We start from the raw sequence: 72089 nt of genomic DNA on the forward strand, positions 1-72089 counted from the left end.
AGGATTTGTATAGTTCTTCTATACAAAAACTTTGAAAACTTAGAATTTTGTACTCAAAAAGGGGAGAGTTACATCATATTTTAAACAACTTTTTCTAAAAGAGGGGTCCACTTATTTTGAATCATGAATATTAAACTGTCAAAGTAAATGTGTTAATTTAACATGGTTAAAGTCCAGGAATATTACAAAATTTTTGGACATGTTTTGACCATTTAATACTAGCTATAGATAGATATATAGTTCTTTGAGAAAATATGAGCCCTTTTGTACAAACAAATATATTATAACTTATATGATCCATCATAAAACATGTAAAAGGGATATTTATAAAATTAAGGGGCAACCCCAAACTGATTATGACTTGGATGGAGAATTGTATCATTGTCAGTCACACATACATAGACCAGTTTTAATTATTTCTTGGTGAACAGGGAAAAAATACTTCAGAAATTAAAAAATGTCAAAGTACAAGTTATAAACATGATAAATCAAGTTTTAATATTGTCAAAACCTACTATTTTATGTTTACAAAAAAAAAATATAATCGCTCGCCTTTACTTTTCAAGCTTCGCCTCAAAAAATTTCAAATTAAATATTTTTTTATTAAAATTTTCAAATCGCTCGCTCGCCCCAAATTTTGGAGTCCAAAAATCCGTAGAACAAGAAATTAATTTGGTGTGGCCTTATAATCTGCTTTACTGATTTTTATCTTCCATTTCTCTGTAACTTGAACGTATGATGAGTGGTCCTGTGTGAAGATCTATAAGGACTATCAAAAGTTACATTTTTTTTCTATTTCAGCAAATATTGCATCCGTTTGTTTTATTAAAGTACTGTCAGTCTTCTGTGGAAATAGAGCTTAATCATCTGAGGGAAAAAATGGACTCCGTGCTATTGTATCTTTAGGCCTATTTGAAATTCGTCCTCAATTGATGACTCGATAAATAGAAAAGGCCGGTGGACAAAGTTGTGTTGTCCAGAAGACATATATACTAACAGAAAGTTTGCATTCAAACACGTACAAAAAACCAAGTCTCAAAATGAATTATGGTTGCAAGTGGTTAAAAAGTCAATCTAATGTTTCAAAGATTTAAACAATTTAGTTTGAAAAACAAATAAAAAAGACAAAAAAGGTGTATAGAGGCCGGTTGATTCTGTATTATTGAAGGTGCCAATTAACTGATCTTTGATGCATTACACTTTATATAGAAAGCTACAATGTAGAATTATGAACATGACGTATATACATGGTAGATTATATTTCAGATTTTACATTTCATAAAAAGAAACATATTTAGGCTAATATAGATTTTATATATTAATAAGATATTGATTCAAGTATGGTGGCTTATCTCAATTATAATAGTTTTCTTATCATATACTTCACTTTTCAGAATTTACTAATCATTATTAATCTTCTGAATTCTCATTCTTCATAAGAGTTTTATATCCTGTTTAACCATTGTTAAGTATAAACAATCATACTAAGTTTTCTGGCCCAATTATAGATATTTAGAGTGTTTTTATTTTCGTCTATTTATGTTTACTAAGAATAGAGACATACATGTATATATGAAAATAAGATGTGGTATGAGTGCCAATGAGACAACTCTACACCAGAGACAAATGTTATAGAAATTAGCAAATATAGGTCACCGTACGGCCATCAATAGTGAGAAATATCCATACCACACAGTCAGATAAAAAAGGCCCCGAAATGATACATGTAAAACATTCAATTGAAAAAACTGACTGTCTGATTTCATTTTTTCCTTTAAAAATGCCCTGTACCAAGTCAGGAATATGGCCATTGTTATATTATAGTTGTATTACATTTTAACGTTGTGTCGTTTGTTTTCTCTTATTTTTGAGTGTAAATTCACATTGCGATAAGACGTGTCACGGTACTTGTCTATCCCAAATTCATGTATTTGGTTTTGATGTTACATATATATGTTATATTTGTTATTCTCGTGGGATTTTGGGTATGTGTGTTACATTTTAGTGTTATGTCGTTGTTCTCCTCTTATATTTAATGCGTTTCCCTCGGTTTTAGTTTGTTACCCCGATTTTGTTTTTTGTCCATGGATTTATGAGTTTTGAACAGTAGTATACTACTGATACCTTTATTTATGTAGACGAAATACAAATATGATATTCAGTATGAATTTATATTCAATGCATTCAAACTTCTGTGAATTGAATTGGCAATTACATGTAAGTCATGTAATTTACTATCAGACTTCAATGTTTCACATTGTTTAAACTCAAAGTATTTCGTCATAGTAAAAATAACTACTTTGATTAAGGAAATATCCTTTACCTACACTTGCTTTTTTTTTTTTTATAAATTCAATCATTAGATTAACGATTTCTCAGAAAAAGATAACGTGACAACCATAGTGGTCTAAATCTGGTTGTAAACAATTACGTTTGTCTGTTCACATAGATTTATAAATATATTTATAATTTGATTTTGTTAAGTAGTCAAATCCGGTTGTCAAATGATCAAATATTTGTTCAAGTATCAAAAATATGCAAATCGAATGTATATTGACATGATTTATCGACTATTTTTGTTTAAGTTGAATTGAAAGGATACCCACATAATAAAATTGAAAAAAGCAACCTGTTTATCCAGCGTAAACGTAGGGATAATTAATTTGCTTTGTCTTTTGTCAAAAATAAAGGCAACAGTAGTATACCGCTGTTCGAAATTCATAAATTGATTGAAAAAAAAACCACAAATCCGGGTTTCAAAATAAAACTGAGGGAAACACATCAAAAATAAGAGAACAACGACGCAACAGAAACACAAAAAATGCAACACACCACACTAGCAAAAACAATAAAGAAAACACATTACCTTTAATATTTCCTAATTTTCTAAGGAACTAGAACACACCCGCGAAATCGCGGGCATATACAGCTTGTGATCTGTTGTAGGATGATTTTTTGTAAAAGATATTATGTATTGAGAATTACATAAAAGGTATCTCCCTTTTTCCAAAGTCCGATATTTGTTTCCTTTCTGTTGAATTCAATTATATTCGTGTTTCTGGCCAACGACCACAATTATTCTTCTCCTTTGCTACCGTGAATGCTTCTTTTGGTAAAAGTCAAATGAACTTAAAAATTTGCACCGTTTCAAACATGAAATAAATGTAACTGCTTATATATAGACCATTATTTGTCTAAAAAATATGCTTCTATGACAATCCATCGTTTTTTTTGTTGAGAGCCTTATTAACATGCCAATTGTAGAATTTGAATCATGTATGAATGACTAATACCGACTAAGGCTAATTTGAGGGATTGTCGATCGGATGGGTCCTGATCCCGAAATCAATCCCGGGCTTAAAACCATGAAATCCCAAGATGCAGAATTTAAAGAAATCCCGAAATCAAAAAATATCCCGAGCTTAAAAACACCCGATCCTGACATAGCCAGAAATTAGTAGTGGTTTTGCTAATTAATATTCATAATATGTAAATGAGAATTGTACCACGTGATAGTACTTTGAACTGGACTGGCTTGATAGGCTTGATATCATTAAAATCTTTAAAACACGGATATTATAAGTTGCCCGTCACAGAGTCCTTATTTACAATCACTTTGATATTTCCGTAAAGTTGTCAGGCGGTCAAAATCAAAACAATGAACGCGAATTTAGTGAATTTTTCGTGCTTTCGTGAGTTAATTCTTCTTGAAATAGTGACATTTTAATTTTACGTGGGAACCTAGAGTTCAACGACTACACATACAAGGTTTGGACTTGCTTATTCTTAGGAAATTCAAGTTTCATATTTCACCCCGGCAACCTGTTTTTGTAATGACCTTGTAAGCCAATTTTCAACACGGAGTTTGCAAATTTGACGTTTCAGCCATTTTAGCCTGTATTTTACACTGCAATGTTAAAAGCCTCTCGCTTCGATTTTTAAAATAGCTCAGGAACCTGTATTTTTGCAACAACAGTCATTATGTTTCGTTTAAATGGTGTATATTGTTGTGTATATTCATTTTCTGCCCCGGCAACCTGTCTATCACTTAAATTAAAATTAAAACAGACATTTTTTCAAAATTCCCTAACATTTTAATGTAATTTCCGTGACCCGTATCCGATTTCTTTAGTATAATATTTACTGAATAAGCAAAGTGGCGTTGATTTCTGGATATGACGCCCCGAAAAAGGTCCTGCCTTCCTCTAATCTCTACCTTACTTTCATTTTTGCCAAATCACTATTTTCCCTTTTAACAATAAATTATATATAGAAATTCCCTTACAGAATACAGAGAGTCTCTATATATTAAAGTAGTATAATCGTAGTTTACCTGTAGATAAACGCGAAAAATAATTGTCCTCTCTAAGGAGGTATAATAGTTGTGGTTCTTGGGATCTAAACACCATGATATGGAGAACGCTCTGATTGGCTTATCTATTTTTCTTTTTTTGTTATCTATCATACGATTGGTTGTATTTGTGCATGTTTCAAACAGGAAGTCTTATCTATGACTAAAAGTCAGTCTGATGACGGAATCATTTCCGGACTCTTTTTTTGTCATTTTTCTCCCAAAATAACTCAATCTGAATAATCATAAGAATGCATGACAAATGCGACTATGCATGTTACCTATAGGACACAGAGGCATGATAAATGATTTATTGTGGAAGGAAGGTCTTCTCGTTTAATAGTATAGATGTGCTATTGCCAAATGATTCATTAAGCCAGACTTTTTATTTCAAACTAAGAAATAAAAAAATCTTACCTCTTTTACCTTTTATCTCATTCATAAAATAAACAAGATTGTTAGATGGTGACGTTCCCTTCTGATGGTCTTTATATATCTCAACTTGTACGATTCGCTTGTGTATGTAACAACGTATTAGATTTTAGCGAGAGAAATTTATGTATTACTGAAAAATTATTACACCAGGGTTTTTGATCTCAAACTAGTCAAATCATTTACCAAATTTTATCATCGGTATAAGGAAATCATTCGTAAATATAACTCAACATGCAGACATCTTATACGTTCAGGAACTTTGCATCCAATTTTTTATGGTAATATTCTTTACAACACACACAAATGTCTGTACTCACCCCAAAAGCTAACAAAACCTTTAAACATACTTATTAGGAAGGGATATAGTTACGACACTGTAGTCAGGTCATTACAGATTGCATATTTTGGCTTTAATATTGATTCGCTTATAGGGTCATTGCATCGGAATTAAACACATTTATTCGAAAACCAGTTGTTGGCATGACACGGGTTATGCTCTTCTCATATTTTCATGATGGTATAATACTAAACCCCTAACAGGAGGGATTGTGCCTGATATTCATATGATGAAGACATAATCTTTCAATCAGTTTAATTGAGGTCTGGAGCTGGCATGTCAGTAACTGCTAGTAGTCTGTTGTTATTTATGTATTATTGTCATTTTGTTTATTTTCTTTTTTTTTCCTATTCTGACATCGGACTCGGACTTCTGAGTTTTACTGTGCGTATTGTTGTGCGTTTCTTTTCTACATTGACTAGAGGTATAGGGGAGGGTTGAGATTTAAAAAAAAATGTTTAACCCCGCCGCAATTTTGCGCCTGTATCAAGGTAGTGTAACTGAACGTATATATTTGATACTATGTCATTCATATTTGGTTAATTGAACAATTACACTATTGTTTTTGTCGACAGAACTATAGATATCAAAAGATCTAGATTATATCATGATAAAGTGCTGAATGTATTTTTTTATAATTTTATCGTATTTCTATGTATGTTTTGTGATTCTTCTTGGTCGAATTAAAACAATTGAGGTTAAGATAGTGCTAACTATAATAGTTACAGTCCTTCGCGATGTGAGGGTGCATCAAGAACCTCCCTTATGGTTTTCTTTAGCAATATTTCAAACAGTAAAAAAGGTTTAGATGATAGATAATCTTCCGTAAACTTTTTCAAATGTATTCTTATTTATTCTATACTCTAATTAGGATGTTTAAATTTCATTTTTCAGATATTGTGATGTTGTCCTCTCACTTAATAACCCACATATTAGTGAGTGTTTACATCTGGCCATGTGAACATTGGATGAGAGTGGTAAAGGGTTATTTTCGTGTTTTGCCACGTTCGTTATTCACCGTGTTTCGTGAAATCGGTAAAAAGATCAACGCGCAAAACATTTTTAATTGTTTTTGTATCGTAAAATGGCAATTTCGCGTTCTTTCGTGCAGATACCCCCCTTTTAGATAAAGGATACTATAGAAACAAGACAGCCTGTAATATGTTGATCTATCTCTCGATATTGACAATATCTTCAACCTAGAATTCATGCCATGAATGACGATTTCAACTTTTAATTGTCAACTTTTCATTTTTCATCTGTTCACAATACCTTTTTCTCAGTACAGTTTCTTATGATACGAACTTTATTTACTGAGATCTTCGACAAGGAATTGGTTGATCGAAACTATTCGTATGTTTCTCAACTCACACATTTTAAAGTCTAAGATCTTCCTTGATTATAATAGTTATCTGGTGTGTAATTTTACTATTTTTCCCTTTTCCCGATTGTGTCATTTTAATCATCGTGGCTCTTCAACTCAGTCCTTTATTTTGCCTTTGAATGGTTTTGATTGGAGCGTCACTGATAAACATTTTGTAGACGAAACACGCGTCTGATGTATAAAATCACATGCCTGGTAATATTGGTGCGTTTTTCTGCAATCAAATAATTTCAAATGATACTTTCTTCAGATTGATCATTGTTCAAGGGATATTTATTCTATATTGATCCTTAGAATGAAAATAACACCTATTGGATTTTGTGCCTTCCATGCGCTTTACTGAATCAGCTTTCATTAGGAACACTCGAAGCCAAAATGTAAAAGTCAATTATGTATAAGAACCAAAATAAGTGATCAGCTATATGATTAAACAGTGCCTGAAATAACCACTAAATCAATCTTATCGACTCTGCATCAGACAGTTGAGTCTTTAGTTACTTTATGACTAGCAATGTATTCATCCCTTTCATGTCATATTTTTTTTTAAATCCTTCTTTGAAAAGAAAACTAAAGTTAATTTTGTATATCTTTATTTTTCTCTCAAATATTTTAGCTTTAAATTGATAGATTTTCGAGACAAATACAATTAATAACATATCTGAATACAATATATCAAAATTAACCTCTTAGGATTTTAGAATATTTAAATGGTAACATAAAAAGCCTGCAAATTAAAACATAGTTAACCATGTTCACATATCATTGTTTAGTTGTGTATTGTGCCGATGCCTCAAGTTTAGTTCCCTTTGGAGTTCATGTAATTTCTTTAGTTGGTTTTTAAACTATGATTTTTGTCTTCTCAATGGATTGGTGATATTTGAAAATCGGTTAACTACTGGGGCCTCAAATTCAATATGATGACAGACATGTCTTCAACCTGCAAATTTCCACCAAACATCTTGCATACGTTTTTGAATCTGCGACCTGCCTCCTCGAAACAGTTGTATTATTTTCGTATAAATTGATTTCTGTACGACATGACAAGACGAATCGCAGAAAACTCTCTGAAGTCATATAGAGTTAATGAAAATTTAATCTAACTAGGCAAATGTCTATGTGTCAAGCAAAAACGGGTGCATGTCCAATTACGACGATTCACATGAAAAAATGATATGGCGAATTTTTTAAACGACTAACCTCCCCCGTTTGTCGCACGAAATGTGGTGATAGGTATTTAGTATGTTCGAGTAACGACAAATTCAAAACTAAACAACGTTCTTCTCTACAAATTTCTTAAACCGTTGCTTCAATTTTTCAAATTCGAATCTCACCATGGCTTTGTATTCTGTTTTTTCTTCTTCTTTGCATTAATGCTACGTATCAAGCCAAATTAAATTAGTTCCATGAATGCAGACACAAACACTATTGCTGGAACACTGTTTTTTGGTTTGGAAAAATTGCGTTCTACTCTTGAAAAATACTTTTGAAACGATATTTGTTTGCAAACGTCTCCTATACATGATCCACCAAATTCTTCCTGCATTTTACATTGTCTCCCTTTTACAATCTGTTTACACATGCTATCCGGACTTATTGTTTTTGTTACTGAATGATAGCAAGTTTTATTCATTCTCATTAAAATCTTTTTCGAATAAATCAAATGTCTCTACATGACGTAATTACTCTTGGCATATGTGTACGCTAGCTATGAAGTTTGTCCCCCCTCAATCAACATTTTAATATCTCTATCCATATTTTCTGTTTTGAAGTCATATGATTTCAATACGGTTTTAATATGTTATAAACAAGTTTGGTGTTGCAAAAATTCTTTTTTTGCTCATTGTCTTGCAACAGTCTTAATATATTTAGTAACATGCAGAACATCCTGCCTTCGGTATTACCACAACCCACATATTCCACGTAATTTTAAAACCAATAGCCGTTTACATAGTCTCTTCTCATGTGCTATTGCATGCCATTTCATGTTTTATATCTTGTTGTTTCAGTGCTGATAACTACCATATATGTACACCAGTCTTCTCTAGGATACTGCAAATCTCTTTTGTGTTGTAAAATTTCTTTTTCTGCTCATTGGATTGCAACGGTTTTAATTCTTTGTTTATATAGAAACACTAAGGACATCCTTCATTCGGTATTACCACAACCTACATATTCCACGTAATTTTAAAAACAATAGCCGTTTACATAGTCACACGTTATTTCCAATCAGTAGTCTTTAACGTCTCTGCTCTTGCTCTATTTCAAGCCCATTCAGGCTTTGTGGCGTTTTGTTTCAGTGTTGACACCTACTCTATATGTGCATAATTTTTCTCTAAAAGACCGCAAATGTATGGAAAGTTAACCAAATTTATCAAAACATTTTTTAAAATTTCTCCGATCATTTACTGCGAGTCAGTACATGTTCATGTAAAATAACGGTTCTATGAATCTAGAACACAATTCTTTTAGCAGAATTGTCTCATATTGAATGTTTGTATTGCAATGTAAATCGTTTATTTGTAATTTGCTTTTCACATTTCACATGATTTTCTTATAAACGTTTTTGGAACTCTGCAGCTCTCAATGTAAGGTTCTATCTTCAAAACTTTTCAATTCTTGAACTGATAAAACCGTTTAAAAAGAAGTCTTGACAGTTTTAATCAGAATCTTTTCTGATTATATATGTAGCTTATAACTTCGAAAACAAAACAGAATTCATGATCAAAATAACATCATAAATTGTCATGTAAAATACGCTCCATCGTTGCAAACAACTGCTCTGAAACTCTTTTCATATCATCTGTCATTGTAGTAGACTGAGAAGCTTCCATGGCTTGTATAAGAATCTCCGGACACAAATTGATGTTTCCATTCTGTGCCATGCATAAAAACTTTAAATAGTAAGTTATAACATCTAAAGGAATATGGATGAAATTAATGTCTTTTTGAAAAATACATTCAGATGGAATCGTAGAACTTGCTTCCGGTACCAAAACAGGCTGTTTACATAATCGCTTTAGCATTTTAATGAAAGAATATCTGGTCACTCTGAGTAATCGCTTGTATTCATGTATATCCATCGCGGTATAACTTGACACTCCAGTATTAATTAGCCAGTATTCTTTCTTTAGCACTTCAACATATGCCACGATATTTAAACACGATTTAAACCAACCTAATTGTAAAAAATGGAGCCCTAACAAAATCCACCCTGACATGGCATCTGTATGAGTGCCTACCATTAGAAGAAATTGTCTATACCGCAAATCTGCATACATCTTTTTATTATTAATGTTTTGTCTACAATGTACTGACTGAGCTCCTATCTGACACTGTTGTGCCAATAGATAACTTGACAAACCACGAGTAAAGCGATTATGGGGGTGTGATATAACTTGCATAACTGCGCATTGTAGAAATTTATTAAGCATTGTAGATGTACATTCTACCTGAAGTAAAGGTAGCAGGGAGATGATGTCCAAATTAGCACGACCGAAAGAATGATGAATTTTAGTGTTTCCTTCCATTAAGGATTGCAAATATAGCTTTAAAACTACTTCAAACATGTCAGGCTCAGATGGCTTCCATTTTTCTAATTTATGGCTTAAACCCGAAATTTCATCAATGTTAGTAATCAGATTTTGGTCGGGAATAAAAAAATTTGGAACATTTTTCGACGAGATGAAAAACATCAATTTATCATAACAGGAAACAAAATTTCTGAAAAAATTTGAAATTGTCCACGTTTTCCAGTCTAATTCATCTAACTGCCAAAACATGATGTTTTTTATTATTCGGGACACGGAATCTATACTTACCGTTTCAGTATCAACGGATAATTTGTACGTTACATACGTTTTTAGAAGGACATATGTGATGAATTGAATATAACTAAAGCACCTCACGAGCATTTTTTCTTGAAGATCAAATGATATTCTCCATTGCAAATCCCTTCCAGGTGACCTTGTGTGTCCTTCTGGAATTAACAAAACACCCAATCGCATAAGGTTCAGCTGAAGATATTTTGTAATAAATTTTCTATTTTTACTTGAAATAAAGGTCCACATATTTCCCATCTCACAAGGTCCCAACGCGTAGGTCCAACTTAGAGAACAATTAGAATTGCTCGAACTATTTTCACTGTCTCCCATAAGAAATAGTTTAAACAAACGACTCGACAGGTGAACACTTTGTCCTTTTCTTTTTACGCAATTTGATATAAGTTCGTATTCGAAACCAGAGTGTACTGTTAAGAAGCAATATCCCGGATAATCATGATCTTTTTCTATGGATATGTAAGAATGTACCTCACTAACCATTTTCACTGGAATAACGGTTACAATTTTTATCCATTTTAATATGAAAATTATGTCGAAGGAGCTTGTCGGTTCGTAAAGACCTTCAGCCACACTACCAACAGTAACAGCTCGCTTGTCATTGTAATTATCACCTATAACGTCTCTGAAATCGCAAAACGTTCTTATTTTTGTAATTGCTTTTTTATTCCAGATATATGAAAGGGCAAAATATAATTTCCCAAAATACCACATCGTTTCTAACAAAGATGTATGTTCCGGTTGAACGTCTGACATTACACCATGCTGACAAATTGCATTGCTCTTCTCTCTCTGTAAATATTCATTGACTGACACACATGTTTTCTTGCTGTATAATGTATTTCTGTCTTTTGGTTGTAAATTGCTACTCACTAATGATAAATGTGTTTTCGATCTTCCATTTTCTATTTTTTCAAAAGAACTGTCATACAAATTTTCTGATGTATCAATCGTATATACCGAATCAGGCCCAAAAGTATTACTAACGTCGTCTGTTAAAATAACCTCCTGATCCTCGGTTAAACCATCTTCTTCCAAATCACTGTTGAGAAATGTATTATCTGTCTCCATTCTTAAACTTTGGAATAAAATCTGTAAGAAAAATGATTTTTTAATATATGTTGGTTATTTTTCGGGTTGTTCCTTTTTCGTTTTCCTCGAATCTCCTTTATATTAATTCGCACAAAAAAGACTTGAAAATAATTAAAAATCTTTTTAACATGTCTTGAGTTTAGAAAATAAATCTGTGATATTCCGAAAACATTGAGATATTAGTTTCAAGACAAATGTTGTAATCTGGTATCATGTTAAACATCAATTGTGCAATACAGTTTGGTTTCATTTCAAGATTCTATACTTATAAGTCTGTCGTCAAGAACTTAGTAAAAAATGTGCTATTCGAACACTCCTACTCTGTTTGTGTGATTCATTAGAAAGGTATTTCACTTGAACCATATACTAGTATTTCATTTTCTTTAGTACTGTGAATTTCCGATGTTATAAACACAGGCACTTGTCTCAGAAAAAAATGTCCTATATACCTTACACACAGGCACTGACTTGTCTCAGGTATATAGGAAATTGTTTTCTGAGACAAGTGCCTGTGGTTATAAAGTCAACCTGTAGCCATGATATATAAAAACGATAGAATCTGAAGCGAGATGATGTATCAAATACTTTTGCTATATACGTTTTCAAGACAAACTATTTAACCCGAACACGCCCTATAAACATAAAAAGGTGCACTCGATTTTCTATCTTCGATGCAAATGTTACCCATTTTTGGGATTTTTTTCTTGAGTCACATAATGAGAGGGCAGAAACGAAAATTAAGGATTAAATAGATTGATATGTATTCCGTTCAAGATATTTTTCTATTTTAAATCGGAGGTTATGCAATTTTTTTTTGGTTCCAACTGAATAGACACCCATGTTGTTTTCTTGATATCTAACTGTTCTGTTTAATTATGTAATAGATAAATTGAAAACTTATGCAAATGGTGTTTGTTTAATAAAATACTTCGTAATTTAGCAGAAAATTGTCATTTAATTTGTTTCTTATCTATTTACTTTTAAAAATGTTGTTACTATAGTAAACATTACTGTAAGGATTTATCGCCTTCTCTAACAAAGAGCTTCGATTCTTTTGTTCTATCTCAACTATTAGACTGTTTTTAAATTTAATAACATACCTATGGTGGTATTATGCAGTCCTGTTTATAGTCAATCTAAATAACTGAAAATGAATGCACGTTCTGCATGAATTATACATTTGTTGCAATTATAAGTATTTGATGATATCACGCGCTGTCTGTGTCCATTTCACGTCCATTCTCAGTTATGTTCCAAAAACTAATGTGTACTAATTGGTATATTTGGCATGATAATACTTGCTTCGAAGAAATATCATGTTAAGCGGATGCATTTTTTTGTTATAACCCAGTCAGCAGACTAACAGTGGGCCAACGTTGGCAAATGGTCGGCCCGTTGGTCGACCGTTGGTGTTGGCTTCACAACATTGGCCCAACGTTGGCAAATTGTCGGTCCGTTGGTCGCAAGTTTATGTTGGCTGCACAACATTGGCCCAACGTTGGCAAATTGTCGGTCCGTTGGTCGCAAGTTTATGTTGGCTACACAACATTGGCCCAACGTTGGCAAATTGTCGGTACATTGGTCGCACGTTGGTGTCGGCTGCACAACATTGGCCAAACGTTGGTCTGTTGTTGTAAATTCATATTATTATCTCATGTTGGTTATAAATAATCGGGCAAATGTTGGCATTATGTTAGTAGCAACATAGGGCCGATATGAAATTTTGTTAATAGAATTGATTATATAATATTTTACGCTTTATTTCTCTTGGGAGGCGGATAATTTCGATTGCAGCAGGCTTTATGAAAAGTTAATGTTATACCGACAGTGTTTATCAACTGAAATTACATTTACAACTCTATGTTGGGCCAATACTGGCCCAACGTTGCGTGATCATGTATTATACTCTATATATAAGTCAGATAAAATTTATACTGGAATATCATTACTGTAATAAAAAAAAATGTATACCGTAAACATAGATTGCCTGGTTAAAAATTAAAATTTATTGCAATCATTATTTATAATAACTTTATTCATTAAACTTTGTGAAACATAATAATAGCAATTATATGCAGAGTGATATTTGATACAGCCAGTCTGTTAATCAAGCCCATTCTGATAAGGTTGACCATATGTTCGACAAATTTCAAAGATAGTTGCTATGGTAATTAAGTTTATAGGAAATCTGAATGTAATGGGATGGTCACTTTTGTGATTATTTCCTGTTGTGTATTTGTAAGAAAGCAGTGATACGAAGAAAACAAAAAGAGAAAATCATATCATCTGAGATTCAAAGAGAAAGATAGTAACATGTAAGTTGTAACTTTAAAAAATCTGATATATATATACGATTCAGAATGACAAATACAATATGATTTTTTAATCTGAGGGATGTTATTAAATATCAAAACATATATTAATTTCTATCATTTTATAATGCTGATCTTAAAGTTCCTACGTTTTGGGCGAAATATTTTCTAGATTTTAAATCATTTCAATCCTATTAATTATCATGAAATAGTTGCCACTGAACATTAGTATCTTCAAACAAATGGTAAATTATATAAATCTATAACCACAACATGTATGATCATTACTGAAGTTAATGGAATAAAATTGTCTTAAGATGTACCTTATTCCGTAATGTTTCAAAAATGTGGTATAATGATTTCTACTTCATTAAAATATAAATGAATTTGTTAGTTTTATTGTATTTCTAAATCGCATGCAAACAGATACGATATATTTGTGAAACCTGATCATATACACACTTGAATGTGTAACAGTGTTTTTATATATCAAATATATAACTGTTCATTAATACACATCTAAATTATTCTTTATATATCATGTATATTACGAATATATAAAGTATGATACCGAATTCTGAAATAAAAGTAATAAGGGTTTGTTATACCCACAAATCCGTCTAATACTAATGAATTTCTGACAATTAGACAAATAACCAATATATAAAAAAATGGTTATTTAAGATTTGATTTTGTATTAAATAGTGTTTAAACTATTTAGAATATACATAAATTTATATTACATATCTAGAAGGGAGATTACGCACGCATGCATTAGACAAATACGCAATTCAAGTTTACTTATAACTTTATTACAGAGTCGGTTAGAAAAAAACATAGCTGTAAATAGTCTTCGGATAAGGAGATAGATGATGCAGCTAAAGATTGGCGGCGCTTAAGCCTTGACTGAGAAGGTGGCAAGAAATACAGAAGGGAAAAAAAGAATAACATATATAAGTAATAATGACACTGTTGAAGTTCAAATTGAGGAGGACACTACTCGTGGTGACGACCAATGATATCAAATTTAAAATAAATAAAGTTTCATCTTCTGAATTATTTAATTTTCATTCTGGATCTGGAACCAATACAACTAAAATTACATCTCCGAAAAAAACTATTTGTATGATCGCCTAACCATAAGCCATACGTCATTTGTTCTGTTAAAGAAATAAATGAAATTTATATGAAAAAAGAAGACGTGGTATGATTGCTAATGAGACAAGTCTTTACAAGACACCAAATGACACAGAGTTTATCTGGTCGATCCATCAAACATTGTCAAAGAAATATCTTAGCGTCACACAATAAATAAAATTAAAGAGGCAAAGTTCATGAAAAAAACAAGGACAGTAACAACAATGGGTAATACAAAAATACAGAATTGCTACCTTAAACTTTGGCAGTTTGGAATACAAAAAAAGATCAAATGCGCTCCGGAGTATTTATCATATACAGCTCTTAATGCAGCATCCATTGTAATTTGGTTGAAACAATATACCAACGTATTGCCAACATAAAAATGAGAAATACCTACCTTGGACCAACATAGTGCCAACATAAGAAAATATATCGCTACGTTGGTCCAACGTTGTGCCAACATGGATTTCGTTTTTCATACAATGGGCCAACGTTGGCTCTATGTATTGCATACAACCGTACAACGTTGGGCCAACATGAAGCCATCATGTTGGGCCAACGTAGGCCCACTTTGCACTTATACGTTGGGCCAACGTTAAAATACAACGATGGGCCAATGCAATGATATACGTTGTGCCAATGTTGGGCCAACATACCCATGTTGTCTGGGAAAATGAAAAGACGATGACTTACCAACAACAGTGTGTATATTGGTATCTATCCAAGTTTATATGCACTCAAGTACATTGTACACATTATTAATACCGGGAAGTGGAAATTTTCACATAAATACAGTCATGGCGTAATAGCTATCTATAGATAGTTTATTTTTCTTTATTATTAATAACATAAATCATTCGATCATGAGTTTCATTTTATTGGTTTGAAAAAAATCAATTCAATAGAGTTCTTCAGTATTTGAAAAATGGCATGATTCTATATATTCAATAAAGAACAAATGAGTAACCTCAGATAAATTTGTTATACAAAACCTGTGGGTAATTAGAGGACATGTCTTAAAATAGATTTAATAATAGAATACATTTAAAAATTATTAACCTATATGTTATTTATTGTGACGATAAACCGGACTGCAGTTCTATTATTTGGCTCGACAAGTGAAATTTAAGCGGTAATTTTCATTTTGAAACCAACCCTGTCTCTGATAGGGATCAACATTCTGTTGGGTCCTTCTTATAGATTGTTTGTTGAATGACTGCTTGCATACTATGTTTACAGTGTCAATAATATTCAATCAAGGAAAATTTATATCAATTTTTCATAAATTTTAACTATTTTTTTGTGGAAATGTAATTTCATGAAGGAATTTTATTAAAAAAATTTACGAAATTCAACTTTTTAAAGTTCACACACATACCGCACTTCAAGGCAAACTCAAAATAGATCAAAAGAGGAAGTCCATAAAAACTAACTAAATCGAACGTTGGACTTTCTACCAACGGGACGAATGGAAAACAAGGTCATATTCCTGACTTGGTCACAGGCATTTCCAAAGAAAATGGCGGGTTAAACCTGGTTTTGTGGCTAGAAAAACTTCTCAATTGTCAGTATGACTGAAACAATGAAACGAGGTCGAGGTTAAGTGAAAATTGTCTAACGGGTATTGAGAACCTTGCAAGGTACACACATACCAAGTATGGTTATTCTATTACTCATAATAAGAGAGAAATCAACAATACAAAAAATCTTAACTTTTTTGCAAGTAGTCACTGAACCATGAAAATGAGGTCAAGGACAATGAAAATGTGACAGACGAAAACTTCGAAACATAAGGCATCTATATACAAAGTATGAAGCATCCAGGTCTTCAACCTTTTAAAATATTAAGCTTTCATGGAGTTAGCTAACGCCTTCACCGCCGGATGGATCACTATTCCAATATCCTATAGCTCGACAAAAAACAGACTTTGGTTAAGTGTTGAACAGAGACATTTTATAGTTTTAACTGTATATATGACTGAGCGTTTTACTTCAGCATATTTTTTTTGCATTCAAAGGACTTTGATCTTCCAGTTGATAAACTGCTGGACTCAAGCCTGGATAAAGAAGGAGGGAAGTTAATCATTTAGAAATGGCGCAAGTAGTATTGGCGCACATAAGTTGTTGAGTTCATTTTTGGCGCAAAAAAGATATCGCCAAAATTTTCAGTCTTATATGCACCGTCGGATTTGTTGCCTTTTAAGACTATCAAAATGCGGCTGTAAATCAAATTAAGAAGGCGGGACAAACAGTCATTTTGGTATCCAATGTACAAAATGTTGATGAACGGTGAACATTAAACACATTGAAAGACATTGGCACGAATACATGACAATTAATCTTGTATAAACAACAAAAGAGGCTACTGCAAAAGCAGATTGGTTTAATCCTAGTAATTCAAAATAAAGATGAAATTGACAAGCAGCGTTGTAACCTTGTCATGATGTTGGATGTATTAAACTAATTTTATAAATCTTACTTCCAGAAATATATCACACGATACTTAACGCTTGTGATCAGCAGCAAGCTAGCATAACTTTTAAAAAACTACTGGAAAGTAAAAAAAAAATATGCTTAACCGTCTGACGGTTATAGCCTAGTTCTTAAGGTAGGTAAAAGTTATTTTTCATTCCGATTTTTGTATTAAAAGTGACCGAAATCGTGAAGGCTTTTGTCAGAAATGACAACTGAATATTATATACCACGGACTTAAAAATAATACTTCCATGTATATACATGTACTAAAGTGAAAAGTATCAATCGTTTGCATAGAAAAATCTAAATTTGGACAAGAGTCTTCAGATAACCTAATGGTTCCATTTAAAGAGTAATACAATTCTTGTCCCAATGTTGAATTAGACATCTGACTATGTATATATCCGATAATGTACCGTGATTTTATAATAATTCCAAATTCCAAATGTTAATTAAAACTTTACAGTTAGGAATTAACTATGATAAATACTTATGTAATCTAAACTCTTTATTGATAAAGTAAAATGTGTCAACAGGTGGGATATAGACATAATCAATCATTAACATTATGTAACAGTTTGTAAGAGGTCAAAGGTAATAACATATCGACAAGTCAAAACATGAAAATGACCTGTGGATAAACGACTTTGTCGTAAGGTCAAAATTACATCGTAAACAAAATGGACAACCCGGTAAGTAATTATTTAGAATGTAAACATACTTTTAGCATTTTCGGTCATATCTTTTTTATTCATTTATCGGAATATACCTAAATCAAACTATGTTTCCCGAAAATACTAATCGACGAGTTTTTATCGAAACATGTCGTCAAAATCCAACAAAAACAGCGGTTGTGCGGTATTTTAAAACAATAAATCGTTGAACAAACATCAGATCTTTCTTTCTTTTTTTTTTTTTTTATGTCAGGGGATATTTATTTTGCTTTTTTTAAATCTTTGAATCAAGGACTTATAACTAATATACATATACGTCCTTGCTTGAATTAATGAGTATACGATACTTTTTCTGTGCATTATTATCTATTATACTAGTAATTTTTGGGCCCTTTTTAGCTCGCTTTTGGGTATGAGCCAAGGCTCCGTGTTGAAGACCGTACTTTGACCTATAATGTTTTACTTTTAAATTGTGACTTGGATGGAGATTTGTCTCATTGGCACTCATACCACATCTTCTTATATCTATATAGTATGGAATTTATCGTGAATATTTGTTTAGATTTGAATTTATTATGCACAATGTAGAATATTATTATATTAACGACAATTAGCAATCAGTTAATATATCGTTTATACAATATTAATTTAAGAAATGAATATGAAGATCCGCAAACAAGACTTTAAACAATTGTTCATTTTGATTCCTATTATGTCAAATACGTAATGAAAAGATCTTATCAATAAGCCGTTCATTTGATAAGTATGTTTTAACAAATAAATTACATAATGTTAATTTCTCACTGTTTTCGTAATTATGTAACTTTCTAGTATCGTTAAATCAAACTTTTAAGAAAAACATAAATATGTTTCACTCATCGAATCAAAATAATAAAATTGATACCCAGCGGAAATAAATATAAAATAATGGAGCAGCTCGTGTCATCAAAAGATCTTTTGTGAATAAGTGATAGTAAGTTGAAATGATCAAATAAATAATTCATGACTTAATTATTATATAAGTTTGCCGGATTTTTGTCGTAATTTGAGTTGTTGAAATGGTATATATAGAATATAGAATATCGATATACATATACAGGATTTGGGAAGAGGGGGGATCGATATGTCTTATGCAATCAAAACATCTCCTTAAAAAACAAAATTTATGAAATATTACATGTTAATAACATTTTGCAACTAAGGATATCCTTCAACTAAATGAAAGAATTTGTACATGTATCATAGCCTTAAATCTTGTATTTTTATCAAGATTCTCGTAATGTTGTAATACGACCGGGAAAATCTCTAGGAACGGTCAGAATTCTTTTTAATTGCAGTTTTTAACAATTTGATACATTTATAACTATCTGTACAAGGTTCATACTGTAGTATTTAATGGTGTTACAAACTCAGAGTAGATTTGACACTCTGAAAGAAGAAAGTTTTGAAATTTTCCCTTTTGTGAAATAAATCATGGGGAAATAGGTCTTATACCTCTTTGCCATTTTCCGGCTGTTTGAACGATTATGAAAGATTACTTATGCTTATAAATGATTAACTTGTAGTGTCAATGACCATTGTCCCAATTTAATATCCTTATGTAAAATAAAAACAGAAGTGATTATTGAAAATGTAGAAAACTTAAATTTGACTTTATGATTTCAATTTATATAGATCATGGATGTATCTCAAATGACGATAACAAAGATGCAGACATTAGTAAGAGCAGAAATGTATGGAAGAAGGCAACTGACTGTTCTTAATGTTAGACTGAATGAAATAAACAAAAGACTTAAAATTTGCAAAGACAGGGGAGTTAATTCACATCTGTATGTATTAAAACAACGACGGAAAGTTACAGAAAACGTGAGAAATATGTATGGTATCTATGTCAGGAGGAAAATGACCGCAGTTGCCAGAATGATTATATCTAACTTTTCAAATTCAGTGTTTGAATCCAGCAATACCAGTTCAGACTCACAAAACAATGATGAAACAGAAAATTTAAATGCTCCTCGAAATGATGACGCTGATGTAAACACTTCCGAGGACAGCAACCTTTCGATTGATAATTCATCAAATAACACTGAATCAGCACAACAAGAGATTACTGTGAATGCTAACAGCGATCAGACAGGGCACCACCAACATTCTGTGAATGCTAACAGCGATCAGACAGGGCAGCATCAATAATCTGTGAATGCTAATAGCGATCAGACAGGGCATGACCAACAATCTGATGATACTGAGGCTTCGAATCAGAACATATTGACTTCCAGTGAATAATTCCATCAGTGTCATTTTTTCATTTTCATAATTTGTGTTTTTACATCGACGACTAATGCAATTGAAAACAGGTCTCTTTTTACATTTTTTATTACCGTAAATTATTTTATTTAAACTATCTATGGTTGCTATATCCATTTCCGGTGACAATACAAGAAGTGTTTAACTTTCCTTTCAAATTTAACTTTTCGAGTCTCTGGTCCCTCCCAGTGATGAATTCGCGAGGTTAACAAATTTGGGGATAGGAGACGAGCCAAATATAACTACTGAATTATTTAGGTTATCTGCAGGGAAGTTATATTGATTATATTATTTATCTCTTGATAATTGAAAATCAAAAAGGAAGAAAGAAAGAAAATTGTAAATTGAAATCCCCACCTCACCTCCCCTGGTTATGGCCATCCCCTGATAAACATACTATTCAAGACTATTAACGTAGAAATTGTTTTGTCAAAAAACACCCCACCCCCTCTTACACATCCTGTGCATATAATTTACGAAAGCAAATTTACAGATCTAACATTGTTGGGTTGATGTTTAGACGAGTTGTATATATATATATATCAAATTAAGCAGTTCAACCAAGAATTTGTATACTAATCATTGGTTTAACTTGTAATTGAAAAATATCTATAATCTGGGACTATTACATAAAGTTAGTATAAAATTCCCTGTTATGATTCAAGTAATTTTGTTAATACCATGTTTATCGAAATAACCAATACCTCTTACCTTTAATTAGTCAAAGGAAACATTTCATTTTGAGTCACAGGAAATTCTATAAATTGACTTTAATTTGTTAATACCCTATAATATACATTTTATATTGTTGTTGTTATATCTTTGTTATCTGTTTACATGTCATGTTATTTATAGAACTGATTAAATATATCAAAGGTACCACTTTTAAACTTCTAATTTTTCAATGGTTATGTGTGGTTTTTTTTTTATTTATCCGCAATAATGATGCTTTTTCTCGTAATCGATCTTTCCTGCTAAACTGAGTAATACACACAAGAGTAGTGGAACAAAACGGCTGAATCGTCACTTAATTAAAATGATAAAATGAAGAAAAAACTGCAAAAGAGTACATATATTAAGTGATTTTTTTAGCCCTGATGATAAAGCAGATTGTAGAAATCACGATGAACCCTTGATGTTTATATTTGTTTTTGCAAATATTAATTGAACCATGACAAGGATGTATTGCTTGCATGGGTTCATAGATGGCATTGTTTGGAAAATCACTACCAGTACTGTGGCTTTCTCTCTGAAAAAAATAGAGTTATCTCTCTTTATCAATCAAACTGCTTCAACAATTCCACTCTTGTTAGATGTATTTCTTTTTGTGTCCATGAGTTAAGCCTTTTTCAACTGATTTTTATAGTTCGTTCTAATGTTGTACTGTTACACCACTGTCCCTGGTTAAGAGGATGGTTTGGATCCCGCTAACATGTTTAATCCCGCCACAATCTGTATACATATGAGCCTGTCCCAAGTCAGGAGCCTGCAATTCAGTGGTTGTCGTTTTTGATATGTTACATATTTGTTTTTTGTTCATTTTTTTTTATACCCCATTTAAGGGGCATTATTTTTTCTGGTCTGTGCGTCCGTTCGTCCGTCTGTACCGCTCCAGGTTAAAGTTTTTGGTCGAGGTAGTTTTTGATGAAGTTGAAGTCCAATCAACTTGAAACTTAGCACACATAACTCCTATGATATGAATTTTCTTATTTAATGCCAAATTAGAGATTTTACCCCATTTTCACGGTCAACTGAACATAGAAAGTGATAGTTCGGATGGGGCATCCATGTACTAGGCTCACAGTCTTGTTTGTACATAAATTAGACCGTTAGTTTTCTTGTTTGAATTGTTTTACATTTGTCATTTCAGAACCTTTTATAGCTGACTATTCGGAAGTGGATTTGCTTATTGTTGAAGGCCGTACGGTGACCTATAGTTGTTAATTTGTGTGTCATTTGGTCTCTTGTGGAGAGTTGTCTCATTGGCAATCATACCACAACTTCTTTTGTTATGCCCCACCTACGATAGTAGCCGGGCATTATGTTTTCTGGTCTGTGGCTCCGTTCGTTCGTTCGTTCGTTCGTCCATCCGTCCGTCCGTTCGTTCGTTCGTCCGGTTAAAGTTTTTGGTCAAGGTAGTTTTTGATGAAGTTGAAGTCCAATCAAATTGAAACTTAGTACAATTGTTGCTTATGATATGATCTTTCTAATTTTAAAGCCCAATTACACTTTTGACCACAATTTCATGGTCCACTGAACATAGAAAATGAAAGTGGGAGTTTCAGGTTAAAGTTTTTGGTCATGGTAGTTTTTGATGAAGTTGAAGTCCAATCAACTTCAAACTTAGTACACACGTTCCCTATGATATGATCTTTCTAATTTAGTAATTGCAAAATTGTATTTTTCATCCCTATTTCACGGTCCACTGAACATAGAAAATGATAATGAGAGTGGGGCATCCGTGTACTATGGACACATGCTTGTTTTTTACATATATCAACAGAATACCATAATCATTAGCATTTTTAGGCAACTAATCAGACTTAGAATAAGGTTTTATGATGAAACAAAACTATACCAAAGTTATATGCTCATACCATACACAACAAGTCGGAAGATACCAAAGGCACATTCAAATGCACAAGCCATGTTTAAAACAACGAAAGACGACGAAAAGAAAATCAAGTCTTCAAAACGCTACATTTTAAACTAAAGACTGTTTTAATTTTCCTATATAGATATAGGAGGATTTGGTATGAATGCTAATGAGACAACTCTCCGTCCAAGTCACAATTTATAAGATTAAACCATTATAGGTCAAGGTACGGTCTTCAACACGGAGTCTTGGCTCACACCGAACAACAAGCTATAAAGGGCCACAAAAAATTACTAGTGTAAATCCATTCAAACGGAAAAACCAATCTATATAAAATACGAGAAACGAGAAACTCTTATGAACAACACAAACAAACGACAAAAACTGAACATTCCTAACTTAGGACAGGTGCAAACAATTGCAGCAGCATTAAATGTTTTAATGGTACCAAACCTTCAAAATTTGTTTATAATACAATACACAAAATATAGATGTTTTATTTAAAGTTAAAAGCTAACAGCTCAGAAAGTATACTTCATTCTCTAAATCATGAAGATTGTCATTTGCCCTTGTATTAATGAACAATTGGACATTTCGAGGTACCAATGTAAGAAAGATAACTTAATCATTTAATTCTTAGTTAATTTTTTTCAGAATTATATAGCAGTATAAATGTGTTTTGACATTGATCATGCATATATACTTCTATATTCGTAGGAAGCGCAACATGAAAGGTACATAATGTTTTCAATTGATCTCACAGACACATTTTAGCTCTTTCGGGAGAATTATGAGTCTTATTTAGACGAAACGCATGTCCGGCGTATTAAATTATAATCCTGGTACCTTAGATAACTAATTGCAGACAAGGCTTTAATGAAAGTTTAAATAGCAGCAACACTATTCAAAAGTTAAAATCCATGACGATTTTAAGCATACATCGCATGAAGTACAAGGTTCTTTTCTTTGTATCTGTCCTTTTAGGCGACTGTTATACGGTATAATATAAAAACATGGAGATGTGGTTTGGTTGCAAATGCTTTGTTCAAACTAGTTTTGAACCCTCCAATCCCAGTATACAGTTAAGATATGATCTATTAAAAAAATTCAAATAGTTCTTAATTTCATTTATTAAACACGTTTTGTTTTGCTTCTGTCAGGACATGCACATCGATGATATGTTACAATTTAGCTGTTTTATTCTCATGATACTCCAGGAAGCTTGACGTTGTATAATGTCGATTTAAAGAAATACGAGCGAAAACAGCTGATATTCAGATTTTGACGTGCAACTTGCACATCATCTTAGTAAGGTGATTGTCAGTGAATAAATCTTTTAAGTGATCAAGCACAACTATTAATGAAGACTTGATAAATTTGTAATGTTGAACTATTTCAAACCGTCGAAGTAGGATCTTAATACTAAGTATCGAAGACTTGATCACCGTTTGATAGCTGCTTGTCAAAATACCACAAGTGAAGACAGTCGGTAAGTTAAATACGTTACACGGTGTGCTAGTGACCTAATACGATATAAATGGGGTCAGTAAATTCCATATGGGGATTCGAGCTTCGCTCTCAGCCCATATGGAATTTACTGACACCATATTTATCGTATTAGGTCACTAACACATCATGTAACTAATAATGTAACACGTGTTACACTAAGGTATATAAGGGGAAACATCTGAGACAAGTGCCTGTGCCCTTTGTGAATAAAAAATCATCTGTTTGAATTTTCTTCAGTTGACTTCTCGCGCTCGGCAGAAGAACTTTTGTTACGCAGCAATATTCGAATTCAAGTCCTACCATGGTCTTTACTGAGAAAGAACCAATATATTAATCAATCTATACACGCAAGCTGTCTTATTTTCAGGAGCATAAAACTTAGTTTGACGTCGTACAATGTTATTGAACTTCATAAAAACAGCCACACGGATAGGCTATTTACTCCAACGCGAACAATACAAAGCGTTTTAAATTTACAAAAGGTATCACTTAGACAAATTAAATCCTAGTTAAAAAAGAAGATAATAAAAAAGTAATCATAATAACATATCATATCATATAAAATTGAAAGAAAATGATATCGATACTAATAGTATTTTCATTTACTTAAATGACATTATTTCGAATGGATTGTTGATGACAAGCAATCTAGATTGTTTATTTCCATTGAAAGTGTTTAATATGTTGTATTAATGGACATATAAAGAAATTGAATGAAAACAACATAGATTTAAGTACGACGGCAAATGTCTCAGACTCTTGAACTAACTTTATTATGTACGCTGAAATCAAACGATTGGGAAACTTTTTTGATTTTATTTAACCGAACTCCAAGGTAAATTAAAAAAGGGGGAATTATTATAACCTGACAAAATTAAACGATTGACTACATGTATATCAACTAATGGAACGATTGACTACATGTATATCAACTAATGGAACGAGTTGAAATCATTATTGAAAACGGTTGCTATGGAAAGAACATTTCATAGAAGTACAGATGACTTTAGACATCAGAAAAAAAAACAACTAAATAACCGAACTTCGATTAAAATTCGAAACGAAAAGTCCTTATTGATGACATGTTTACTCATTTTTTTCAGACTCAGGATAGTTACCAGGGGTACGTATGATACTTTTCACAGCAATTTATTCTCTTCGGATTATAAACGGTATCCGTGATACTTTGATAAAATGCACCGGATAGAATAGATTGGCATCGTTGATCAATATATACTAGTCAACAAAAGAAACGATACAAGGCAACGTATTTTCCATATATAATGAAACTGGATACACTGTACCAAGGTAAATAATTGCCGAATTGGTCTAAAATAATTATTTTCTTATCATTACCATTGATTTTAAGGCAAAAACGCAAAAACAAAATTATTGGAATTTTTGTTATTTCAAAAATAGTATGTTCACCCAAAAATTTAAAAAATCGATATTAGAGCTTAAAACTTTAAAACTTAAACATGGTCTTCTTAAACTTTTGAATGTCTTTGCAGATATTTAATTACTGAATTCTCATCTCCAAAATTAAGTGCCGACTTAGAATCATATTCAAAACAGTGTAGCTGTGGCCATTGATTGACGACCTTATTTTATCCCATTGACTGGGTGAATGTTTGTCTGTAACGCTCGCTGCTCACTATATACTTGTTAAAGACACTTAAACTGTGGGGTCACAAAAGGTTCTCAACACCTAAATAAAGTAATTAGAAAAACTAATCAGGAATAACACGATGTTTTGATTTGTATCAATAATATAAATCAAAACATAAAGTTATGCCTGAATAATTTTTCGAATTATTCTAATATTAAAGGCGTTAAGGACCTTTGGTGACCCACAGCTTAAATTCTATAATAAGTAAGTAGTGAGCAGTGGTCGTTACAGATAACGTTCACATAATCTGCCCCAGTCAATGGGATAATTTAAGGTTGTCAATCAATGGCCACAGCTACACTGTTTTGAATATGATTCTATGTCATCATTTCCCGCAAAAAAATTTGATCCCTGTGTTCAATAACTCGGTATTTTCTTACTTTCTAATATGGTCAGATTCTTCTAAATACATGCATTTGCTATGTAAATGAGTGTTTTTCATTTGATTATTTAACAGTTTTCTCTTTCTATTGTATTTTAAGATAAATGGTAGTTCAAACTTGTATCTTTTCTTTTGTTGACTAGTATACATTTTAACTATTCATGATGTTCCTGGGTATAACGAAATGAAGAAATGTAAAACACGTGTACATTTTAAAAATCATAAGAGGCTTAAAGTAGGATACTTCATAGATAAATATTTGTCCATTTTCAGATTAACATCATAGAAAATGCGTAAATAAACAGATATACATAGCGACATTATTTCAAAATAAACGGTCAAGTTCACTTTTCATTTACGGTCTTCAAGCTTTTATTAATCCAATTTTTATTAATTATCAAACCGTTTTCAATACAAAGCATGTAATTGCTTGATCAAATAAAAATAGCATTTGCTCATCAAATCCAAACCTTTTTAAGCATCAATTAAATTTGGTGTATAGAATTGATTTCCACACTAATAACCTACCCAATATGATTTTATTCAAAGCTGTGTTAGTAAACATATCTTTAAAAGCTTTAATCTGTGGTTAAACGAAAGTGATGGATAATTTTACATTAATTTGCAATTTTCAAAGGTTATGTACATAAGATTTTCATAGCGTATAGATTTTTGATAGATTACTTCAAAAATAAATTACCGTCATGTAGGTTAAGCAGAACAAAGCTATTTCTAAACCATTGCAGGTATCTGTTTTTTCATGTTCAAACGATATTTACAAATCATGTACATGGGAATAGCACGATTTTTTATAAATTCAAATTTGTTACAGTTGATTTAACGTAGCGTGATATATCCAGAATGTCAGTATTACGACAGGGTTTGCATTTCAAACATACGTTTTGCATGATACATATGATTATTTAAAAAAAAAATCGCTTTAGGTTTTTCAACTCACGTCTTTATATGATTATTTATTTTCCCATTTTAAGGCCTACTTATTTCCACGTCTGTTTTTTTTTAACTTGAATGATTACAAAAAATAAACTCGTGACATGTCTGTAAAAATCAAACCAATTGAGACACCATTTTTTTTTACTGATCTGAGAATTAGTGGCCCTATAATATTTCATGACTCGATATTATTCGGGTTGAGTTTCCAACTATATATCTAAACTAGACTTTTATACCTATATCAACCATATCAAAGTCGAATATATAAATCTCATGCAATACCTATATATATATATAGTGCACATTGTTAGTATCGTTTTATTTTTTATTGGGGTGTAAAAGCGTTGACCGAAGTACATTTTGTATGAAGCGCGGAAGCGCTTCATACTAAATAATGTGCGCACGGTCAACGCTTTTACAACCCTATAAAGTTACAAAAAGAAGCATTCAATACTTATAATTACATTTTTTTTAGCTAGAATCATGAAAACACGATTTTTATCAAGTTTTCATTTAATTCACCTGTGCACTTTATTGTGGGACCTCGTGTCATCATGAATGATAAATGTTATTGTCTAATGCAATTGTTTCAGGAATAGCACGTGATGTGCAGTTAGCCAATCAGAATAACGTATTATAATGAAACATACAACTAATGTAATTATCATAAAATAGCAAATATTTTAAAACTCATTGTATATACATGTATATTAGATCTACAATTGGAACTGCGCTTGTAGCTGCAATTATTCATATCTTGTAACTTCTGAGAAGCTGCTTCAATCAATCCGCAGCAAATATTTTCCATATTCCGTGCGTTGGTATCCATAGCCGGTATTTTTATTTATGTAATTTCGATTAAATATTTGATTTTTTTATGTCTTCTACCATAAGGGAACCATAAAAGCAAGTCAATAATTAAAAACTGTAATCAAAATGGGAAATTTAAAGGCAATAGATTTAGAACATTATAAGAGGGATATTTTCAGGAGGTGCATTAGCCATTGTAATATATCATTCGGTGGGTATATTCTAAAAGATTAATATTCAATATTGAATTATATTCTTAACAAAAACATGAAAAAACTTTTATTATCCCTTTGTTAGAGTTTTATTGATATATACATTTTATTAAAATTGATATGTTTTATTTCTCTTGACGATATGACAATGTTTTCACAAGAGTTTGTTTAAAATCAATAACTTTTTATACGTTTTTGCATATTCCTATTATATTTTTATTTAAACACCACCTGAACAATATGGTACGGAGACGGATAAAGTGCCCTTTAAAAATACAAGCCATGTCATTTAAAGACGTGTGCGTAATCTCTTATTAAATTTCGATTTTCCTTGGCTTAAACTGCTTAAATGCTAACTGCTTGTGAGATACATCCGTGAAAAATTGTGTTTAAATTGATATGCATTGACAATATCAGTTTAAATCTAAAAGTATGATAGCGTAAGTAAATATGTTAGGACAAAGACAGTTTTTTTTTTTTATATTAAAGTGAAAAATGAAATTTGAGTGAACTCTTAAAGTCTACCATTTATACGATGGAGGCATAATTGGACAATTAAAATATATTCATTACAAAAACAACGGATAATTTGCTCGTAATTTGTTTATTTATTGATATTTTCAATACAAAAATATATTGATGTTATGATCAATTTTACCAAATTAGACAATCGGAAACACGGTACCGGAAAACCAGTTATAAGCAATGTAAACTTCGAGCTCTGAACATTTGTTGGTAATCAATAAACATGAACTTCTAACTCGGAAATAAGCTGTCAAGAAAACTTCATTGTTTGCGATACGTTTTCATACTCTTGTGGAAAGTTTACATACTATTTTAATTACGATACATTCAGATTGAAAGACAACATTGGATGGTGTTTTATGGAACAAAATCTTAATCATAAGCATGAAGGAGTATTGATATCATATATACATTCTTTAAAAAATTGACACAGTGAAAAGGAATAATTTTTAAATACTGAAGAAGAAAATATGACTCGACATAACAGACGATCAATCAAACTTTCATCTCGAGAACTAATACATCAATTATTTGAAATGTGGGAACCTCAGTTTTCCGAGTCATATCGTCAAAGTGCTTGTGAAATTTTACCGGAACCAGAAATAAAAAATAACAGGAAGATTTCTAAAGTTGGTAAGCTGAAAGCGGCTGAAACAGTTGTTGAAACGATTAACTTAATGCAAAAATCCAGGTCCCAGAGCAGAGGTAATTTAACAAGGATAAATTCTGTTGGTAGTTTGGAAAGTGATTCTCAGACTGGATCTGTCACAAGGAAAACAAGTGTAAAGAGAACATTAAGTCAAAGTTCAAGCAATTCTTGACTCATTATTACGTTTTCTTTGGAGGTTATTTCCTTGTTGGCAATTGTTTTCATTTATTGTAAATTTAACAAAATTGCATATTTTATTTGATTCAATTGTTAAAAATAAAATAAAATTGTAAATTAAATTACAGATATATATTCATTTTACGCTATTACATGGTTAGATAAAAAAATAGTATCGATGATGAGTGAAATTTATGATGTCTTAGGGTATGGGGTTAGACAGAGATAGTAACCTCATCTTTGATGCCTACTCACTGGATATGACTAATAAACGTATTTTATAATAGTACCACATTACACCAAAGGATGCTGGTGTAATTATTGTAACAGGAACTCATTTCCCTTCCGAAGTACCTGAGTTCTTCACCGTTCATTGGCCCGGTTTCGTGTTGCTCAATCTTGTGTTTTCTGTGAAGTGATTTCTAAACAGTTGTTTGTCTGTTCGTCTCTTTTTGACCATGGTTTTACTTTAGTCTGTTTTTCGTAGCGCGTTTTCATTAATGAATGTCAACCAAATTGTAATTTGATTATCTATCGGTATCTTGTGATTTTCTTTATCTTGTGAAATAAAGATATAGATTGCTGTACACCATTATGTATCTAGCTTATCATCAAGACATATAAAATCAAAGCTTTAACGTCATCTTCATTACAAATACCGTAATAAAGCAGTTTTTACATGAAATGATTCCTATCAAACATTCAGAAAGAACATGCAAATACGGAAAAGTTTAATATGTGATGCATACTGAATCATCTTATAACAAGCACGTTTAAATTTAATGGTTAAAATATGAAGATTTTTTATTTTAACTTGTGGTCTTAATAAAGGCCTGCTGGGTTGCGTCTGTTTTTTCATATATATATATATATATATATATATATATCATTAGAGTTAGTTTAAACAAATAAACATTCGTTTGTATCTAAAAGATATGCAAACATTATATATATATAACGTTTATTTAAAATATAGATTAAATGTGTAAGTTTGAACTTCAGAAGTTTTGCCATTCACGTAAGGAAATGAATATTGATAAATCTATATGTATTTGCTACGATATCGTGCGAATGTATTTCTTATTTCAAATACATAACACTTTTCTGAAACATAATTCAACGTGTATGTACTGTAAGTATAAGTTTGAAGATTCGTCAATTTTCTGGATGCATCAAAACTAAAAACGAAACATTATTGTTCGAATCGGTTTCAAACAATAATATTAAACAAAGACATTTAAGGAGGCTCGCGGGTATAAGATTTTCAGAAAAAAATAAACATTAATTTTTCGATACAAATTTTATTTATAACCTTTAATAGTTGTAACTTTATCATTTGGTACAAAAATCGTCCAAAAAAATCAATTTGTGTTGACCCCAGGTGACTTTTAAAATGTAGATATCATGTAAAAAGCTCCAAATTATCTCCCTTTGGTGAAAAAAATGCCATTTTTTGGCATTAAAATTGAAATATCTTTTTTAACTTATCGGTGACCTATATTTTTTATTGTTGTTTTCAAATAAGCTGTACATAAACTAAATAAGTGTAAAATTTGAGCGATTTCTGTAATTTAGTTCTTTTTTTATTTCGATATTAGCGTTTTTTCTCCTATTAGTTCAACAGAAAAAAAGGACATCAACATAAATGTATGCTTCTTTCGAAGGCAGATTGTGAGCTTAAATGAACGGTGACCCCATTTTTTTATTTCATTTTTCTATTAAGTATAAGATAAAGTTCATTTATAGAAAAATAAAGAGAAATCCTATATTAAATAAAAAAAATCATTTAGACCCGCAAGCCCCCTTAACCTTAATATTAATAGCCGACTTGTTTTTGTACTCGTATGATGCAGAAGTCAGTCAGAACCTTCTAAAAGACAAAAAGAAAAAGCACATTGCAAAGTTCTTTAATTTTGCTTTCAGATATATTGATGATGTCCTATAACTGAATAACCCATACTTCTGTCAGTACTTGCATATCATATATTCCAGTGAACGTTAAATTACGTATACTTCTGATTCAAGAAAGACTGCTTCATATCTTGATCGTTTCCTCAATAGTGACACAGATGAACGACTTCACACTAAAATCTATGACAAACGGGATGATTTCAATTATCAATTTCCCATTTCTCTGCAGTAACATACCCTCTGCTCCGTCGTATAGTGTGTTCATATCTCAATTGATACGTTATGCTCGTGCATCTTCACATTATACAGAAGTGGTTCTTTACGCCGAAACTGCTCCAATAGAGTTACGAGGAAGAAAGACTAAAAATTTTATGGACACAATCATGATTTGTTTGTGTTTAAACTAACTTGTCATTACATAAATAACATCTATGTTGTCTGTCTGCTAAGTACCGTTAGTGACTTTTTCCTGGATATGACTGTTATACCGAGAGTGAATTATCATTGATGTATGACGTGTCTCGGTGTTACATTCAACATTATGTAATTATTTTTTATGTTTTTGTTATGGTTTCGCTTAAATTATGTGTTATGTCGTATCGTTTGTTGTCCAAATAATTATATATTGCCTTTCAATACCACCATTTTCATATTCCCGAATAAAACTGTTGTACTGAATTTGCATTTTTTAGCGGCCTGTCTCGGTGTTTTGTACATCCAACATTAGTGGGTTTATTTTTTATGTTTCATTTATGGTTTCGATTGGATAATACGTTAAGTCTAATCGTTTGGAGTCCAAATAATTATAATATTGCCTTTCTTTCCCTACCATTATTGTCATGAAAATTGTTTGGAAGAATACTGTAAAATGATTGTATAAAGTTATCGATTGCATGTTAGCTACGTAAACGCGTCATTGTTTAATCCTGTGGTGTTTATCGTTGATGGAATATGTTCGTTGTTGTTCTGCAATTTTCATGGTTTGTCGACTATAATATAATTCTCTGTTATGAATGTTCTTGCGTGTGAGTGTACTGTATTTCTACCACGATATTTTTTAACATTGTCAAAAAGCGGGAGATTTTAAGGCCACTAAACCAGGTTCAACCCACCATTTTGTTTCTTAAAATGACCTGTATCACGTCACAACTATGGCAGTTGTTATCAAATAGTTCGTTTCTATGTTTGTTGGCGTTTGTTTTTGTTGCACTTCGGTGTTCCTGTTGTTCCTTTGTTTTCTTCTTATAGTTGATGTGTTTCCCTCGGTTTTGGTTTGAAACACGGATTTGTGACGTTTGAAAACCGCAAAACTGCTTTATTTATGACTATTTTGAGTTTGATTAGTGAATCACTCACAACTTTATTGCATCTAATTTTCAAAACGGCATAACTCCACAGTTGTTTTTGACTTCACAATTTATTCATGCAATAAATGCGTATCTTGAGCAAGGAAATCTTGACTATTGGGTTTTATGGTCAAAGACATATGAGTACTGAATATTTATGTTAATGGGTTCATGGATCTCACAATCAATCCCATATTGTTTGAACATAAATATTAACTGTTATGTAGTGAAATTTAAAGAGTAACACTCATTGAGGAAAAATTGCTAATAGTTCCAGAAACGCATGATATTACCCAAGGTTTTAATTGGGTTTTCAATATTATTTTTTTATGCCTTTGTGTCTTTTATCTTTAAACGAATGATTTTGATCGATAGTTTTTTTTTTCCATTTTTACAGATTCTTTCCTCGAAAAAGCTGTTTTCTTTCAACCATTTATATGGAATTGAATTGATACCTTCCGTCTTTAGCTTCATGTTGGTACCAGAGCATGCAATCATTTACACAACATATTTCGTGCAAACTATGTCGTAAATACTCATTATCAGATACAAGGCTTATGATTTTGTAAGTCAGACGCGCGTCTCGTCTTCATGGTCTTTCATAAGACTCATCAGTGGCACAGAAAGTCATTTTAAATACGAAGTTGAAGGGCATTAGGAACTAAAATTTAAAATAAATGTGCAAAATAAAAACAACAGTAGTATCCCGCTGTTTAAAAGTCATAAATCGATTGAGAGAAAACAAATCCGGATTTCAAACTAAAACCGAAGGAAATACACCAACTATAAGAGGAAAACAACGGAACAACAGAAAAACTGAATTGTGACAAAAAACAACGATAATGCAACATACATAGAAACGAACTATTAGAGAATAACTGCAATATTCCTGACTTGGTAAGGACATTTTAAAACCAATCTTACTGAAGCTATCTTAACTATAAAAGGGTAACAAAGTCTTAAACTATTAGCTTAAACTAAGCTAGGGTGACTATATTGTTGGTTATTTGAAATTCATCGGTTATGCATTTCGAGCGGATGCAGTGACAAAAAGTGCGTTATTTCTATGTCCTGAGGAAATTAAGTAATATCGGATAATACAGGTTAAGTTAGGAGCAGCTGCAAGATGAGAACGTCTCCGAATTTACTAGTATTAAATTAACATCGATAACCAGACATAACGTGACAACTTATTTATGCATAGTAGTTTGTGAGGCTCATCGTCGTTTAGTGACATTTTAAATATTTGAAAACAGGATTGGATAACGAGTGGAATTCATTAATATTAAGTATATGCAACTAAATAACAAACGAAATCAAATATGATATCTGATTCTCTTTCTTAATGGGTCGAGTTAATATCCCAGCACAGATTGAAATAAAAGGTTTTTGACACTTTAAATGGCCACAATTTTAATGTTTAATCATTGTTATAATTATGATTGATTACACCATGTAATTTTATTTTAAAATTTGTCACGATAAATTCCTTTTAATTTTTAAATTTGCACGCTATGTTGCCATCGCAATTTTTTTTCTCTTCTTCAGTTATTTAATTTTATATGATAAATTGTCATTTATATTTTTATTGTTTATTTTCATTTACTATGTATGTTTAAAGCTATATTAAGATATTATTAGTCTAGTTTCTCTTTTATATCTTTCGTAATTTCTTTATGACACTCTGATGTTATTATTTATTGAAAAACGTATGAATTTTTATGATTTAACAAATGACTATAACATCACAGTATAACACTTGTTGAGTGAGGACTCCGCCGTGTTAGATGCTTAGAAACGCGGTCAAATTCGTTTTGATTTACGACGTTAAAGCATTCAATAAAGGGACAGTCTCTCTCGCAGAGTTTGTAATGATAAGTTTTTTTTTTCATTTGTTCGTTTTGTAAAGTAGATAAGAATATCGTTTCCTTTAAATGATTTTTTAACAAATAAGAGGGCACGTCCGACTCTTAGATTTTACGGCGATGCTAGATCTATTCGTATCTTTATAACTATGAATGTTGCCAGTTACTCACTCAGTTGTTATTTTTTTCGGCTTCAATTAACGCTTATTCATTTTGTGACGTAATACAAAAGATTCGCATTAAGTATTAATTAAAAGGAAAGCATAAAAGTTCAAAAGAATATCGGATTGCCTTGTCAAGCGAAGTTAATTAAACAAAAGACAAAGAAAAGTTATTTCTGCATTACCTGAAGTATTTCTGAGATTCCTAACAAATATTCTGAATACGAATAAATATTTTAGTACTAGTGATGTAAAGTTGTGTGAAGTAATTCAAAGAATATTTTTTTCATCGGCCACTGGAAAAACGAGGTACGAATATATACAAGCATATACATGGAAAACTCTGAGCTGCAGCATGTGCTACAAAGTCCTAAGTTTTTGCAACACTTATATGAGTGTTGGGAACCACAATGTACAAAATCGTATCGCAGGAGTGCAACATTGGTTGAAAAAGTAGAGGTACACAAAGAAGAAAATACCAAGACAATAAAATTCAAAACAGCAGAAACAGTTGTAGAGACAATTAATATCATGCGAACTCCCCGTACACACAGCAGAGGAAATATAACAAGATTCAGTTCCTTAGGAAGCACAGATAGTGTTTCACCAGTCGGACCATTGTCTAGACGGTCAAGTGTTAAAAGGTCTGTCGGTCAAAATAAAGAGGTTGATATTATATCGAAATGTATTTCATAGATGTGATTCAATTTGAACAAATGTACATGAGAACAAACAATGTTTGCTTATTTTTTTCTCTTTAATTACAGAATATTTAGAAATGGACATACTGTGTTGAAATTCTAAAGAAAATCAAAATAAACAAAAACATGTTAATTATCAGGAAAATGTGTGCAGTTCGTTTTTTACTGTATACTTATAAATGCACACTAGAAATTTCCGACTGTTTCAAAAATGCAAATAAGAGAAAATGTGATGAAAAGTCTTGAGCTTTCGAATCATACCAATGCAATTAAAAAAAGAAAACGCATTTAGTACCAGGTCAGGAAAATTGAAGCTGTTATCTTATGATTCGTTTCTGTGTGTGTGTTGCATTGTCGTTTGTTTTGTTGTGTCCATCGGTTTGAGTTTATAACCAGGATTATGTTTTCTCTTCTTCGATTTATGACTTATGAATAGCGGTATACTACTGTTGCCTTAATTAACATTAAATATACTTCTTAATTGACAAATGGGTTTATGACAGCATACATCATTTTCCGTCTACAGAAGCTTGAAGAAAACTTTCTCAAGTTGTGGTCTTTTGAAAGACCCCGTACATACTCAGGAATATAACAGTTTTTTTGTTGTTATTCGGTTGGTTGATAAAGTTTGATTTTTTTTTTAGTTTTATGAATCCTAATTTTTTAATTAACCTTGCAGTTCGATACTTTTGTTATACTTTTCTGAAAGACGCTGTTTCCTGAGATTATGTGTGGGTATTACAGAACATGTAATGCGAATTGATTTGAGTATATCTATTTACTCCTCGGTTTTCAAACAATGTGAATATCGAGACAAAATTAATCAAGATGACAAAGATGCGGATTAGGGAGGAACCCTATTGTTTAGTGAAAAGAAAAAGAACGAAAAGCGATCAATTTAAAGATTAATAAACAAGAACTTAATTAAAAAAGACGCACAAAGATAAACAAAAGATCAACAAAGGAATACTAGCGTTTATAAAAAATGAAGTGAACACAAGTGAAATAAGTCAATACCTATTGTATGGCATGTTAATTGATTATCTTCGCAATAGGAAATAAGGAAAAAGAGAATGGTGTTGTGACATGGACAAAATACAACATATGCATGGTTACCTGTGGTAGATACTTTCGAGATTAACACATCCACAGGTAGAACAAAAAGAGGTAGGGTAAAGCATCCCAGAAGTTATTTTACATCAGCACCATTATAAAATTATATTTCACTATTTCATAATAAAGATTACAGTAATCAGCTACTCATGTTTTGTTTTTAACCTTAACAGAATTAAGTCATAGTTTTGATTTTGTAATAGACGACAATCTTGAAAAATGGTTTTGCACGTATATTTCATTTTTCTAGTTAAAAAGTTGAAAAATTGTGTGTCTGAAGACATTAATAACTTTGAATCTCATAGAATTTTGATGTTTGTTATGGTCAGTCCGATAATTTGTTTGTTGAATTGTTTATAATTTGAAATAATTATTTGAAATTGCTACGAATATGTCTATAGATATTTTTAGTTAAAAATACTTCAATCAATGTCTATTACATTACAAATTATAATTTTGTTAAAACCTAAAAGTAGATGTACGAAACTGGGATATTTTGAATTCAAGTAAAGATGGAAACATTTTTTTTTATAATTGGATATTTAAACTGATTTAAGATATACTCATGACACATTGTTCTTACATCTTGTAAAAGAGGGACGAAAGATACCAGAGGGACAGTCAAACTCATAAATCGAAAATAAACTGACAACGCCATGCTAAAAATAAAAAAGACAAACAGACAAACAAAAGTACACATCACACAACATAGAAAACTAAAGAATAAGCAACACGAACCCCACCAAAAACTAGGAGTTATCTCAGGTGCTCAGATAGGGTAAGCAGATCCTGTTCCACATGTTGAACCCGTCGTTGTAATACATCATATTGAGTAGAAAATAAAATATCAAAATGCCCTCGACACAAATTTATTTAGACATTTAATATGTAGTCGTGTTCGACTAGGTTTCATCAACTTTCCGATTGTGACCTCCTAGTGAAACATAGATTAAAGAATTCTGACATACATCTTTTACTAAACAGTAAATTAACTCCATGAGATTGGGTACCTGAGAAGGAAATTTGACAAAGAGAAAATTAAAATCGTTGTAGTTATCTGAGCACGTTGTTGAGAACTTTTATCGTCATTAATTTCAAGAAATTTGTTAGCTGTTTTTATAACAGTATGTTGGAAATTTATCATCAATTTCCAAACACAAATTAAATAATATAGGACATTCCCAGATTTGTAAGCTTACTGCATCAGCAGTAACGCTAATAAAGCAGAAAGAAATACACTTACACCTTAGAAAACCAATTTGAGAAGCCATTCTTCTGAACAGATGAAAGAAAGGGCAGACAGGACTATAATTCTACAGATGCATTGTATTCGCCGTTACTGTTTCCCTTTCTGCAAACAGAAATGCAAAATATTCAGACATAACTTGTCAGTACTGGTTTCCCTCAACAACTTCGTATTATGTTAACTAATATCAACATCACTTTCTAGTGTATTTTGATCAAAGAAAGTCGTTTGCTCTGTATGGCCCTTTATAAATCCATTGCGGTTTTTTCTTTTCAATTATAGACAATTGAAGCTGTTATCTTATAATTCGTTTCTGTGTGTGTGTTGTATTGTCGTTTGTTTTGTTGTGATCATCGGTTTTAGTTTATAACCAGGATTATGTTTTCTCTCATTCGATGTATGACTTTTGAATAGCGGTATACTACTGTTGCCTGTATTTACATTAAATATACTTCTTAATTGTAAAATGGCTTTTTGACAGCATACATTATTTTCTATCTGCTATCAACACAAGCTTAAAGAAAACTTTCTCAAGTTGTGGTCTTTTGAAAGACCCCGTGCAAACTCAGGAATATAACAGTTTTTTTTTTGTTGTTATTCGGTTGGTTGATATAGTTTGATTTTTTTTAGTTTTATGGATCTAATTTTTTAATTAACCTTGCAGTTCGGTAATTTTGTTTATACCTATCTGAAAGACGCTGTTTCCTGAGATTATGTGTGGATATTACAGAACATGTAATGCGAATTGATTTGAGAATATCTATTTACTCCTCGGTTTTCAAACAATTCAATATCGAGACAAAATGAATCATGATGACAAAGATGCGGATTAGGGAGGAACCCTATTGTTTAGTGAAAAGAAAAAGAACGAAAAGCGATCAATTTAAAGATTAATAAACAAGAACTTAATTAAAAAAGACACACAAAGATAAACAAAAGATCAACAAAGGAATACTAGCGTTTATAAAAAATGAAGTGAACACAAGTGAAATAAGTCAATACCTATTGTATGGCATGTTAATTGATTATCTTCGCAATAGGAAATAAGGAAAAAGAGAATGGTGTTGTGACATGGACAAAATACAACATATGCATGGCTACCTGTGGTAGATACTTTCGAGATTAACACATCCACAGGTAGAACAAAAAGAGGTAGGGTAAAGCATCCCAGAAGTTATTTTACATCAGCACCATTATAAAATTATATTTCACTATTTCATAATAAAGATTACAAGTAATCAGCTACTCATGTTTTGTTTTTAACCTTAACAGAATAAAGTCGTAGTTTTGATTTTGTAATAGACGACAATCTTGAAAAATGGTTTTGCACGTATATTTCATTTTTCTAGTTAAAAAGTTGAAAAATTGTGTGTCTGAAGACATTAATAACTTTGAATCTCATAGAATTTTGATGTTTGTTATGGTCAGTCCGATAATTTGTTTGTTGAATTGTTTATAATTTGAAATAATTATTTGAAATTGCTACGAATATGTCTAGATATTTTTAGTTAAAAATACTTCAATCAATTTCTATTACATTACAAATTATAATCTTGTTAAAACCTTAAAGAAGATGTACGAAACTGGGATATTCTGAATTCAAGTAAAGATGGAAACATTTTTTTTTATAATTGGATATTTAAACTGATTTAAGATATACTCATGATCATTGTTCTTACCTCTTGTAAAAGAGGGACGAAAGATACCAGAGGGACAGTCAAACTCATAAATCGAAAATAAACTGATAACGCCATGGCTAAAAATAAAAAAGACAAACAGACAAACAAAAGTACACATCACACAACATAGAAAACTAAAGAATAAGCAACACGAACCCCACCAAAAACTAGGAGTGATCTCAGGTGCTCCGATAGGGTAAGCAGATCCTGCTCCACATGTTGAACCCGTCGTTGTAATACATCATATTGAGTTGAAAATAAACTATCAAAATGCCCTCGACACAAATTTATTTAGACATTTAATATGTAGTCGTGTTCGACTAGGTTTCATCAACTTTCCGATTGTGACCTCCTAGTGAAACATAGATTAAAGAATTCTGACATACATCTTTTACTAAACAGTAAATTAACTCCATATGATTGGGTACCCGAGAAGGAAATTTGACAAAGAGAAAATTAAAATCGTTGTAGTTATCTGAGCACCTTGTTGAGAACTTTTATCGTCATTAATTTCAAGAAATTTGTTAGCTGTTTCTATAACAGTATGTTGGAAATTTATCATCAATTTCCAAACACAAATTAAATAATATAGGACATTCCCAGATTTGTAAGCTTACTGCATCAGCAGTAACGCTAATAAAGCAGGAAGAAATAAACTTACACCTTAGAAAACCAATTTGAGAAGCCATTATTCTGAACAGATGAAAGGAAGGGCAGACAGGACTATAATTCTACAGATGCATTGTATTCGCCGTTACTGTTTCCCTTTCTGCAAACAGAAATGCAAAATATTCAGACATAACTTGTCAGTACTGGTTTCCTTAAACAACTTCGTATTATTTTAACTAATGGCAACATCACTTTATAGTGTATTTTGATCACAGAAAGTCGTTTGCTCTGTATGGCCCTTTATAAATCCATTTTGGGTTTTTTCTAGTCAATTCGGGTTAACGTTGGTAGAGAAAAACAGAGAAAGTTAGCAATTGTACAAGATTTATCAATGAACCAACATAAAAGACAAATGTGCGCCCCGCAGAAAATCGGCAATTAGAGAGAAAATAGGCAACTGTTGAGAAAGGTCCTATATAATCATGCAAATCTAACGAGGCTTAAATAAATGAATATGCGCATGTTTGTTCTTTAAATTTAATTTCTTCTCAGTCTTTTAAAATGATTTTCATCGTGAGTTTTTTAGAATAGAAATAAAAGATTGCATTGAAGCAATTTGACTCAATAGTCGAGACTTTTAACATTTCTTCTGCTGGTTTATCTTAATCCAATTTACACAAGTGTCAATTTAAGTTTAATAGAGGTACATTGTTAATTCATAAATTTAATATAAAAGTGTAATATTTACAACAATTAAGACCTGAGCATATAAAACCATTTAACTTTTAAGTAGGAAGAAAGGTAATGGATTTACTTTTGTAGTTTTTAATTAAAATGAACTATATAATTCCAGTTGTTTAATATGTTGTTTTTTTATGTGCAAATTTGTTAATTTATTATAGGTGAGATTTCTAATTTGAATGTACGTAGGTTGGTGGTACGGCTGAAAATGCAAATGTCATTTGGCAATAATAGAACTTACAAGATCCGAGTTGTAAAACTTAATTGTGTGTTTTATTGCTAACACTTTTTCTGCATGATATATTTAACATTCATTAATCCGACATAAAATACATGAAAATAGAAAAAAGGAAACATTATCATCCGAGGTAGGCGTTCCGTTTCATTTGATTCTGTTGGTAAATTTGTTTCTGTATACCATAAAACAGCGATGGCAACACAATGGGACTTGGCACTGTTATTCCTAATGGCAAACTTTAAACCTTGTTCAGAAAATGAAAAAATCTAGAACTATCTTTACACTTTATAAATGATGTCATCTACCAGAATATTTCCAAGTTTTGTATTATATTGGTAACATCTATCCCATTGTAATAGTGGATACAATTAACATTTGATTCGATGCGTCTTGCGAAGACGAAACGCAATTTTGTACATCCAACATTCATGTATTTAATTTTGATGTTTCTGATATGGTTTCGTTTGGATAATCTGTTATGTCCTCTCATCATTTTAGTCTAAATAGTTATTAAGTTGCCTTTTTATACAATCATTGTCATGAACATTGTTTGAACGTTTATTGTGAAAATATATGTATAAATTCTAGATTGCATGTTAGTTACGTAAGCGCGTCACTGCTTTTAATATCCTTTGGTGTTTGTCAATTTGTCAGGGGAAAGAAATACTGAATCATAGAAAGAATTTAGTCTTTAAACCTAAGGTGATAGGAAATCACAGAATTTTTAATTTTAATTCCTCCAAAAGTGTTTGAATATAACAGATACTAGTTGCACTGTGTTAAAGTTTAGCATGATATCGTTTTACATGAAAGTAAACATGTGACAATGTTATTTGGAATGCATTGTATACACAATCTTATTGTAATCTTGAAATCATGAAAGTTATTTGCATTTACCTTAATACCATCAATTTTGCGACAAAGTTATTTCAATTATTAAGTGAAATATTGCGTTTTGCTAGGGACATGTAAATGTAAAATGAACCAACTAAAAGTTTAGTCGATATTTTCAGCCTCATGTTTTATGCATGTACTCGTGTGTTGCTATAGTAGACTCATTAAAATACACCTCAATTAAACGAAGTAATTAAATTTAAGTAAATAAGATAAGGAAAAATAAATATTTACGTCTCTATGATAGCCACAGTAAATGTCAAAGTGATATTTATGATTCATGTCATGTCGATATATATATATAGATACTGAATTGTGATAGTCAACACCGCATCGGTTACCTCCCCTTGATAAATACAGAACGAAAACAGAAAATGTTTGAACTGGAATAATTTTACTTTTCTTTGTTCAGGACAAAATGTAAAACAATTCAAATGTGAAAGCCAAAGGCCTGCTTTAATTGGCGAGGTCAAAAGGAAAATAAGGAGATATTGAAAAATTGTCGTTTTTTACTATTCTCTTCAATTTGATAATCATCACAATTATAACTAAACCAATCTGGTACGAAGGAAACATTCAACGTCGTTTTACCACTCTCTCCAATCAAACTAATTAATACCATCATATATAGAACTGAAAGAAGGAAATATACGTATGATCCAATTTTATTTCTTTTCATATTATTCAATAAATTATTACTAACTAAGGCACTGCAGAAGTTATTGACATAAGGTGCATTTCTATTTCTTTCATTTCCTTTTGTAGATAGGAAAAACCTTAATTGGTATATTGGCATCAATATTTTATTCTTTAACAAAGAGAAATATGTTTGCGTGAAGAATTGTCAATATAATTACATATTTGATACATTAAGACAGATTAAAATCAATTTATTGAATTATATTATAAACAAAATAATAATAAATGACACTGAGCAATGGCGGGTATTGTCAACAATACTTAGGTAATCTAAACCCTGGACTATTTAACATCAATACTAATTAGAGCAATTTGTTTTGTAATTATATACAATATATTTCATTTTTAAATTGTTATTGACTTGGCATATTATACATTTCGCAATTGTGGTTAAAAAATCCTGATCTATATGTTGTATTATCGTGAATCGAATAATTCATTTTACATATTTACATCAATGTAAATGTTTATTTCGGCTTTCAGAACCTAAAATGTGCTTCAAATTACCACCACCTTCAAAAATACGAAAAATGTTTAGTTTTAATCCATTCGTATAATTCTTAATGCTAGATTTTTTGTTTTGTTATCGAAACAAATTTAATCTCCTAATATATATAGTGTTATTAGCCGACCTCTTCTTATTTTCATTTGAATCGGAGTTCCTTCAGACACTTGACAAAAACAAGAAGTTCAAAGAAGCCAGGTTATTTTATTTCACATTCAAATATAAAGATGATGTTCTTTCCATTAATAAACCGAATTTTTCTGATTGGGTTCCATTAATTTATCTCCCAGAACTAGAAATTAGAGAAACAACATGTTTCCTATGTCTCATTTTTAGACTTATTCCTCAAATTTGACATATACAGTCATCACAGTACCAGAATCTACGTCAAATTAGACGATTTTAATTTTGAAATTATCAATTTCTCCCACCTTAGTAGCAATATACTTATTGGATATATATTTCACAACTTATTCGGTTTTCAATAGCTTGCAGTTCCTACGCAAAACTTTGTAAAACCGGTCACCAGTGTCTGAGCACAGAGTTGATAAACCAGGGGTATGTCAAAGAATGTCTATCCTTTTTCTAAAAAAGTTCATCGGAAGGTATCAAGACCATGTAGATAAATATTCCATATCAACTTCACAAACAATTCACGATGGTCTTGAAGTTAAGATTATTGGTACTGACGTTGTTTATCGTCTTAATAACGTGTTATAGGTACCGATTATCAGGTTATCTGCATGTTGATATCGTAAAATATCAGCTGCGAGACATAATATGAAGCTTTTTGTCGAGCCTTCATATAATGTCAAGCAGCTGATATTTTACAATATCAATATGCAGATAATCTGATAATCGATTTATCGCGCTATATTTGCGTGATTCAGAAGTGTCTTCCTTTTTCACCAGGACACAAAAGATGACTTGATAAGTTCGGGTCAAAGTTATTAACGTCGGGTCAAACATTATGACGTCGCTGATATGTCCGGGTCAAAGTTATCTATTATGTTTGTTTTGTTCACACATCGTAGTCAATATATACGAATGTCACACAAGTGAGAAGTTTAGCTAGCTATAAAACCAGGTTTAACCCACAATTGTCTACATAAGAAAATGCTTGTACTAAGTCAAGAATATGACAGCTTTTATCCATTCGTTTGATGTGATTGAGCTTTTAATTTTGGCATTCAATTAGGGTTTTTCCGTTTTGAATTTTCCTCGGAGATCAGTATTTTTGTGATCTCACTTTTTCCTACGTATCATCATGGTTATTTAAGAATATGTCAAAATCTTCTTGATTGAATACATTATTTGTGTGTTAAGTTTTGTTTTGTAAAATGTGCTACTTCCATGGCATACATAATTGAATATTTACGTTTTAAATATTTATAGATTTCATAACATTTGGTCTCTGACGTACCGGGTGAAGTTTATTCCAGAAACATATATCGTCCGCGCGGGTTTCGGTGTCATAATTCTTTGACGGTATCTTATTTGTATAGTGATGCCAATTGAACAGTAGCTATTTAGCTTGTGTAATCAACTCCTTAATCCTATATTCCTTCAGTTTCACGGAAAGATTGCACACATATGGATAGTTCAACTGTTTTTATGGTACTGTTTCAGGATTTATTTCCAGACATGGGGACGTCACAACTTTTACTTCAAAATTTTCAAAAAAGACGATACCTTTTGTGTAATCTTCTCACCGTACAGTTTTCAACCCAGATTCATAAAACATCACAGAAAAAGTATTCACATCTATTGAAATTGTGTGACAACCATTTCGAGATGTAAACAAATAATATTTTATTTATTATGTCTGTTTAGTTCACGCATCATTGTAAATATAACGGAATTTGATGACTGTCATCAAAGTGAGAGGGTTAGCGCTATAAAACCAGGTTTAATCCACCAATTTCTACATTTGAAAATGCCTGTTCCAAGTCAGGAATATGACAGTTCTTGTCCATTCGTTTTTGATGTGTTTTGTTATTTGATTTTGCCATGTGATTATGGACTTTCCGATTAGATTTTCAGTATTTTTGTGATTTTACTTTTTTCTAGATTTTTAAATTTATATTTCCTTATATTTTAATATAGATTATATACCTCCGGCTGTTGTCTACTCTTTGGTCGGGTTGGTGTCTCTATGACATATTCTCAATTTTTTATATTACTAGAAACTTTCTGTTCTACATTTGTACCAGGCCATTTATTTTAATTTTTACAACTGGGATCAAAATACTGATTAACATTGTGGTTAAGCTCGACTTTGATACTCATATTGATAGAACAGAGGCAGAAGATACCGAATATATATTCAAACTCATAGTAAGTATAAGTGACAAACTAAGTGACAATCGAATGTCATCAAATGAAAAAAACGACAAAGGGTAAAACAGTCGACACTAAAGACTGGGCCACACGAACGACACAAAAAAAAACCAGGGCGATATAAGATGCTACAGAAAGTCAAACAGATCCTGCTTCACTTGTGGCATCTGTCGTATTAACTATGTAAGTACGCATTGTAGTTGATAGGTTTCATCTTATAATGTCGGTGATAATGTATGGCAAGCCGTTCTCGTCAAAACTATGTTTAAACCCTTTTTTCGAAAACAAAATACACACTGAGAATTAAAAACCTAAAATAACACACTGAGAAATCGAAATTACACACTGAGATTTAAAAAATAAAAAACACACACAGAGAATTCAAAATTACACACTAAGATTTTAAAAAGACACACTGAGATGAAATAAATTGAAAACACACACTGAGAATTGTTAATTACACACTGAGATTTCAAAAATACGCACTGAGATTAATATTCAAATTACTAATGAATATTCATGAGATGAATAATTCAACTGATTTATATCTTGATCTCAAGAACTCTTGTCATTATAATGAAATGCTATTCCTTCAACCAACATTCGTAATAAATTTCAAGACTTAACATCGCTCATATTCATAAGTTTGTTGCCTATAATTCAGATCATTACTACCAGTAATTAAACATGTGTCCCTTTTCAAAGTCTTCCAACTGCTTCCCTAATTTCGCTAGCTAATCTTTTATATTTTTGTTACGTTTATATACTATAATAGACACTTGAGTAAAAATTTCACTGCATTCTTTTGCAGATTGTCCAATGTTTTCTTATAATTTTAATAAAGTTTTTCACCATTTGGTTATATTTTGTAATAAGAGTAAGTGGGTATTTTTCTTGTTCTTGTATTTCTAAAGTTTTTTTTATTAATAATTTGGAACCAAATCAAAGGACTAGCGAGTTTTGTCCCCTTGTTGTTTTAAGCTTGTAATAGATTCAGATTAAGTATGCTAATTAGATATGTGCGCATAAAAAGTGCGCACAAATCTCAGTGTGTAATTTTAAATTCTCAGTGTGTAATTTTAAATTCTCAGTATGTAATTTTAAATTCTCAGTGTGTAATTTCAAATTCTCAGTGTGTGTTTTCAGTTTATTTATTCTCAGTGTGTCTTTTTGAAATCTCAGTGTGTAATTTTCAATTCTCAGTGTGTAATTTTCAATTCTCAGTGTGCGTTTTTCGTTTTTGTAATCTCAGTGCGTCTTTATGAAATCTCAGTGTGTAATTTTTAATTCTCAGTGTGTAATTTTCAATTCTCAGTGTGTAATTCTCAATTCTCAATGTGCGTTTTGAAGTTTTTAAATCTCATTGTGCTTTGTTGTAATTCTCAGTGTGTAAATTTTTCGAAAAATGGTTTAAACATAGTTTTGACGAGAACGGCTTGCCATAATAATGTCACACTCACCTGACATAAAATGAGAACATGTCAATATGATAACATATTTTACAGAAAGAAAAAAAAAAACACTTCATAATAAATTTCTTTGGTTCTAAGTGCTTTTTCTGGATTTACCTTCACCAGGAACGCTCCATGTAACATTTGAAAACCAGGGACGTATAAATACAATGGAAGGTATATGACCTAAACTTCGAAGGAACTCAATCGCATTATTCAAAGTGATGTATAGCTTAGAGTAAACTGTTCCTTAGGGAGTTTGCACCTTAATTTCTTTATAATCTTAATATGTGCAGCTTGAACATTTATTTGACATGAGGTGCTAATATTTCATGTGATATTGTGTCGTATAAATATTCTCTGCTTTTTCAGTCTATTTTCATATAAATTTTAAGAAGAAGAATGAGAACTTTATGTTCTTTTCGTTTATTTAGTCAATATAAAAAAAGAGGCCACATATGAGGTAGTTATTAAAATACTTTCCGTTATATGTATATGAGTAATTGTCCAACATTCAAATGTCCAATTCTTATCTTTTCTTTTCCTTCTTATTATTTTGTATTCTTGGTCTCGTTCTGAAAAAGCCAGCAATACCGTATTCAATGTGATATTAAAAAAAATTATCAAACGATGGTTTGGTTGTAAAATTGTCCAATGAAGCAAGCACCCAGCAGAATTAACAATTCTATTATTCATTAATGACAAGTTTTAGAAACACATATCGTTTTATTTTACTGTTGAATTTTCAGAGCATTGACTTGACCTTCGAAGACGACGATTTTCAAAAGAAAGGTCAGCTTTCATCGAACCACTTTTATCAGAATGTTCCGAGATTGCTGTCACCACACTTACTACATCTTCTCTGTCCTGGTATTCTGCGAATGTTCTATAATTCTGACATAACTGTGGCACCCATTCTTGAAACAGATGGTGAACAATGTCTTTGCTGCTAAGTCGTCTTTTTATTTTACTCCAATGACTTTCTGTTTCAAATTCATCGTCTCTGTCATAGTAAGCTAAATAGTTCATATATTTTGAGAGGTTTTGATTGTCCAAGTTAAAGGCGCTTGGTCTACGGCAGATACTAGTCCGTATTCTCGGTCTTGGCACCGGTAACACAGTACTGTCTAAACGTTTAGAGGTGGAAGCTCGGGGTATTGAAGTCGCAGGTCTACTGTGAGGAAGAATATTTGTATCGCCGAAACGCAAAATTGGTGATATGAATCCGTCTTTTTGAGTCCTATGTATTCCCATTTTGAATATGTGATATTGTTTTCTTCTTTGATAAATTGGCTTTGTTGAGCCGAATGCAGAAGATACAGGAACGAAAATGTCTTACCTTCTTGCACTGTGTTGATGATTTACTTCCTTTTTTCGATTTTAGAAGAGATAAGGGTGGAACGAGAAATAAATCGCTTCCAATATTTCACTTTATCAACTTTTCATTTTAACTTTGCATGCATGTAACAGATATTGTTCCTCAAAATACGTTTCTATTACGTCATCTATTCCATGGACAACATTATAAATTACAATAGTCTTTATTGTCCACTAAATGTTCCAACTACTATTTTGAATAGATAAATTAATGTATGTATGAGGCTTGAATTTAACTAATTTTATAATTCAGTTATTTTATACACGAGTGCATTAAGAAATGGGTTTCCTTTGTGCTTAATAATATTACTTATTAAACTGATTAAAATTTCATTACTGTAGAAATATACAGAGTGACGCTTTGTGAATTAATTTTCCTTCTATACAATAGAATATATAACTAATCTTAAGTACAGTATATAATTACAGCTAATTAAAGTAGGGATCAGGATTAAATACGTTTTTACATGGAAAGAAAAAAATATACAGCTTAAGGTAATCTAAACTTTGGTAATACAACAGAGGTGTCTACAATCTAAACACTTACCGAAAATAATCCTATAGAAAGATTAATACTATTAAAAGCATGACTTATATGTTTTGACAAAACTAGTATTTATTTAAATAGTTCATTTGGCAATAAAATTAAATTATGATGCATTTGCATTACAAACAGATCTTGACAAATTGGCATCACGGGGAAACTACGTGGAAAATGGCATTACACACAAAAAAATGTAATGTAATTTCATCAGTCGCCAGAAATTAAAAAAAAAAAGCCAATCACATGGAAGTACCCATTAAACAATCACTCTTTAGAACATGTAACAACAAGCAAAATATCTGGGGTTAACCATCAGCTCAAAACCAACCTTAAAGGAGGTGTACACCCATGCAAGAAAGCTATTAGCATCTTATACTTTATAAGGTGGAACATAGAAGTTCAACATCCATTAAAGAGCAAGCATACGATTATCTAGTAGAGCATCACTAGAGTATGCTTGCACTGTTTGGGACCTCTACTTACAACAAGACATACATGGTATTGAAAACGTTCAAAGGAAGGCTGTCTGTTTTGTAACCAAAAAATACAGAAACACCTCAACTTTTGTAGGTAACATTGTTACAACACATTGAACAGGACAGTTTGAACTTCTTATTTTTCTCTGTTTTTAATTTGTATGTATATATAAACCTATGTCTTGTTGTAATGTCTGTAACATAATCTTTAATTTGTTGAAGGCGGTCACTATACGGTAGAACCAAAAGTAGAAGTAGAAAAATCTTTAATTGTTGAAGTTTTTTAAGATTATTTTCATTAACATATAACACGCATCTCTTAATTTTTGAAATCATATTCACCACCCAAAAGTTAGCATTTACAATCTGATTACCATTGCAATATTTTATAAGTTAAACCAATGTTTAATGAACCCTGATCGGATTAAATAAATAGTATATAAAATATGGGTACATGGAATTGTCATGTCCAGTTGTAAACATTATGATGAGAGGAGGTGTCGATTTGGCTGTTGCAGGGTGTATAAATGCAACGTGCAGTCGAATAAGGACAAAGGGAGACAACGATTTGGAACTAAAACAAGAAAGCCATGCAGTGCCAGGTTAAAAAGAGAGGCGAAAGAAACCAAAGTGACATTTCAACTTATGAAGTCAAAATAAAATGAAAACGTCATGGCAATAAAATGACCAAAAGACATGCATACAACAGTATACAAAACACAACTAGAAAAATAAAGATTAAGCAACAGGAAACACATCAAAAACCGGGGGTGATCTCAGGTGCTCCGGAAAAGTAAGCAGATCCTACTCCACATTTGGAATCCGTCGTATTGCTAATGAAAGTACTTACCCACTGATAAGTCTAATTCGATAGGTTGCATTCGAGGACAAAGGGGGCGGGGCGGAATTGTGGTTAAGGCAATTGGGAGATATCTTTCGTCATCTTTGTAACAGATTTTACGTATCAGTCAACCAACTCGTGATAGTGTCCGTAATCTTTTTAAAAGGATGATTTTGATTTCACAACTTGGAACTCTTAATGTAATCACTTCCCTGTGAGCAGTAACCCCTACCAAAGAAACACAAGCCTATGAATATCGTAAAAACATGGAGATATATTCTCCATATGCAGGCACTGCTGGAACATTGCTTCATAGAAATGGAAAGTTAACAATTGGTAAGCTGAACTCATCTATTTTTGTCAATGAGTTTTGTTCTTAACCGACCTTTCGCTGTTCAATAAAGCTCATTGACGATGTCTTAGTGAACGATAACAGAGATGACACAGATGTGTCAATAGATATAGGAAGATGTGGTATGGGTGCCAATGAGACAACTCTCCATCCAAGTAACAATTTATCAAAGTAAACCATTATAGGCCACGATACAACCTTCTACACGGAGCACTGGCCCACACCGAACGGCAAGTTATAAAAGGCCCCAAAAATTACTAGTGTTAAACCATTCAAACGGGAAAACCAACGGTCTAATCAATATAAACGACAAGCATGGTTAAACCGTTAGAGAAAATGGACAAGAACTACATACAGACAAACAAAGCCTGGAGATATAAAATATATTTTATGTGAAAATGACAATGAGTTTGCCACGCTCATCACGATCTTGAAGACCCCACGACCGTGATACGACCTTACTACGATCATCAAAATTTGCATTTTTTTCACAAAATGCGATCTGTGAAAAAAATGCCAATTGTGAAGATCGTAGTACGTGCAGTAAGGTCGTATCTCGGTCGTGGTGAGGTCTTCAAGATCGTGATGAGCGTGGCTAACTTTGAACATGTTCAAAACAATCGTGGTGCGGTCGTGGCGAAATCAGGTCGTAGTAGAAGCGTAGTGAGAGCGCACTAAGATCGTAGTAACATCGCAAAGGTCGCTGTACCATCGTAGCGAGATCGTAACGAAAAAGTGATTCTATTTGGAGAGACTGCGCTACGATCTCACAGCGACGTTATTACGACCTTACTACGACCATATCACGTTCTCACCGCGACCCAACTACGCTTCTACTACGACTATACCACGCTGTTCACGACCATAGTACGATTCTAGCACGCCCGTGCCGTCCTCATCACGCTCTTTTTAAGACCTGACTACGTTCATACTACAACCAGTATTCTCACTGTCATTTTGACATAAAATATTTAAAAAAAGTTCCCTAGATTTTGTTTGTCTGTATGTAATTATCCATTTGCTCGAACGTCTCAACCATGCTTCTCGTTTTTATATAGAGAAGACCGTTGGTTTTCCTGTTTAAATGATTTTACACTAGTAATTTTTTAAGCCCTTTATAGTTTGCTGTTCGGTGTGAGCCAAAGCTCCACGTGTTCTAGAAGATGTTGGTGGCATGACTGTATTGTTTCCGAGAAATCTACGTATTAATCAGAAATAGAAGGAATGGACTGACTGTATTGATATGGAACACGATGCTGACGTTATTGCTGAGAACGTAGTAAGATCGCGGTATGAGCGTAGTATAATCGTGGTAAGAACATGCTATAATTGCAGTAGAAGCGTGGTAAGATCGTGTTGCAACCGGATAAGTCGTGGTATGGTCGTATAGTGAGAACGTGATGAGCGTAGAAAGATCTTGATAAGCGTAGTGAGGTCGCAGAATAAACGCGGTGAGAATGTGGTATAATCAGAGCGGGGTCGTTGTAGAAGCGTAATGAGGACGAAGAAGCATCGTTAAAGCAACGAAAATTTACATTTTCATGCCGCTCATACCGCGACCTCTCCACGATTTGAATTTATTTTAGATCGCGGTGAGCGTGGTGCGATCTTGGTCTAGTGGGACTTGGGCTTAAGCAATAAATGCACTTTTGAGCCTATAAATTACATATTAGTCGGACCGGTAATAAAGAAATTGAATTAAACTACAAGAACCTTTTTATGCAACGGGTGCCACATGTGGAGCAGGATCTGCTTACCCTTCTGGAGCACCTGAGATCATCCCAAGTTTTTGGTGGAGTTTAAGTTACTAGTACCACCCGGTAAAACTCATGTTATCAATTCTTTTAATAAACTTATTTTTAAAGGTTACATATTGAACACTGTAAATACATCTTTGAATATTGTTTTTATTGGTATTTTGTTAACAGTAAATTAAAACCTTACTAAACGTTGTACATATGTACTTTCACGGTACTACAATCCCATAGTTTGGCATTGTACAAGGTCATGTTTATGTCTGACTGTTAATGACGTCTTTACATTAAATCCATTGAATGTTGGACGTGTACTGATTGATATTTTAGTCTTATATGAATGATTTTGTTATTAGTTGTCATTGGTTTTGAATTAGCTGTCAGTAACTGTGAGTTCTCTCATAGCTGTAATCTTTTTTAATTTTTTTTTGTGAACGAGGGACTGATATATACCCTGCCACGTCCTGTCTATGTTTCTTCTGATGAGTTTATCCTTTTTCAAATGATTTAATAGATTGTTCTGGTGTTCTGTTGTTACGCCACTGTCCCAGGTACGGGGATGGTTGCACACTTTCAAACATGGTAACCCTTATCATATTCTTAATTGGCTGTCCTAAGTAAGGAGCATGTATGTAGTTCAGTGGTTATCGTTAATTCATGTCTGTCATAAATATTTTTCGTAATTTGTTTTGTTATAAGTTAGGCTGTTAGATTTCAATTGAATTGTTTCATGTTTTTCATGTCGGTGCCTTTTATAGCCGACTCGATGGTATTGCTTATATCCATTTCATTTAAACTTTGGAGGATAGTTGCCTCATTGGCAATCATATACCACATCTCCTTATTCAATATATTAAAGAAAAGGTGTTTTTTTTTAAATGACATTGTTGGTGAACTGCCGCTGTTTCATTTTTTTTTAATAATGTACCATGCTACAATTGGAAAACAAATTTGTTCTTCTTTATTCGCACCACTGTATATAAAATTTAAACACCCTTTTCTCTAGATTTGAGTCACGGGTAACAAAAGCATTATAATGGAAAGATAATTAAATTCAAATGCATTTTTTAACAGATGTAATATTACCAAACATAGATTAATTGATCATAATGAATTAACTAAAAAGGAAAACACCTACAAATTCTGAGAGAGAAAACAATTATGTCAATCCGGTAATGAAGATGACTGACATTTTGTTTGCAGAAAAAAAAACTCGATCAACCATTTGACTAGCTATTATCAATCTAATGAACGTACGTAGGACTATAATTACTTGCAGGATAATGAAAATATAAGATATGACCTGCCATTTAACACAAAACAGCGTCCTACAGGAAACATTCCTAAGTACTGAACAAAAAGTCATTAGTACCTAGGTTATAACTATACGGTATGGGTTTTGTTTCTTGCTAAAGCCTTTATCCCCAATGTCATTTTTCTACCGCAGGTTTCCTGGCATGATCTCATTTTTCATCGGTGATTTCCTAGATCAGTGCCGTTCACCCCTCACCCTGCGGAAAGTTGATCATATGTATACATAAAGCCACTTTTCCCCATCAATGATAAGGACTTTACTATGTATATACAACAAACTATCAAAAATTTTCTTGAAAATTGATTATTTTATATACTTATTATAATTTCGATAAACGTTTTAGTATGTTGTTATAAATCAAATATGAGAATTTGACTCCAATCAGGGATCATAAATTTGAAAGCCAATGCCCCTATTAAAATAGATATTTTGTATGTACTTTTGTTTTTTTGTCCTTCTTCTATGTATTTTTATTTTTTCAATCAAATTGGAACGGGAAAAGTTCACCAATATTTCATGAATATATCATTGATTTTACGAATCTGGTGTAATCAAAAATCAAAATTGCAATAGAATTTTGTTAACTTTTCAAATTTTAAAAACATGTAGAAACCAGATACCGATTAAAAGGATAAAAGAAAAATTTATTGTTTAGCATACAAAACCAATGATGGTACTCTACTACTGGATAGCTCTGTTCGATATTTCCAGAATAAGAAGAGCTCGAAGAACAGGTACCGGTATTGTATACTTTTGGCCATATTCATGTTATGTTCTTCTTAAAGTTTTTGTACATAACAGATGATTTGGTACGTCCTATTGTTCGTCTAGCTACACGGCTGATGTACATGTAGGCCGCAATATTTTCTTTCTATGTACTATTTTGTGGAAACTTGAGAGCATATTCATTCGTGTAGTAGCAAGAGGTCAATGCAAAATTTTCTCGGCAGGAATTGATTATCTTTCTAGAACATGCAGGCGTGTTTCCAGCAAAAGTCCTTAATGAGTTTGCTTCCAAGTTTGTCACGAAAGATCTACAACGATGTTTCGTGACATTTATTAGCAACAGAAAGAAGAAATCACAAATATAAAACCTCAGTATCAGTTTATTGGCAGTGGATACGTGGAAACAAATAAAATAACAGAGTGTACATATCATACAGTAATACTCACAACCACATAAATGTCAGTAATTGGAGTATATACTACCTTTGGACAAAGATCTACTTTTAGACTTTCCAAGTAAATGTACAGCCATATTTAGTTTAGCCATACGTCTTCGCCGTCTCCTAAAACACCTATCGTCTTCTCCTTGTACTGCAGGTTTCCGATATGATTTAGTCATTTGAGGTTCCCATAATTCAAAAAGTCTATGAATCATTCCCAGTCCAACAGCTGGTTTAATGTTCTGTTTGATTTCCTTTGGTTCTATAGCAGATTTTGGCCTCACTATTTTCGTTGGTTCTCTCGATACTGAACGGTAAGTTCCAGCTGTTTGTGGTCGACTTAACGATGTTGTCGTCTGTGCTCTACTAGCAATTGATGATATTGACCGCGCACTTGGAAATCTATCATCTGAATCTCTCCTCAGATTATTTGTTGGAGTACTCGTAAGAATACGTCCAACTAAACTTGTTCTTTTGATTAAATCCTGCAAATGTTTGTTTTGCCATTTTGTTTTGGGTGGTGGCGGAATAAATTGTATTTCCGATGGATACTGTTCCTCTACTGTTATTATAATTTTGGGTCCAATATTAGACATGGTTAATCCACTATCAATCTTACACTTAACGTCAGATATTCATGGTATTTGCTTCAAAGGGCATCCAATGTTCCAAAAGAAAATCCTTTCCTTTCACAGAATCTGTTGCTATTTTGTGAAACAGAAAACAGCGTTGTGTCGTCTCTTAACAAATTAGAACCTTTAAAGCATCCAATTAACAAAGTTTTAACCAATTTAACCGCAAAGCATTAATCCATATGTAAATATCAATATTTATATCAAATGTACACAATTTACATATTTAAAATTATGATTCAATAACGGTTATTGTTTCAGATAAAAAGCTATTTGTCATGATTTTAATTCATTGTCTGATATCGGATAACGCTTAAAATTAAAACAGTGTCGGGTTGCTGATAAGACAAAACTGGTAGCTGCTTCAGAAATATCTATTGTACTGCAGTAATAGCATATCAGTCGGTAATCTTAAAAGTCGTCTGTTATCCGTTCGGTCCACCTCGTTGTTAATCGATGCGGCACGCACCATCTGGGTTACGCACGATCACACCTAAAGACAAAACTTAAGAGAACATTTATTTAAACTAAAATTTAAATGCCGTTTTGAATACAAGTATCAATGCAAGATTTATCCATTTATTGAGTGAAGATTATACGAAGTGCTGATTACTTCACAAGCTGCAAAAATAGGAAACAACTTGACAAATTAAAATCGGCCCAGATTTAAACTTCTTTTGAATTAACTTGACGCGCTTATAAAAGTTTATTGAAATTTATAGTTTATTCGAATTCATGTGAATTACGGACATTTGACCGAAGTTAATTAATACTAAAATAAACTGGTGTCTAGGTTTTAATCCTGTAATTCCACGTTAAATAAAAAAGCTTCGTACTGACAATTAAAACTTTAATCCTAATTGAAAAGGCATAAGTTCAAATTTTGAAATGACATCACTGCACAAACATGTACAATGTTTCATTTTTATTAAAACACTTACGTCATGTATAACCAGGGGCAGATTCAGCCATTTTAAAAAGGGGGTTTCCAACCCAGGATAAAGGGGGAGGGTCCAGCCATGTATGTCTCCATTCAAATGCATTGATCGTCCAAAACAGGGGGGTCCATCCCCAGCGCCCCCTGGATCCGCCACTGATGGCCACTTTACTTTTGTCACCATTTAAAGTCATTTAGATAAAAACAGCATCGTTGTTCTATGTATAAAATAAAAGTTTACACACTAAAATGTCTCGTGATTGAATTTTTGTTGAAAGTCTGTAATATTAAGTATTTAATACAAATATCCCATAAAATAACTAGAGGCTCTCAAGAGCCTGTGTCGCTCACCTTGGTCTATGTGCATATTAAACAATGGACACAGATAAATTCATGACAAAATTGTGTTTTGGTGATGGTGATGTGTTTGTAGATCTTAATTTACTGACCATTCTAGTTACTACAATTATCTCTATCTATAATGAACTTGGCCCAGTAATTACAGTGAAAAATATTTTGTAAAAATTTACAGAAATTTTATAAAAAATTTTGAAAATTGATAAAAATTGACTATAAAGGACAATAACTCCTTAAGGGGTCAATTGACAATTTTGATCATGCTGACTTATTTGTAGATCTTACTTTTCTGAACATTATTGCTGTTTACAGTTTATCTCTATCTATAATAATATTCAAGATAATAACCAAAATCTGCAAAATTTCCTTAAAATTACTAATTCGGGGGCAACAACCCAACAACGGGTTGTCCGATTTGTCTGAAAATGTCAGGGCAGATAGATCTTGACCTGAAAAACAATTATACCGTAGTCAGATTTGCTCTAAATGCTTTGGTTTCAGAGATATAAGCCAAAATCTACATTATATCCCTATGTCCTATTTTTAGCCATGGCGGCCATCTTGTTTGGTTGGCCGGGTCATCGACACACTTTTAAAACTAGATAAGCCAATGATGGTTTTGGCCAAGTTTGGTTAAATTTGGCCCAGTAGTTTCAGAAAAGAAGATTTACACAAAAGATTACTAAAATTTTAGAAAAATGGTTAAAAATTTACTATAAAGGGCAATAACTCTTTAAGGGATCATTTGACTTTTGGTCATGTTGTCTTATTTGTAGATCTTACTTTGCTGAACGTTATTGCCGTTTACAGTTTATCTCTATCTATAATAATATTCAAGATAATAACCAAAAACTGCAAAATTTCCTTAAAATTACTAATTCTGGGACAGCAACCCAACAACCGGTTGTCCGATTTGTCTGAAAATTTCAGAGCAGATAGATCTTGACCTGATGAACATTCCCCGATGTCAGAATTGCTCTAAATGCTTTGGTTTCAGAGATAGAAGCCAAAATCTACATTTTACCCCTATGTCCTATTTTTAGCCATGGCGGTCATCTTGGTTGGTTGGCTGGGTCATCGCACTCATTTTTTTAAACTAGATACTCCAATGATGATTGTGGCCAAGTTTGTTTAAATTTGGCCCAGTAGTTCCAGAGGAGATTTTTGTAAAGTTAACGACGACGACGACGACGGACGCCAACCGATGAGACAAGCTCACTTGGCCATTTGGGCCAGGTGAGCTAAAAAATAACTTTGTTCCATAAAAGTGGGGTTAGTCAGATGACTATTACAGACATGTACTTCTTACAATAATTCCATATACCAAATTTTGTGCTCCTAAAGAATCGGAAAAACAGACCAAAGCACAAAATCTTAATATTGACCGATGAACCGGTGAAAATGAGGTAATGATTATAAACCTTGTCGGACAGACATGTACAATCATTCCATACACCAAATATGACCGACATCTTGCTTATAGTATCTGAGAAATAGATCAAATCACAACAAATGTGCACACACTGAAATGTCTCGCCTTCTTTACTGACCACTGATTTTGTGTTGATAATTTGATATTTCTAAATATAAAGCTTTACATGTACATACTATCACATAAACTAATATGATCCAAGAAATTAGGTGACGGTCAGATAACCCCAACGGAAAATACATGTACACCTTACAATCATGCAAAACACCAAATATAGTTGACCTATTTCTTATTGTGTCTAAGAAACAGACTAAACTGGGAAAACTTTTAAACATTGACCATGAAAATGAGGCCGAGATCAGATGAGCCATACCAGACGGACATGTAAACCTTACAATCAATCTATTATTTAAATATAGTTGACCTGTTGCTCATAGTATCTAAGAAACAAACTTAACCATTAAAACTTAACATTAATCAATGAACCATGAAAATGAGGTCATGGTCAGATGATACTGCAAGACAGGCCTATACACGTTACAATCATTTTCTATATAAAATAAGTACGCAATATTTTTACTATTTCTCAAATTTCAAGCATTGAACTATTGGACCGGGCTGAAACTATTTGACCGCAAGTCACGGAATTTTAAATGCAGCTACTGGATATGCTGAGACTACCGCGTGAGTTACGACCTATTGCATCTAGCCAGTGCGAGACGTAGCCTAAGAATTAAGAATATATATGAAGTCAACGTGAAACAGTATGGTTGTGTGTTTTATATTACGATAGTTGATTTAGCTCCGACATTTATTGTCTGTTGTCTCTTTCGGTATGATAAAACACTTACTGACTGGATGTCGGTCATATCATACCTGCAAATGTGAGAGTCCTTATTAGGAATAGTGTTTCTACGTGTAAAGCCGGGACTATCAATGCAACCACTAAATTTATAGCTTATTATATTGTATAGACAATTCTAGTCTATAGTTTACAAGTATATAAAGATATATAACCTCAAGAAGCATAAATATACAATCTAAATTGAAATATTTCCTTTTGATTGTATGTTGAAATGGTTCATTCCAGATCAAAATAATATAAGAGGCACATTACATAACCTTAAAATGTGGATCTATACATTTACTTTAGCGTAATCAATTTAATATTTGTCAGTTTATGAATTTTAATTTGTATTCTATTACATTAGATATGTTTATACAGTTCTTTTTTGTATTCCAATTAATATCTATAGGTTGCACTTTTGTAAATATTGACAATGCAATTTCCCATAGGAACTCCTTAAATTACGATTAAAACTGTACCACTTTTAGGCAGCAACCATTTGATTTTCTGGGGGGGGTGGGGGTGGGGGGTGCTATGGGTTTTTTTTCTGGACAAATTATTTTTTTCGCCTGTGGCGAAAAACAATCTATTTTTTTCGCGACAAGTCGAAAACAATTTTTTTCTTTCAATTTTAGCATAACATATAGTGGCAGCTGAGGGTGAAACAAACAATTTTTTTTTCTCAGAATCAAAAACAAATTATTTTTTTCTCCAAAAACTGGAAACAAACTTTTTTTTCCAAAAAAAACCATAGCCCCCCCAGAAAATCAAATGGTTGCTGCCTTACTATGAAGTTTTGAATAAAATCTTATCCTAGAATTGAAAGTTCATATGCATTACAATTTTTGACAAAGGTCAAAATATAGGGCTGTGTGGCATATTTTCAACGTTTATATGCCCTGAACTTCTCACAGTTTAAACTAGCTAGCTACCACTAATTTTATCAACTACCCCTACCTCGAATAAAAGGTTACCCCAGATTTCAATATAAACAAATTGCACATGTATATTTACTGGTAAATAAACTCATCATAGATACCAGGACTAAATTTTGTATATATACGCCAGACGAGCGTTTCGTCTACAAAAGACTCATCAGTGACACTTGAATCCAAAAAAGTTAAAAAGGCCAAATTATTAATAAAGTACGAAGTTGAAGAGCATTAAGGACCAAAATTCCTAAAATTCATGCCAAATACAGCTAAGGTAATCTTAGGTAACATTCCCAAGTTATGTCTCTATGAGATGAAACACAGAGATCATAACTGGGAACCAGTATGTAAACAAAATTAATTTTCTATGAATATTCTAGAAGAGGCGTGGTTTGATAAAAAGCTGTATTTACAAAGTGCAACATTTATGAATATCATATTTGTATTCTTTTCAATATTTTTATGCATTTCTTTTTTGTATTCTTTCCAATATTTTTATGCATTTCATTTTTTGTAAAAAAAAATAATTACACATTTATAACTATGCTTATTCATAAACGCAATACTTGCAAAGAACATAACAATTAAGTTTAAACAAAATGTAACTTCTCAGTTCTGCTATGAAGAAGATATGAATTTATTGATAGTGATCTCTAAATGAAAGGCAAGGTGATCCAGAAAAATTCTCATCTATCCTTTGTAGGCTGAAAAACACATGACAAATAAAAGAAATGTTTATTTCAAATATGCTTGTTACATGTATATCATGAATTTAAATTGTTTGATGTTGCTATTGACTTCATTTTATTGTACACTTATATCAAATATTTGTCATATGGCTGCAAGGAAATAAAATGCTTTGAAAATAATTGGATAAACATTTAAAGAGATTTAATAAATTTACCATATATTATTCTTTTATTGTGCAAATGAATTTGTTGTCCTGACACCTAGTATATAAGTGGTTAAAAGAACACAGTCATTAAGCAAAATGTTTCAAGAGCCCAAATTGCTCACCTGGCAAAAATAGGGCAATTTATATTCCACAAATAAGATAAAAAATCTGAAATTTTGTACATTTTTTTTCCACTTGTCAGATTTTTCTCTAGAATGTCTACATATTTGTATAATTGTTGAGGTATTAAACAGTTAAAGTATGGAACTCACTTACACCTTCATTGACAAATTTAAAGCTTATATCAATAGTTATAGTGTGGAGAAAATGGTTTTGAAGTTCACATGTTTCATTCATCCAGCATTGTCAAACAGTTAAACCTACATTTTTGAGCATGCCAAGGCAACTAGATGGTATGTTTTTTACTCATTATTGAAGGCTATATAGTAGCATATAATTACTTACATTTACTTCATATAAAATTGTGAGAATAGTTTTGTCTCATTGCAATCATACACCTCCTTGTTTTTTTAATACAACTAAACTTTAACTAGATGCTCTGCACATCTATCCCTGCATTTTATGTCATGTTGCTGTATAGCTTATATGTTTTTTTGGTACTATTACTTTGTGTGCTTTATATTTCTTATGTAGGCAGGCCCGTAGCCAGGAATTTCCAAGGGGGGTTATTTGGACTCACGAACTAGACAGTCACAATTCGAAAACACAACGTTGACTTTAACAGTGCTTATTTGTTTTCAAGGAGGGGTTCATCCGAACCCCCCATAAACCCCCCTTGCTATGGGTATGGTATGCATAATTTTAGTCTATCTAAGTCTGTGTTTTATATGAAAAATTCAGTTGTAAGAGCACCTTAGAGAACCTACTGTTTTTCTTTAAAATAAAGACCTAAACTAAGATATAACCACTTATTTACTTACTTTAACGTTAGAACACTGTTATGTACAAAATATTAACTTTAATTTCCATAGTGAAAAATAAGCTGAAAATTGCAATATATATGACATTTTCTTTGACTACAGGTATAAATAAGTCAAAATTAAGTAAGTTAGATAGTAACTATACAAAGTCTGTAACTATTCATTATAATGAAAAATATCAGCTCAAATATCTGCAAGGAGGGGCTAAATAAAAGAGCAAACTGGATTTAAAAAATATAAATGACTGAATTGATACAATAAATACCCTTCAAATACAATTTTGGTAAAGTGAGAAACTAATATGACTTTTTTTTAATAATGGCATTATTGTACAACAGTAAGATGGAGATTCTGTTAACAATGGTTCTTTCATCTAAATAAGGCTAGGTTAGCAAAACAGTTCAAATTAGTCAGATGTACTCTTACATGTAAACAAATCAACAAAAATGTAATTGTTATCGTTTTGTGTTTAGATATATATAAGTTACACTTACACATACTTAGTATCATTCTGATTACAAGGTTTGAGTAGAAAATATATACAAAAATCTGCTGATTACTTTCATCTTGATTCACACAAATAATACATAAACAGAATCAATCAGAAAGATTAAATTATAAAAAAAACCCAACATTATGTGAGAAAGAAAATAGATGAAATTAATATAATGAGACAGCCAGTTTGATTACAATAATGATATCCAGTGTAAATATATTTATGAATGTTACTTTATAATCCTGTGAATACCCCAAGGATTTGTATAGTAAGAATAAAAAAAGTACCTGCAGAAATTAAAATAGTACTTGTTGCCAAAAAACTAAATCATTCAGTTAAAAGGAATTTCATGGAAATTTATGATATTTTATTACTTTTGTGCATTTGAGGTTGATTAATTTTCAATTGAAATCTCCTGAATGACTCCTAACCATCCCACAATTTTATTTTATATATAGTCTAAAGTATAATGTGTACATGAGTTAAACGCTCATAAAAATTAATATGGAACTGTTGTGTCATATGATATGCGTATCAACAAATGAATAAATAAATCCAAAAAGTAATGAAGAATTTGTGTTTGTAAAAAAAAATTGATGTTTTGACGAATGGAAAAATATCGTACTTCCACCTGATAGATGTCAAACCTTAATTAAAGATAACAATTAAAAAACAATGAATAAAATCTGAAAAATAAAATATAAATTGAATTTGAGTACTTTGGAATTTTGAGTTATCATTAAAGGTGCATTTTTTTTTTATTCAACTGCCCAACTGAAAAAAAAAAATCATTTCAAATCCTGCTTTTTTTTCCATATTTTATTTTTTCCATCCAATGTAAATTTTATCATGCCTTGACAACTTAAATTACTAATCAAGAAAAAAGAGAAAATGACCAAAAAAGGAAAAAATAGAAATAAATAGCAAAAATGTTGATTATGAAATGATTTTGTCAATCATTCCACATCTTCTTATTTTCATGTAAACAACACAAGTAGAAAAGAGAACAACTTGCCATCTATTTGCAAAAATTGATACGTGAAACCCTTCTCCTTAAAATCAAAAGGAAACATTATGTGGCCTTGTCAGAACTCTCCAATCAGACCTATTTTCTATTTAAAACATGATTAACCTTTAAAACAAATAATACAGGTATGCATGAGTTTTTGTTTATGAGAACTGGAGGATTTGATTCTAAGAGACAGTTTGACAGCTATTTATTTGCAAATGACATATTTCTCAGGATGTTAGTCAAAGAAAAGATAATGATATAAAAGTTAATATGAACATACAAATTCAACTCCATTTAATGGTAAAATCAGATCTTAGAGGTAAATTTAACATTGTAATGTTAAGCAGTTTGTATTTTTCTCTGTAGAAAAGTTTTATTCCACCTAATCCATTATCAATTTGACTATAATCCACATCATTTATCAATAAAGAAGTTGGTTTCTTATCCATGCCATAAACAACAACATGATCAATGGACAGTTCATTGATAGTACTTGTACCATTGTGTCTAACATTGAATGAAAGTACTTTATTTGTCACTGCTGCATCAGATGTGAAGTATTCACCATTCTCATATGCATCGATAGATTCACCATCATCCCAGTACTGCTTGCCTGTAGCAGTTCCATTTTCATTCAAAGCTACGAGCAGTCCCATTCCTTGCTTCCTGCTAAATACAGTTGTGTTTGCCGGAGTCTGAGTATGGATTATGGAACCTCCTCTTATAAATATTGGAATGATGTGCTTTGGTGCAAAGATAACATGTTTCATTTTAACTGGAGTAATTTCTTTACCATTGTAATAGTCATACCATCTACTCTCAGGGAAGTACACTTCAACATATACTTGTTTAGGTCGCAGAACAGGAGCAAACATTAGAGAATTTCCCCACATAAATTGTGTGTCAATATCCCATGTAAGTTTGTCAGATGGGAAATTGTGAACCATTGACCTGATAACAGTGCCACCTTGTGAATGGGCTTCAAAGAATAAATGATACAAATATGGAAGTAGATAATATCTTATCTCTAAAACTTTTCTGGATGATGCAGCGACAGCCTTGCCAAAATATGCTGGATCTTGTGGTTTTGTATTGATAGTATTGTGATTTCTTGAAAATGTATAAAACGCCCCAAGCTGCATCCATCTCTGGCATAGTTCTGCATTGGAATCTCCAAAAAAGCCACAAATATCTGCTCCAATGTAGGGAATGCCAAACAGATTGAATTCCATGATTCCTATTATGGAGTAATGAAGATCTGGCCATTCACTGTTGTTATCTCCTAACCAGTGTCCAGTATATTTACCACTGGACGGGTAGGTAGAACGACTTATCACCATTCCCCTTTTATTACCACCTACAGCCTGACGTAGACCATCTAATGTGGGTTTTGTCTGACTCCACCCAAATAAGCTATGAACATTGTAATGTTGATATTTGCCATCATTTTGAAGGGCTACCATGCATAATGTTTTATCCGATAATCTTGCTCCATAAATCCCTCTTGGTTTGTAAGGTGGATCATCTAGCTTAGATTCAGGACATTTCAAACTCCAGTAAGGTTTGGCACTATCTGGCCAGTTGAAAGGTTTCTCTTCATTTGTACCAAAATTAGCTGGTTCATTCATATCAATCCATAATCCATCAAATGATATATTCTTATGGTGGTTGATAATTAGCTGTTTCCAATATTCATGAGTTCTGTTATTGAGAAAATCTGGGAAAACTACTTTCCCTTTAGGCCAAACGTAACCTAACATATTAGTATTATTGTATTCACTAAAATCTGGATGTGTATTGTCAGGCCATTTTATAAATATATCATATTGTAGACCTTTATCATAAGGTTCGTATCCAGTATTGTTTGTAATGAGTGCTGGATCCAGAATAATGATAAAATGCATTCCTCTACTTTTTAACTCTTTCACATAATCTGGAAGACCACCAAAGTTGACAGAGTCTATTGTGAAATCTTTCCTTTCATCCATATGATCAATGTCAGCATACTGAACGTCAAATGGAATTCCCGCATCAATTGTTCTCTCAGTGGCTTCTTTCAAAGTTTGAAGATTATTGTAGCCATATTTACAAAGTTGGAAACCCAGTGCCCAATATGGTGGCATGTATGGTTTCCCAATCAGAACTGATGTATAATCCTTAATTACATCTTCAGGAGTCGGACCAAGAAACAAATAGAAGTCCAGAATTCCACCAGTTGTTCTATAGCCCAGAGTAGGGTGTGGCTGTAATACTATTTCCATGGCATTGCTGTTCAATAATAATACACCATGTGTATTCCCATCATCTTCTACACACATATAAAATGGATGAACTCCATACAAGTTGGCATGGTCACCCCAGTTTACTCCATTATCTCTTGAAAACATTGGCCATCTTTCATAGTCAAAATTATGGCGGAACTTTTTATGACGATTTTCTCCAAATCCATAAACATTCTTTGAAGGTAGTTTCGTGATAAACTGTAAAAATTGGTGAGCAAATGTTAACCCACCAACAGAGGTATCCCAGATTACTGCTCCACTACTTTTTCTTGTTACATTAAAAGAGAATATGTCATGATCATCATTACCATAATGTATATTGTAATCTGTTTCCTCTCTATTAGGTGGTGGAATTTTGTTAAAGTTTACTGGAACCTCATATCTGTCAACTAAAGGATCTATAAACTTTACTTGCAGAAGTTTATTTGAATGCTTAGTTATTATCATGCGAATTGTTTCAATATCATCCTGAAACATTTGAGATTTATTTTGCCATTTTAAATCAATTTTAGTTGTTAAACCGTGACTTGAAATATTGGTCTGTTTGTAGCCATATATAGAAGTATTGATGTAGCAAAAGGGAACAGAAGGAGACTCCTCTATTGGAGCCCAAATACACCCACGCCTTTTACATTCTTTAGTGTTAATATCAATCAATGACTGGTTTTTATCAATGTCGGGAAAACAATCTATTCTCAATGACACATCTTCCTCTGGAGTCTTTTCATTTTTCCATTGTATATAAAAACTGTTATGCATTGGTAGCTTTAAGTTCGTTACTCTTACTATATGAGATTCCTTAGTATAATTAACATACTGTTGTGAGTGCTCTTTACCATTCACATAAATATATACTTTATCCCAATCCTTAAAGATGCCAAGAATTTCTATATTATTTACAACTACATCATGAGTTCCTGTGGTTTGGTTTTGAAACACGTCCATATTCAACATGCTGTTTCTACAAGCAAAAACACCATAGAAATAGTTCCCATTTTCGTAATTATCTTTTCCTTCTCCATCATCCCAGTATAAATTTCCTGAGGCATATGTAAAGTACTGATCACTTGTTAGAGCTACTTTCAACGTTATAGGATTTTTACGACTAAAGTATGTACTATTAGCTGATTCCTGCAAGGGTAGAACAAATCCTCCTCTAATGTGCAAAGGAATAGGAGAATCTGGCAGTACATCCATTGTATAATAATTAGAATCAGTATAATTTACTTCTATACCTGTGTACCAATCATACCAAGTCGACTGTGGCAGGTAGTACCTCAATTTGGTCTCTCCTTCTCTTAAGATTGGTGATATCATCAATGCTGGTCCCCACATAAACTGCTCATCAATATCAAAAGTCTCTTTATCTTCAAATTCATTATGCAATGAGCGAATTACTGTTGATCCAAAGTTAGCAAATCCTGTATGTGCAGCATAGAAAAGAGTATGTAGATATGGTAGTAGCCAGTATCTTGTTTCTATAGCCTGTCTAGCAGCTCTGGCTACATCTTCTCCTAGAGCTCCTGGGTCTTGCTCTATATTACCTAATCCATTATGATTCCTACTAAACGTGTAGAAAGCTCCAAGCTGCATCCACCTTTTACAAAGTTCAGGTGTTGTATTTCCAAAGAATCCGCATATATCTGCCCCAATGTAAGGTATGCCAAACATGTTGAATTCTAATATTCCTATAATGGATAACTTCATGTCCTGCCAAACAGCAGAATTATCACCGAGCCAATGGCCTGAATGTTTCCCGCTACCTGGGAATGTTGAACGTGAGATCACTATTCCTTGTTTTCCTGTAGCAGCTTGAAGAGCATCCAGTGTAGGTGGTGTCTGACTCCAACCATATAAATTATGCACATCATAATGACGGAACCTGGCTTTTTCTCCTTGGGTGGCTACCATACATATTGTCTTATCTGATATACGATTTTTGAAATTAGTTTTACGATCATCATATAGATAAGCTGCCATAGTTCTGTATGGTGGATCCTCATATTTGTCACCTTTATTACATTTGAGACTCCAGTACGGTTTATCCTCTACTGGCCAGTTCCAGATTCTATCTTTATCAGTATCAAAGTTAGCAGGTTCGTTCATATCTATCCATAGACCATCAAAAGTAAGTGTGTTATTGTGATGTTTAACAATCAATTGTTTCCAAACATCCTTAGTTACATTTTTGAAGAAATCAGGAAAAACTACCTTGCCTTTGGGCCATACCTGTAAAAGAAAGAAAATATATCGCCATATATTTCTATTTAATTTCAATTTCAGATTATCATTTTGGACTTCTCATAATGCCAACAAAGAAATAGATGTCTTTCCATTTTTTTTTTGTTAGGTTGCTGTCTCTCTGATATGTACCCCAAAAAAACGATAGGATTTTTGCTCATGGCAACTAAATGTTATCACAGTGAAAATCTTAAATTATATTAAATTCAAGGTAGGAATTAATGCCACTTATAACTTATAAGGTAATACGTGAAGAACAAACATAAATTAACATATGGAAACAATTTGTTTCACAAAAACAAGTGAATATTGAGTTTATAGTATGAGATTTTATCTATGTATCTTTTCAAAATGTAGTTGGAAAAATTATTGTGGTATACTAAGTCCTTTCAGACAAGATTGCAGCTGACGACAACATATTTAAAATGATTGCAGTATTATGAATCAAAAACAAATTTAGAGGGGGCAGGGGGTTGATTATTTAGGAAATAACTGAAGCCTGACTTGAGAAGTATCCAAGACTAGAACAGGACCCTCGACTTAAGCCGTCAGTGGGTCCCCACATATGAAATTTCTGGATCGTCACTGCAAATGGGTCTATTAAAACTTTATAAATAAACATATCTACATCAACTTACATATCCTAGTAGTGCTCTTTTTTCATTTGAACTATTAGCTGGAATGTTATAGTTATCTGGCCATTTTATATTGGCATCATTCTGATTCATTAGATCATAAGGCTCGTAACCAGTCACATTGGTGATCAGTGCAGGATCCTGAAAATACAGCAAACACATGGATTACTTTCAATAATGCTAAACTAGTTGATTTTCTAATTTAGACATTTTCCAAATATAAAATATATATGCTCATAATATGCTTTCCAGATTAAATGGTATATAGATATTGAAATTAACATGTGTTTAAACTAATTTTGCTTCTCTCTAACACTATACTCACTATAACTCACTCACAAATAGGTAAAAATAGTAATCTAATTTACTTTTTTAAATTTCTGGTGTTAATCATGTCACCCACAAAACTTTAACTTTATACCATAATTATTTCACATGTTATGAGTGAATTTTAAAAATATAAAGATTGATATAAAAAATCATATATTCTATTACCAAAATAGTAATAGTTCTCATTCCAGCAGCTTGTAAACTTTTGAAGTAGTTATTCAGACCATTGAAATTGACATCATCAACAGTGAAATCTTTCCTTTCGTCCATATGATCTATGTCAGCATACTGTATGTCCTTGAAATTCACAAAATTAAAATATTTTAAAATTTTAAAATAACAGTTTTTACATCAGACATTCCGTGCAAAGTCTGGATAATTACAATTTTATGGAAATTTATAAACAATGCATAGTAATTCGACATATATTTTACTGAATATAAGATGTTTTAATTCATACGATGTCTGATTCTTATGAATGAAGAAGACTTTTCGAAAGAAAAATTATATGAAAACTTAAGTTTGGACATTTTTATAGCAATTCAAAATTACTACCTTCCACCTTTAGCATGACAATCACAATAAAATTTCTATACAAACTATAAGACTGATTTTTCATAATAACATTGAAGGGGAATCAAAGCCTTATAAGATTGTAATTATGCTTTATATGATCACCTTGCACTTTCATGACTTGACTGTGGTTTTCTACAGCAGTTTATTAAAATGTATAACCAGTTGAAAAGTTTGGTTTTATAAAACAAATTGCAATTTGGTCAGAATTTTGAATAAGTTGCAATAGATGGAGAGCAACACTAACAGTCAAGTCACAGTAATACATAAACAATCTGTCATTTGAAAAATGAATAACTAGTAACTTGATCTTACCAGGGGTATTTTAGCAGCAATTGTCCTATCCACAGCAGTCTTTAAATTAGTAATGTTGTTATAACCATAGCGACACAATTGAAATCCCAAACTCCAGTACGGTGGCATGAATGGACAGCCAATAGCCTAAAATATGTATGTTGTACATTAAAATATTTGAACAACAAAGAACTATCAAGTATCAACACATAGTTTGTTTAATTTAGTTTAAACATATTTTATTTGCTTAAATGTGCAAAAGGAATGAGAGTTAATCAAACTTATATAGTCTTCTCCCATCTTTAATCCATCAAGTTATATCATTATGCATTGTTATGAACTTCTACCAGGCTATAGTTAACTAAAGTATGCAATTGTTTCAAATTTTAAAGGACTTTTTTTACTTATGTTCAATACTAATGAAGTAAAACATTATATTAATTTTATGAATGTTAGTTCTGATTGATAATGATTGATTCTTGCTGTTTTAACGCCACTTTTAAGTGCAGGATGGATGGACAGATGGACCTGCAGACTTTTTGTGTTAGGTTGGGTGTTAAAAGAAGTATTTGAACGATCATCCTTTGTTGACTATAAGTGGTTTCCTTGTATAATAAGGTTGCTGTCTTGTTGACAGTTACCCACTTCTAAATTCTATTCTTTTCTTTCACAGTCTATTACATCCAGACATACCTTTGTGTAGTCATATACAACTCCCTCTGGTGTTAGTCCTATAAACAGATAGAAGTCCAATACTCCACCAATAGTTCTGTATATCAACATTGGCAGGGGTGTAAAGGAATATTCTAAAATATGCATAATATATATAAGGGATTGTCATTGATTCAATTCAAAGGTTACTGCTGCAAATGTGTAATGGAATTTGACTGGTTTATCATTGTTACAAATTGTAACCAACCATATTTGCTAATTGTTGACCTATAGTTGTTAATTTCTGTGTCATTTGGTGTCTTGTGGGAAGTTGTCTCACATGCAATCATATCAGATCTTCTTTTTTATGCATAGAAGATAATTGCTTGAAACATGTAAATTTTGATGTGCTTTCTGTATGATGTTGTGTTACATCTTCTCTTGCCATTGGGGATGCTTTTGTTGTGATAAATGGATACATATATGGTCAAATTCAATCTGATTTTAAGTGCTAAATTAACTACATCTGAGGGTGTATGCCAGACTCTTGATAAACAAAGCCTGTGCACCTACTATTGCGAAACAGCTTCTTTACAGTTGTGTGTTGTATAAACACTTAGTCAAGAGGAATTAAGAACAAACTAGTTTAAACCTGCCACATTCTGTATGTGACTGTCCCAAGTCAGAAGCCTGTAATTCAGTGGGTGTCGTTTGTTGCTGTGTTAAATATTTGTTTTTCAATTTCATAAATAAGCTATTACTTTTTACATTTGAATTGTTTTACATAAATTTGTCATTTCAGGAACTTTTATAGCTGACTATGCAGTATTGGCTTTGCTCATTGTTGATGGCTTTACATTGACTTGTAAATTGTAAATTGCTTTATCATTTGGTCACTTGTGAAGAGTTGTCTCATTGGCAATCATACCATATCTTCTTTTTTTATATATAGCACCATACCTTGTGAGTTACTGTTGACGATCAGTATACCATAAGCAGTCCCTTCATCATCATAATAGGTATAAAATGGATGTACTCCATAGTGGTTCTGGTAGTTCTGGGTAATAAATAGACAAATTAAATAAATTATATTGTCTATTCTTTTATTTTAGTTCTTCTAAATCAGTATCTTCTAAATATGTGCCCAAAGGAATGTTAACAATTTGCCTCTTTTAATACTGATAACAAACTCTATTAAAATCTCAAGGAATAAAGAAAATTTGCTTCACATGCTGTGTTGCACTGTCCTATCAATCATTCCATTGGTATCCTGTGGATTCATGGGAAACAAATTTTCGTGGATTTTGTGGACCATAAATTTAAATATTTAAACAAATACAAGTTTTGCATCTTATTAAGCTTATATCATATATGCAAAAATTTTGCAAAAAAGAATAGAAAATATATATTTTACCCAATTGGCGAAAAATTTATAACCACAAAATCCAATGA

General features: G+C 32.1%; 2 protein-coding genes across 2 annotated transcripts in view; one reads left to right on the top strand and one right to left on the bottom strand.

Moving 5' to 3' along the window:
- The first annotated feature begins 17898 nt into the window (after positions 1-17898).
- On the top strand, positions 17899-21157 carry LOC139495406 (uncharacterized). Its single transcript, XM_071283708.1, has 2 exons — positions 17899-18054; positions 19711-21157. The coding sequence occupies exons 1-2, from the start codon at positions 18043-18045 to the stop codon at positions 20227-20229; spliced, it is 531 nt and encodes a 176-aa protein (XP_071139809.1). The 5' UTR covers positions 17899-18042; the 3' UTR covers positions 20230-21157.
- Positions 21158-61010: 39853 nt separating this feature from the next.
- LOC139495416 (maltase-glucoamylase-like) overlaps positions 61011-72089 on the bottom strand; it is a gene marked incomplete at its 5' end in the record, with an annotated part of 50317 nt that continues 39238 nt past the window's right edge. The window contains 6 exon segments of the mRNA XM_071283715.1: positions 61011-68142; positions 68793-68930; positions 69285-69416; positions 70008-70133; positions 70680-70792; positions 71598-71694. Coding sequence (XP_071139816.1) covers positions 63916-68142; positions 68793-68930; positions 69285-69416; positions 70008-70133; positions 70680-70792; positions 71598-71694 — 4833 coding nt within the window.

Source organism: Mytilus edulis, chromosome 1 (assembly GCF_963676685.1).
Source record: "Mytilus edulis chromosome 1, xbMytEdul2.2, whole genome shotgun sequence".
In the NCBI taxonomy this organism is placed as follows: domain Eukaryota; kingdom Metazoa; phylum Mollusca; class Bivalvia; order Mytilida; family Mytilidae; genus Mytilus; species Mytilus edulis.